Raw genomic sequence first — 72,089 nt, 5'->3', positions numbered from 1 at the left:
AACATATTCTGTCTAAAGAAATGGAGAACTAATGGCATACCTTATCATTTTATTAAAGAAATTTTTGATATAAGACTGGGAAATATCAGCCTAGAAACAAAGATGCCAAAGAAAAATATATTTTAATTGATTAGAACTGTTAGGAAGTTGAATGAAGCAAAGGTATTTAGAAGTGACTTGTTTCCACCTGTATTTGATTTCCAATTTTTTGTTATTTTAAGCTGCCATTCTAGTTAATGCTGTTTTAGAGAAAATTAAGGGATTTTAAATTTGGTATAGAACTTATTTCAAAGTCCCTATTTTATAGTTGAGTAAACAAGGCCTGGAAAGGATATGTTATTTTCTCAAGGATACCCTCCTTGAGGCAAAACTTGAAGCTAAGTTTTTCTAGACTCTTCCAGGGGGTCCTCAAATTACGCAGGCCAGATGCAGCAGCTGAGGACGTTTATCCCCCTCACCCAGGGCTATGAAGTTTTTTTATTTAAAGGCCCACAAAACAAAGTTTTTGTTTTTACTATAGTCCGGCCCTCCAACAACCTGAGGGACAGTGAACTGGCCCCCTATTTAAACAGTTTGAGGACCCCTACATTCAACTCTGGTACATGGCAATGGGCAGAACTTTTCTACATTAAATTCTTATAATAAGATCATCAAATACATTGTAAATTTAATGGTGCTATTTGCTAAGTAAAGCTACAAAGTTGCTAGATATGGTGAATTAAATAGACAAGGCTTCAGCCCTATAAAAACTGGAACTAGAAGGTGAATGAGGATGTCCCATACCATAATATTAAATACATACGAACAGAAGAATGACAGTTAAGAAATGGTTCACAAGTTAAATCAGCCATGCAATATACATACACATGCATCATTTTATTTATTTTGAACATTTAAAAAAATTACACCCTTTGCAAACTGCCTCGAGGCTTAAGTACAAAGAATTAGCACATTACTCATAGTAAGTAAAACATTAACAGCAAGAGCAATTAACAGCTTAAACTACTGTATTAAAAAAAAGATAGCCTTAGTGTTGCCCCAGATAGGAAAGTCAGTTAATATTATAAATAGCATGGAGAGAGAGAGAGAGAGCTTTTGGAATCTAAAAAGGGGTAAATCTAGGACAAATAAAAGAGTAGTACTATATTTATACCTACACATATACATAAACATCATCACCAGAACGAGTAGCAATAGCAATGCCACAGTCACAACTGTCAAGACGGGGAAGAGTCTAAAAATACAACCAAGTTTTAAAAGGGGTTAATCAGAATCACTGTTGGTTATACTGAATAGATCACTGGATATGAAGCTTCTCACACTATCTATGGGGCTTTGGACAAGTCATTTAGTATCACTAACTCTCAATTTCTTCATCTATAAAATAGGAATAATTTATATCTAAACTCCTTCAGGGAAGGGACAGTTTCAAGTCTGTCTTTGTATTTACAAAGTCTGTAATACAGTAGAAACTTAATAAATGCTTGTTTTATATACTGAGGATACAAGGACAAAAATTAAACAATCCTTGCCTTCCAAGAGCTTGCATTTTGTCAAGAGAATAAATACATTTATATATAAGAATTTAAGAGATATATGCAAATTAAGCAAAAGAAAATTATTTTTATTTGAGAAAAGCAGTTGTTTACATATAGTTTGTAATAATGTCAAAAATGGTCTGTGTTAAGGTCACTTCACAATTATCATCAAAAGCATTGTGACTTGAATAGTGTTTTTGCAACCATAATTCCAAAAGACCAATTATTTTAAGGTTTTAGAAGAATTCTTCCAAACATATGAAAAAGAGATAATAGACTAATATGAAAGATAAAAAAACACATTTTTGGTTATGAGAATTTGTTTTGCTTTTCTATGTTTTAATGCTATAAGAGTCCTTTCTTTTTCTCTCTCTCTCTCTTTTATGGACAGAAGAAAATAAATGTTTCATAATTAAATAATTCTAATTTTAAAAGGCATAATAGATTACATTCTCTTTTCTTTTTCTTTGTAAAAGTATGTGGAAATGTTTACATTTTGATATTTTTAAATTTTATAATAAAAAATAAAATAAGAGATTTAATGATTTTTGTCAGCAATCAAAAATCTTCGATCTACAGAAAAAAAGGACATATATTCTTGGATTTTGGGGGGGTTTTTAGTTGCTGAAAATGAGGATTTTGTCCATCTTCAGTTAAAGAGTCATTTATTTAAAACTGAAAGATATCTCAATGGTCACAACAGTGGTCATGTTACAGATTAAGAAATTGAAGAAAAGTGGCTTGTCCAAAATCATCCAAGAAATAAGTAGAAGAAGCTGGATTTGTACCCATTTCTCTAGCTTCAAGCTTCATGTTCTTTCCATTACATTGCACAATCCTCTAGAACCTACACACTTTTCCCGAGGTCACTGGTTATGGCTAAGTCTCAAAACTAGACCTGATTTAAGACAGCTTCACATTCTCTTTTCAATTCCTAAACTATCACAAGTAGCAATTCTCTGCTAATAATTATTCTTTGGGACTTTCTAGTTTTAATGCAAGCATAAGCATATTTCTAAAAGGTGTTGTTTCAGTGTACAATATGGAGATTAGATGTTTCATAAAAATAAGAAAAAAATTAAAATAAAGAATATATTATGGAAATTGTATTAAAAATATGTTAAAATATCAGATCAGCTGCAACTTCTTGCATGAAATCCTTTCCAGTCTTTCTAGTTACTAGTATTCTCTTTCCTGCTCCCCAAAATTATTTTTAAGAGCAGTTAAGGCAATAACCCTGGACTCAGGAATACTTGCAGCCAAATCTTGTGTCAGACTTGTGTGACTCAGTGAAAGTCCTTAAAACCTCATTGTCTTAAAAATTATTTTTCTTTTTTCTTTTTAATATTTTGTATATGTATCACACCTTGCTAATCAATTATACAAAGACCTTGAGAACAGGGACTAATTCTACTTTGAGACAGAGTCTATTTTACATTTATATCGCCAATGCCTGTTATACTGACTCACATATAGGAGGTGCTCCTGTGAGCTAAATATAATTTAGAGAATAACTATAAAATCACAAATAATCATCTCACACATATATACCCCCAAAAAAGTCAAGTTTATTCATTAAATTGATCTAGGCAGGAGTGGCAGCATATAATATATAATTGTGATTACATATTAATAAAAAATCATGGTCTATATAGAAAAGTGAGCAGAAGTGACATTAGAATAAGAAATTTGGGCTTACTTAGGGACAGGAAGGTTGGATTTTATGAATGTTCAGAGTTAGTAAATAGGTAGAGAAAAGGCAAGAAATGTCTGAACTCTACTAGAAATGAAAAATATCTTATTTAGTAGAAACATATTCAATACTTCTGTATAAGGCACAAGAGGCAGAAATAGTTTATTGAAATATATATGAATATAAATTGTATATTAGTTAGAAAGCAACCAAAAATTGTTTATGTGGTGAGCACTAGGTTACCCTTCGATTTTCTGTTCCATATTTAGTTATTTACCTCTTACAGTTCCCAGCCAAGGTGCATTCCCTGGCGCGCATAAGATGACATATGCCATTGTCTGACACTAAATCTTAAAATTGACTTAATTTTTTTCTTCTTTATTAAAAGAATCTAAAATGAAACTTATGAATTTTTTTCTTTCTTCTCTGCCAATAATTAATTACACATTTTCCCTGAAATTACAATGCAAGGAAGTAGGCAACCCTTAAAAACAGAAATGTAGATCTCCAGTATCAAATAACGACTGATTTATATTAAAATACAACTCTTGTATACCTTGGCATGGGCCAAAATTGAAAAAAGTAGCATTACTAGTGTATCTCTATAATAAAGAAATAGAGGTGTTATACCCATATCACATGAGATTCTGAAACATTTGAACACTTAGTTCAACTCCCCCATTTTATAAATGAGGAAACTGAGACCCACAGCTTAAATAATTTTCCTAAGGACATACAGGTGATAAATGGCAAGTTAGATCTGAACTGCAGTTCTGTGACTCTAAAGCTTTTGCTCAGTGTAAGGGAACTGTTGATATTTGCTAGAGACCTATAAGGACCAGGACTTTGCCAAGGAATATTGTCAAAGAAGTAAATTTCAAAGAAGATAGGTAAATTTCCAGGCTAAATTGAATTGGAGCCCAAACTTTTGAAATAAAAGTCACATTTACTGTAAACCATCCATTTATCCATTTTCTTTTGGGGGGGTGGAATACTAGGAACACTTTTTTTTTTTGCTTTTTATTTCTGTCTATTCAGAAAGGGTACAGGGAACTAAATCAGTTTTCAATCCCCAAAAGAGAGTGTGATATTCACCAAAAGGAGTCATTTTTATCAGTTATCAATCTCTTCTCCAACCACTGAGTATTGACAATGAAATTAATTCCATAAACTGATGCAAGATTATCTGGCTCATGGTGGCCCAGACACAATTCTAGTTTGTCCTCTTTTTCTACATTATCTAAAACATAATAGAAAAGAAAATGCCTTTTACCTGTATCTGCTCTTGTCTCCTCTGCACTTTGTAGTCTTAGAGAACAATATAAACCATAGAGAAAATAAATGATTTTTCCAGTATCTCATGACTAGTATGTTTCAAAAGCAGGAATTGAATCCAAATCTTCATGGCTTCAAAGCCAACTCTCTAGCCACTATGCCCAAGTAGTTTCAAACAGTATAAGAGAGACAACATTGAATTTAGAGTTAGAGAACCTGAGTTTGAATTTTTTTCTATTATATATGTGAAATCGGTCAGACCATTTAAGAAATCTGTGCTCCAATTTTCTCATTCACAAAATGAAAGGAAGTGGATAAGAAAATCTCTAAGCTTCATTTCAGCACTAGATCTCTAGATACAGGACAGACTAGATACAGAACAAAAACCTTATTACCTACTGGGAATTAGTGATTACCAAAAAATACCTTTTAAAAATTTTATTAGTTGATCAGTAACAGCAAAATTATTTTATGTTCCATCCCTAAACTCAGAAACTTTTAATAAAACAGTTCATTAATTCCTAAGTGGTTTCAAACTAACAATTGTGAACTCCCCAAAAGGCTCCATTGATGATGTGAATAAATAGTGAATAAGGGCCTTAAGAATCCTAACTCTTTCCACCTTTATCACCATTTTCTAGTTTTACTTTTTCTCTTCTTTTGTGTACCTTTTCCTTCCCTCTTCAGTATCATTTGTGTAATTTTTCTCTTTTTTTACATCTCCCTCTCTCTTTCTCTATCTCTCTATCTGTCTGTCTCTCTCTCTGTCTGTATGTCTCTCTGTATGTGTTTGTGTGTGTCTTCTTCTTCCCTTCTCCCCCTCCTAATCTGGCACTGCCATTCCCCAAACCCCAGGATAGCCTTTCTATTAAAATTATGCTTCTTCCCTTTCTTCCCCTTTCTCTGCTTCAAACTTACCTTCATTTTCCTATCTCACAAGGCTCATATTCCCTGTCCAAGGTAACAATCAAATAATTTAATAAATTAAGTTTCAGCCTTCTTCATCATCCAATACATGAAGGTACATCATGGCAGGCTTGTTTTGGATAATAGCCCTGGAGACAACCATCTACTATGCCCATGTCTAGGGTGGCCAGAACTTCTGTGCTGAAAGAGTAATCACCCAAAGTGACAAATATGAGATTTAACTGGCTCAGTTGCTGATCTTTTATGATAGTAAGATTGGTACTCACCTAAAATGGATATTGGACACAGGGGAGGATCTCTAATCCTATTTGCAAACCCACATAAAGCATTTGTTTCCTTTTTTCTGTAATTCAGTAGGTTCAGATGACAACTGGTAGTCAGCAAGCTCTTCTTTTATAAACAGCTGTCCAGTTCTTAAGAAACTCCCACAAACTAAAACAATAAGGAAAAATACCATGAACAATTTCTTTGGGAAAATCTGGTTTTCATTTTCAGGCGATGTTAATGCTTATTCTCTGGTGAGTTGAGGTTTTTAGTCTGTATGTAGGAAATGGCAAAAACAGAGGCAAGCACCACTTTACAGTTCAGTGACCACTTGCACTTAGCACATCTAATTGCTTCTGATGACAGAAGTCACTTTGGAAAAGTGGCACTTATTTTGTTGATGGGATTTTTGTTTTTGTTTTATGTTGAACCTCATGAAAATTCACAAGTTTATAACAAACAAATTATCACGGAGAGATTCTGAAGGAAGCCATGGTCATCTACACAATGCCAGACATCTGGAGGAACGTTTTTAAAATATATATATTTTAATGATTTTTCTTATGTTTTTTTCAATAGATTGCCAAACATCTGGATATTTGAAAATATTCAGTGCCCAGCTTCAGTTTTTCCATTCCTAGGACAACATGAAGTGTTACAGAGCCCTAGCCACAAAGTCTTGAAAGCAAAATTTTTATTTATGTTTAATTTTATCAAAGTTTGGCAAAGGTCCATTTTGATTCCTGTTGCTTTGTTCATGTATCTATTAACACAGATTGACTTTATTTTCTTTTAAAGAATGTTCAGACAATTTTTAGAACAGTGCCTGACATACTACATCTAATAAGTGCTTCCTGGCTTGACATTTGTTTAAAAACTATTTCAAACTAAAGGATCAAAGGTTTTTAAACCAATAAGTCTTTTTAAAATGGTCAATGTTTTAATGATATTCAACATTAAATATTTTCAAAGTGATTCAGATATATCAAATCCTGAAATACATTTGATAAGATTCCTTCAATGTTTAGTGTTGCCCTCTTGTTTTGTTGCTTCCATTCATACAGGGTGTGCCAAAAGTATAATTGCAGCTGTATATCATCCAAGTGTTATCAACCTTGGATTTAAATAATTAGATCAAATTGGTCAAAAATCTAGCAGAGGAAGTGGGGTGGTTAATAAATAATATTACTGAACAATATAATTACTATTATAATTATGAACCTGAAAACATTAATATTATATGGTAATATTATTATTATTATTATTTTATTATTAATTATAATAGATAATAATAGATAGTTATATCTATATATAGAGATAATAATAGATAATTATAATAGATAATAATAATAGATAATTATAAATATAATAATAATAGCATATTATTAATTATAATAGAAAACATTAATATTACCATATAAAACAAGCAAGAAAAGTGAATTATATATGAAAGTACATTTTTATTATATGTATATTGATTTTTTAAATCAAGTTAAATCAACAAGGATTTTGTAAACAATAGATGTTCATAGGCTTAGAAAAGAAATAAAGGGGACCTACTACATGATCATTCCTCTTAAATTTAACCTTTAAATATTAACATCGCCTTGCTTAGACTATATCCCTTTCTGCACTTCTTTCTTTCTTCTCTGTCTGATGATTTTTTAAGACTCTAAAATGAATTATTTTTAAAATGTCCATCTTATTAGAAAATAATCATTCCCTTGGGAGCTGAATTTGTAGGACCTACAATTAAATCCTAACTCCTTATTATATGTCCCTAGCCAAGTCACAGCATACCTCAGTTTACTCATTTTACAAAATAAGGGTGTTGGGCTGAATAAATTTGTGGAATGTTTCTCAAAATTGATATTCCTATAAATTTAGCAACAATTTATTAACTGAACACTATGAATGAGGTACTATGCTAGATAAAGAGCAATGAAAACAGGTTTAAGGTAGTAATTAATTTCTAAATCTTGTATTTTTACCTCGAGATTTTACATCTCACTTTTGCCCATTCAGCTGTCATTAGTGTAATGAATAAAGTGAGGTAAGAAAATAGAATGCTAGAAATTATCCATTTCTCCATGTAATCTAATATTAAAATTCTATAATTTCTCAAGAATAATTGTAGCAACTGTAGAAATTTAGGCAGCCACCTATTAGTGAAAAATGAGGAACAGAATACAATGTAATGTGCTTAATAATTTACACTTTTCAAATTAGGACCTGACAGAAAAATCTAATGGAATTATATAAATGATGGTTTCATTTATTTTAAATTAAACTATTTGTAGATATGTTCATATGTTTTGACATTTTATTGACAATGAATCTTTGTTCCATTTGCTGACATCAGAAATACTTTTGGGGGGGATGTGGTATGTAGGAGGGTTTAGAAAAGCTTCAGAGTTTAAGATAGGTAAAGATTTAATAAAAGAATGAGCCTTTTTAAAAGAAATCAATGTCTTAGCTATTGAATGATATTTTGTATGTGTCTTGGTAAAGGAAACTCAAACCCTATGCATTTGGGGACTTCAAGGAAAGCACCCATTCCACTCCATTCCCCATACTCCAAGCCAACTGTTCTAGGAAAAAAAAAAAATCAAATATTTAATCTAAAATCATCTAAGAATTTAATCCCCGGGCTACAATCAGAAAACTTTGCACTTGCTATTTGAAACAAAGGTTTTAATGGAAACAATTTCTTATCATACTTTATTTTCTTCTTAAAAAAAGGTAAGGTTGTGCCATAGAAACAACAGCAGAGAGAGTAAGGAGACCTGAGTTCAATTCTGTATTTTTGTGTTACTTATTCTTCCTAAACAGTATTCCAAATTCAAGTCAATTTAAGTTTTTTCAAATATTGGAAGTCTAATATCATGCTTTCCCCCAAAGTCTTCATTTTACCCAGATAAGCCTCAATTCCTTAATTCCTTAAACTCTTCCTTGTATGGTACATTCTTTAGTCCTCTCACCATCCTAATTGCAATCTTCTGCATTAACTCTACCTTATTTATGTTTATCCTAAATTGTGGAGCCCCAAACCAAACACACAACTCCATTTGTAGTATCTCTAACAAAGATATTATACTAGTTCCAGAATTATATTTCTAAATAAAACGAGATGGCATCAGTCTTTTTCATTCCTGGGCTACAGGTTACAGGTGGAAGCATACAGTTTGAAGTCAAATGATTATAATAACAACAACAATTTTTTTTCTGACAAATTGCTAGTTAGCCACTTTCAAATTACTATTTATAAAATGAGAAATATTGACTTTCACCAAAAAGTGCAAATCAATAGGAACATTCGAATAGAGTTACTATCCTAAAGTAAAATCAGTTTGTAAATGATGATTTGGGAGGTCCAGTTATTCAAAGAATTCTAAATTCACTTACTATATTATCATTTAGATAGTATATTTTTCTCATGTAACTGGAGATTTCATGAAAGAACTGTAGAAAATGCTTTACTTAAATTTATAATTTTCCTTGATAGAGAGTAATGAGGTAAATGAGAAAGAGTATTAGAATTTTTACTCAACAAAATGGGTTCAAATCCCATTTCTGACACATTATACTTTTGACTATATATCACAGAATGTTAAATCTACAGGAAGATGCAACTAGTCATTCAGAGTAATAACCTCATTTTACATATCAATAAATTGAAGTATTAAGTAAGTTTCAAGACTTCTTCAACATCAAGTAGATGAGAAAGTTAGGATTTTAACTCAAATTTAATAATGCCAAATTTAGCATTCTTTTTGCTCCAATAATTTGAACAAATGACTTATTCTTTATGGTGTTCAATATGTTACTTTCAAAATATGAGTAACTATATATATGGTGCAATGAATATAGTGACGGGTCTGGAGTCAGTAAGACTCATCTTCATGAGTTCAAATCCAGACTTTTATTAGCTGTGTGACTCTGAGCAAGTCACTTAACTCTGTCTCAATTTCCTCATCTGTAAAATGAGTTGGATAAAGGAAATGATAAACCACTCCAGTATCTTTGCCAAGAAAACCCCAAATGGACTGGTGAAGAGTCAGATACAATGGAAATAATTGAACAACAGTAAAATATATATTGTCCCTTTGTAGGAATATTGTTAAGATCAAATCACATGAGTCACTAGGGATTTATTAAAATATTTATTATGTGCCAAGCATTGAAAAAATTTCTTGGGTTACTAAGAAAGGCAAAAACATGACACCTGCCCTCAAGGAGCTAACATTTAAATTGGGGAGATAGCATGAAAATCACATCTTTATCTGTATAGTTTATATGTATTCCTATGTGCATGCACACATATGTATATGTATATAGAGAGACACAAATGCATACATATATGTGTTTCTGCATACATGCACATAGACATGTGTATATGTGTAGTATGTGAATCAGTGTACTATGTACATATGTGTATGTACACAGAACATATGTATGTACATAGATGCATGCAGGCATAAATACACATACATATTTTATATATTTATACACAAATGCACACACATATAAAGGTAAGTGATTTTAGAGGGAAAGAACTGAAAAGTTGAAGACCAGGAAAGATGTCTTATAGAAAGTGAGATTTGCTCTGAGTTTGAATGAAAATAGAGAATTCAGCAAAGAGGACACATTGATGGATAGGTAGATAGATTGACCAATGGAGACAATTTATAAAGTAGTAAATGTATATAATATGATATATGTTTAAAACTTTTTAAACTTATAGTTGTAAGCCCCCTATAGCATCTGATGAAGTCACTTTAACTTTCAACACTTGATTCATATTACTCTTGTCCAAATATTCTATGCAGATAAACTGGCAATGGAGACAACTGGGATACCATAGACATTGGTACTACCCATGTATGCATAGAATGACTAATCAAGAGGAGCACAGTTGGGATCCTCCAGGTTTTGGCACACATAGGCAGCTCCAGCCTCCAATACCAATCTCGACTTATACAGATTTGTCTTCCAGGGAGCCTATCACCAATCCCCTTAATGCTCTATAAAGCCTTGACTCCCAAAGACAGGTAGAGGGGAAGGTCAAAGGAATAAAATGTTCTTTAGTAATCGCTGGAGGCATTAGGAAGGGCTTCCCATAGGAGAAAACACTTAAGTATCACTTTCAAAAAAGCTAAGAATTCTAGAAGTGTAGAAAAGAGAAGAATTACTAAAGAAGACTGGAAAAAAGATAAGAACATGATTATGTAAGCTTTTAAATGTCAAGCTGAGAATGATGTTGATGCTAGGGTTGACTGGCCTTTGAAAGTTCTTAGTTTGTTTAGCAGAACCAAAATTTCACCTTGACTTTGAGGACAATGTAATGAAAGTACAGGTAAGATAGGGACAAGCATTCTGGATAGTTATAGGAACTACAAGAATATTTTCTTTTTGCATGATTGAAATTGTGCCTAAAACCATTTTCTTAATGTCTGTATTAGGGTACTTAATGGTTTCACTAGGAAATATCAAGTTTCTTTTCACATGAAGCCACTAGTGGGACAAAAATCACTTAGAAAGAGATATTGGGGGGCAGAGCCACGCTGGTGGAATGGACACACACTTTCTTCTGATCTCAACCCCATGACCCTCAGACCAATGACCAAACCCAGCCTCTGAATTAGCTTTGGACAGGCAGAACCTACGAATGTTGGGAGTGTAACAAATTATCAGCAGAAGATAATTTCAAAGATCGCCAAAAATAGATCTGTTTCACTTGGACATGGATGGAGGCAGAACAAGTACAAGCAGGCTGGGCACAGACACCTAGCGCAGCACAGAGTCCTGGGGTGGTGGGAGTTCCACAAAGTGGAGAATCTATGGAGAGAAATCTGTAGCAATGTTGGCTACTCTGCCCTGACTGCAATCCAGTAGATCAGGAGAGAAGTTATAAAACATCTAACACAAACACAAAGAGTAAAGAATGAACACCAAAATGTCAGAATCTCATAGTATTTGGTCACGTCCACCCAGAGCCTGAGTCAGTCAGCACAAACTCAGCACAACCACTGCTGCTTGTAGAGGAAGTCTGGACAATCTTCCCTGTTCTAAAAACAAATCTCAGCTTTTTTAAAAAATAATGAATAAAAAACAAAAAGAACTCTGACAATATGTTGTGATACTGGAGCCACCTGCCAGTGGCTAATGGAGATCTAACTCAGACCTGTAGAATGGATCTCTTCATGTGAAAACATGATGATGATACAAGGAGACTGAGAGGCAGTTTCTATGGTGAAAGAGAAGAAAGATTTCAAACCTTGAGGAGAGTAAAAGCAGATTGTCTCCTGATGAAGCCCCAAAAGGCAATAAAAATTGGTCCCCATCATACAAGTCTCTCTTAGAAGAAATTATGAAAGATCTTAAAAGAGAGCTAGAAGAAAATTGGGGAAAGAAAATAAGAACTTTGTAAGAGGGTTTGAAAAAGACAACACAAACAATCTGAAGAAAATTCACTACAAAATACTTAGTGAAATGGAAGCATATTACTCCTTAAAAATAGGTGACAAAATGGAAAAAGAAAACAACTCCCTGCAGAATTTGTTAAATGGAAAATTAAAATAACTCCTTAAAAAAAGAATATGTGAAATGGAAAAAAAATCCATTGAACAAAACAACTCATTTAAAATTCAATTGGGAAGGGCGGAGCCAAGATGGCGGAGAAGACACACGCTACTTTCTAAGCTCTTCTCTTACCCTCTCTATCAATATTATATCGAGCCTCAAAAATAGTCTTGATCCAATTGAAAGATAAGAAGGAACAACTCACCGTCAAGAAAATCTGGTCCGCCAAAAAGGTTGGTTCCAGGCCAGGGGGAGATCGCACAGACTGGAGAGAAATTAGGTTCCGAGGAGAGTCTCAAACCAAAAAGTGAAAGCACAGATCTCAGCACAAGCACAGCCCCAACCCACAGTCCCGGTTTTCCCTTGGGGAGTTGTGATCCGCAGGCAGGAGGACGCAGCCTGGTTTAGCCTCCAATCTGCCCAGTGGGGCCCGGTTTTGGGGCCATAAGAGCTTTCCAGGGCTGATTTGCATCGGCAGAGACACTGGGGCAGAGTCCGGCGCAGTCCGTTCCACGGTCAGCGCCAACCCAGTCCCACAAGAGGCCCGGCCTGGGGCAGGACATTTCACCCTTGTCCCAGCCAGGGGCACCGCTAACCCACTCAGCCCAACTGGGCACTTTGATACTGGCCAGTGCTGAATCCACTTCCTTGTTGAGGGAAGGGAGATTAACTCGACACTCCCAACCCGGAGCCGGAAATCTGTTTAATCTTTCCCGTCTAGAGGAAGCTGGTAACCCCTTTGCCTAGAGACTCCCCAAAGGCTTTAAACATGAATAAAAAGATTAAAAGAACAATCCACAGCTTCTATGCAGAAAAGAGCAGGTCAGCAAACCTGAAGAGACCCAAAAGCAAACATGCATCAGACTGTCCTTTTTTACATGATGCTTCAAGAAGAGACCAAAAAGTCCAAAAAGAGAAGTAAAATGGGGAAAGGAAAGAGAAGCCTTAAAGATAGCAACAACTTCCTGAAATAGAATTGAAAAGTAAAAAATCTCAGGAAAGTAAGAATTGTGAATTGAAAAAAAAGAATTCACTAGAAAGGAGGATTTTGGGAATTGAAAAAAAAGAACTCAAAAGAAAGAGGATTTGGAATTGAAAAGACAAAGAACAACAAGAAAGTAGGATTTGGAATTGAAAGAAAAATAATTCACTAAAAAATTAGTGAAATGGAAAAATTCCACAGACCAAAACAATAATTTAAAACCATTTGGACATATACAGAAAGAAGTAAAAAAGCTAATGAAGAAAAATAATTTTAAAAATTAGAACTGAACAAATAGAAAATAATGATTCATTGAGACAGCAAGAATCAGTCAACAAAAAAAAAATGAAAACTGGAAAACCATGAATTATCTACTTGCAAAACGACAGACTTGGAAAATAGATCTAGAGAGATCTGAGGATTATTGGACTTCCAAAACATGATGAAAAAAAAGAGCCTAGATACTATTTTTTACAAGAAATCATCAAAGAGAATCAGATGTAATAGAATCAAAGGAAAATAGGCAATGAAAGAATTATCAACACCTTCTGAAAGAAACCCAAAAAAAAACCCCAAGGAAATTGTGGCAAAATTTGGACTATCATATTAAGGAAAAATTTTAAGCAGCAAAAAAAAAACATTTAAATGAGGGCCAAAAAGGATCACCCAAATCGGCTGCCTCTACATTAAAGGAAAGAAGGGCCTAGAATATGATATTAAAGGCACAAGAACTTGGGATGCAGCCAAGAATAAACTACCCAGCTAAGTTAAGCATTTTCTTCCAGGGAAGAAGATGGAATTTAATGAAACAAATGAATTCCATTTGTTTCTGAAAAACCAGAACTAAAAAAAATTTGATTCCAACCACAGAACCAAGAATGCAGAAAAGGAAAAATAACCGAAATTGTATTTGTTTGGGATATACAAAAAGAATACATTAAATTTGATTGATGATATAACATAAAAAGGGAAGTAGATAGGAAAAGGGATGATGGGAAAGAAAAGGTAAGGAGGGATAAAAGAGGGAAACCACATCCCACAAAGAGGCAAAGGAAACATCAATCTGAGGGAATTTAGAGGGGGGAGGAAATTTGGTGAATCTATCATCAGAGTTTCAAAGAAAAATAATTGACATTAGTTTTGAGAAAATTCTCTCCCCCCCATTAAAATGGGGGAGAGGAAAAGGAAAGAAAAAGAGTAATAAGGAAGGAAGTGGAAAGACCCAAAGGGGAGGGAGGGGATTAAAAGAGGATAATCGTGGATACAAGAGGGGTACAAAGTTTAAAAGGGGAAAGAGGGTTAAGGCAAGAAAAGTGCATAATCTGGGGTTATTAGGATGGCAGGAAATACAGATTTAGTAATTTAACCGAAATGGGAATGGATGAACTCCCAAAAGAGGAGGCAGATGGATGGATCAAAACGAACCCAAATATGTTGTTTAAAGAAACAAATTAAAAGAGGAGATAAATAGAGTAAAGGAAAAAGGCTCAAAAATCTATTATGCTTCAGGTGAAGTCAAAAAAGGAGCCATCCATCTCAGATTGCAAAAGAAAAATTGATCTTAATTAAAAGAGATAAGGAAGGAACATCCACAAAGGGTAGATAAAAACGAAGCAAATCAATATTAAAATATATGCACCAAGTGGTATGGCATTCAACTTCCTAAAGGAGAATTTTGAGAATTTGGAAGAAATAGAAAAAAAACTGTAATAGTAGGAGATCCAATCTTGCATTTCAGAATTAGACAAATCAAACCACAAAAACAAATAAGAAAGAAATTAAAGAAGTAAATGAATATTAGAAAAATTAGTGTGTTGGATCTGAGAAAATTAATGGAGATAAAGGAATATATTTCTTCCAGAGTTCATGGAACCTATTAAAAATTGACCATATATTAGTACATAAAACCTTTAAAATTAAATGCAAGAAAGCAGAAATAGTAAAGCTTTTTTCAGATCATGATGCAAAAAAATACATTCAACAAAAAAGTTAGGGGAAATAGACCAAAAGTAATTGAAACTAAAAATCTCATCTTAAAGAATGATTGGATGAAGAAATTATAGATACAATTAATAATTTCACCAAGATAATGACAATGATGAGACATCATACCAAAATTTGGGATGGGGCAAAGGGAATAAGAGGGAATTTTAACCTTAGAGGCTTACTTAAATAAAAAAAAAGAAAAAGATTAATGAATTGGTTTAATAAAAAAACTAAAAGACCAAATTAAAAACCCAATCAAATACAAAATTGAAATTTAAATTAAAAAAGGAGAAATTAAAAAATATTGAAAGTAAAAAACCATTGAACAATTAATAAAACTAAGAGTTGGTTCATGAAAAGCCAATAAATAGATGTTTTGGAAACTGATTAGAAAAAAGGAGGGAGGAAATGAAATTAGTGTCTTAAAATGAAAAGGAGAACCCCACCAATGAAGAGGAAATTAGACAAATAATAAGGAGTTATTTTTAACTTATCCAATAAATTTGATAACCTAGAAATGAATGACTACCCCAAAAATAAGACTTCCCAGATAAAGAGGAGAAAGAATTGTTTGAATAGTCCCATTTCAGAAAAAGAAAAGAAAGGCAATTAAACAACCCTAAGAAAAAATCCCAGGACCAGATGGATTTACATCTGAATTTTACCAAACATTTAAAGAAAAATTCCCCAATGCTATATAAATTATTTGATAAAATAGGGAATGAAGGGTCCTACCAAATTCTTTCTATGACACAGACATGGTAATTGATACCTAAACCAGTAGGTGGAAAACAAGAAAGAAACATAGACCAATCTCCCTAATGAATATTGGATTAAAACTTAAATAAGAAAGCAAAAAGACAAGAAAACATCCCCAAGATAATACACTAGATCAAGTAGGATTTATACCAGGAAGGGTGGTTAATATTAGAAAATATCAATATAATTGGCCATGTTAATAAACAAATTAAAAAACCAATGATCATCTCAAAGATGCAGAAAAAGTTTGATAAAATCCCATCCATTCCTATTAAAAAACACTTGAAAGTATAGGAATAAATGGACTTTTCCTTAAAATAATCAGAGCATCTATTTAAAACCATCAGTAAGCATCAATGTAAGAGACAAACCAAACCATCTAATAAGATCTGGAGGAAACAAGGTTGCCCATATCACCGTTACTATTTAATATTGTATTAGAAACCAATTTAGAATAAGAGCTGAGAAAGAGATTAAAGGAATAAGAATAGGCAATGAGGAAACCAAATTTACCTTGCCGATGAAGATGGAATTTAGAGAACCCAGAGATTTTGTAAAAAGTTTTAGAAATAATCCACAACTTTAAAGTAGCTGGTTATAAAAAAACCCAAATAATAACGATCTTATATATCATAACAAAACCAACAGTCAGAGTTACAAAAGAAATTCCATTTAAAGTAATACTGATAATATAAAATTTAGGAATCTATCGCCAAGGGAAAAATGGAAACTTTATGAGCAAAATTACAGACCACTTTTCAAAAAATTAATTCTGATCTAACCAATTGAAAATATTAAATGTTTGGATAGGGAGCAAATAATAAAGATGACAAATTACCTAAAGTAATCTATTTATTTACGCTATACCAATCAGAGTCCCAAAAACTATTTTAATGACCTAGAAAATAAACCAAAGTTCATATGGAAAAACAAAAGGTCAAGAATTTCAAGGAATTAATGAAAATAAAATCAAATGAAGGTGGTTAGCTGTACTAGACTAAAATTATATTATAACAGCATTACCAAAACATTTGATTGGCTAAGGAATGATTAGTTGATCAGTGGAATGATTAGGTTCAAGGAAAAACATCAACAAAAAGCAACCTAGTCTTTGAAAACCCAAAGATCCCGTTTTGGGATAAAACTTACTGTTTGATAAAAATTGGAAAATTAAACAATATAGAAACTAGGCATTGATCCATACTTAACGCCCACCAAGATAACAAAATGGGTTCAGACCTAGGCATAAAGAATGAAATTATTAATAAATTAGGGAACATAGGATAGTTTTCCTCGACCTTGTGGAAGGGGAAGGTCTTATGACAAAAGAACTAGAGATCAACTGATCACAAAATAGAAAATTTGATTATACCAAACTGAAAGTTTTTCACAAACAAACTAAGCAGACAAGATTAGAAGGAAGAAACTGGGAAAATTTTTACAGTCAAAGGTTCTGATAGCCTATTTAAAAAATATAGAGAATTAACTTAATTTATAAAAATGTTTTTCCAATTGAAAAAATGGTCGGATATGAACAGACAATTTCAGATGAAGAAATTGAACTATTTCTAGTCAAAAAAAGTCCCAAATCATTATTAATCAAGAAATGCAAAAAGACAACTCAAGATACACCACACCTGTCAGATTGGCTAAATGACAGGAAAAAAATGATGATTTTGAGGGGATGAGGAAAACTGGGACATTGATGCATTGTTTGGAGTTGTGAAGAATCCAACCATTTTGGAGAGAGTTTGAACAGCCGTTATAATGTGAATTTGATCCAGCAGGTTACTAGATTATATCCCAAAGAGATTATAAAGAAGGAAAGGACCTGTATTGCAAAATGTTTGTGGCAGCCCCTTTTGTTTTTTAAAACTGAAACTGAATGGATGTCCATCATTGAGAATGGGAAAAATTGTGGTATATGAAAAATTAGGATTAATTTTTAAGAAATTACCAACAGGATAATTTCAAAAGGCCGGGAGACAAGAACTGATTGAGTGAAATGAGCAACCAGGAGATCATTATATACTTCAAAACAATATATATGATGACCAATTCTGATGGACCAGGCCATCCCAGAACGAGATCAACCAACATTTTAATGGAGCAGTAATGAACTGAACAGCTATGCCGAAAAGAACTGGGAGATGACTAAAAACCATTACATTGAATTCCTAATCCCTATATTTATGACACCGATTTTGATTTCCTTCCAAGTTTAATTGTAAAATATTTGAGTCTGATTCTTTTTACATCAAAATAACATTTTTTGGGTGGGTATACTTATTGTATCTAATTTATATTTTAATATATTTAACATCTACTGTATCCTGCCATCTAGGGGGGGGTGAGCGGGGGGAAGAGGTAAAAATTAAAAAGGAAAATTGTTAATGCTGTAAAGTTACCCATCTATATATCCTGTAAATAAAAGGCTATTAAATAAAAATAAATAAATAAATAAAATTCAATTGGACAAATACGAAAAGAAGTTTAAAAAGCCAATAAAAAATAATTCACTAAAAATCAGAACTGAACAAATGAAAATGAATGACTCAATGAGATGTCAAGAATTAGTCAAGTAAAACCAAAAAAAAAAAAAAAAAAAAAAAAAGAAAAGAAAAATAAATAGAAAAAAAGGAAAATATCTTTTTGGGAAAACAACTGACCTGGAAAATAGATCTAGGAGAGACAATCTAAGGATTATTGGACTTCCTAAAAATCATGATAAGCAAAAGAGCCTAGACACTATTTTTCAAGAAATCATCAAATAGAACTGCCCAGATGTCATAGAATCAGAAGGTAAAATAGCCATTAAAAGGATTTACCAAACACTTCTTAAAAGAGGTCCCAAAATTAAAACTCCAAGGAATATCATGGCTAAATTCAGAACTATTGAACCAAGGGAAAAATGTTACAAGCAGCCAGAAAAAAAATTAAATATGGAGAAGCCACAATAAGGATTACTCAGGACCTAGCAGTTTGCACCTTAAAGGATAGAAGGCCCTGGAATCTGATAATCCAAAAGGCAAAGGAACTTGTAATACATTCAAGAATAAACTGTCAAACTAAACTGAGCATTTTCTTTCAGGGAAGAAGATAGACATTCAATGAAACAGGTGAATTCTATTTATTTCTAATGAAAAGACCAGAGCTAAACAAAAAAAAATTGACCTCCACATATAGAACTCAAGAGAAGCCTAAAAAAGGTAAAAAGAAAAGAACTCTTGAGAACTATATTTCTGTCATGCGTATACATAAAGCGTGCATGTATAATTTGATTTTACTGTTATAATATAAAAAGAAACTAGAGGTGGAAATGGTATTGTAGTGGAAAAAGGGGAAAGTGGAGGTAAAATGAGGGAAATTACATCTCAGGAAGAGACAAAGGAAACCTATTAAAACTGAGGGGAAGAAGGGAGTAGATGAACATTATGTGAATCTTACTCTCATCAGATTTGGCTCAAAGAGAAAATATTAAACATATTTGTTTTCACAGAGAAACTTCTCTTAGCTTATAGAAAACTGGGAGGGTAAAAGGGAAAAGGGAAATGGTAAGCTAAATAGTAGTGAAAACAGAAATAGTAGGGGAAAGGTATAAAAAAGGGGGAGGCACTCTAAAGGGGGGATGGCTGCTTGAGGCAAGTGGTACTCATAAGAACAATACTGTTCAGAAGGAAAAGGGGAAAAGAACAGAGAAAAGTATAATTTGGGGTTAATAAGAAGACAGAAAATACATAATTAGTACTTATAACCATAAATGTGAATGGGGTGAAATCTCTCATAAAGCATAAGTGGTTTGTAGAGAGCTAGAACTCTGAAAATGTGTACTTGAATCAAGGACAGCCAAGTGCTTACAGTTAAGGACCTACTGAGTATGAGAAAATGGTTCTCTAAGCATATACTTGATGTGATATGGTGATATAATGGTTGCACATGCTCAGTTGCTGTAGTGATGTAATCATACTGAAGTATTAAAGGACTGGGAGGTCTGGGGAAAGAGTCTCTAAGCCACAAACATTGAAGGCATGATGGCAGCTGATTTTATACCGAGAGAGTTTTTAGAAGTTCAGTACTCAGATATGATCAATCAGCTGAGAAGAAATGTGATGGGAGAAAGGGATTACAATTGGGAAGAATAGGCACTGAGGACTCTCTCAACCACAGACACAGAGGAGTCTCAGCTACAGACACAAAGAAGACTCTGGACTCCATTTTTGACCGCCCATCCTTGTGAGTCTCCTGCCTCCTTCATTTCTCCACTAAGACCAAGGACTTGGGCTGATCCTGAGGTCTTCCACAGAGCTAGTCCGAACATACATTTTGGCAGCCAAACTTTGGACCCTAGAAATGCAGGGCTTTGCAAAGCAGGGCAAAATCAGCTTGGCTGATGCAATTGTAAGTTCAGTGGAGAAATCCTTGTGACCTGGAAATAGGATGAATATAAAAATAGACAAGCAGGAACCTTTGGTAAGGTCTAAACTAGTCATTTTCATTTTTCAGCTGAAATGGGCAAATACTAAGAAAAGGGTCGCCCCTACTCCAAGGGAAGTGTGTAGAATAAATAGTTAGGTTAATAAAGTAGCAAAGTTTGTTGGTAACTTGGAAGCAGATCACTGGATTCTTAAATATATTATAGTGCATGTCTCCTTGGCTATCCAAGAAAAATTAGAGCCAGATAGGTAGGAAATGGTGGAAGAGCAATTAACTGAATATTATAAACCTATGGGTCCTGATTCAATTCCTGAGGAAACATCCTGTATGTACAATATAATACAATTGACCTTAAAGAATCCCACAAGTTCTAAAAAAAAGGAAAAGTTTTAAGGTAGACAGCCAGACAAGGAAGTATGAAGAGAAAGAGCAGGAGGAGCGGGATGGTACTGACAAAGCAGCTGAAAAGCATGGAGAATTGGACAAGAAAAGAGTTAAGTATAGCACTGATGAACTTAAGGAGTGCGGTGCTTCTCACTTTCACGGCCCAGTTACACCGGAGTAGGCAACATTAGGGCATTCCCCATATCTTGACCATTCTCCCTCAATTTTACCTTCATGGATTGAGAGAGAGGAGGAGGGGGAAAGACAGTTGACACCATCAGCACCATTCATGCACCATCTATGTCCACCCCTATGATTCCATTACAAAAGGCACTAATTAAAGCTAAAGAGGAAGGGCAGGATACTTCTGATTTCAGAATAAAAGCATACACTGTGATTGAAGCATTTGATTCTTCAGGTCAAGAAAAAAGAAGATACATTCCTTTTAATCTAGAAATTATCAAAAGTATGAAAAAGGCTTGCACTCTTTTTGAGTCTACATCTTATTATGTTAAGATGGTATTAGAGAAATTTTAACCCCTAATGATTGAAAATCCATAGCTGGACATGTTTAGAACCTGGACAAAACTTGTTCTGGCTTTCTGAGTATAGTAAACTCTGTAGAATACAAGCCCAACAAAACAGGCAACCTGGAAATAATATACCAGTTACCTTTTACCAATTAACAAGTATAGGTCCTTATGAATATACTTTAGCACAGATTAATTACTCTTTGACAGCAAATTACTTCTGCTTCATCAAAGCATGGGGCACTCTCCCAGGAAGACAAGATAGAGGGGAAGCCTTCACGAAAATGTCACAAGGTCAAAATAAACCCTTTGCTGATTTTGTGGGATGTCTGCAGATAGCTGTCATACAAACTATTGGTGAAAATGCAGTAACAGAAATTATGATAAGAAAACTTGCTAAGGAAAATGCTTATGAGGTTTGTTGAAGAATTATACTAGGACTACACAAGGATGTTCCTTTACAGAAGATCATAAGATGCTGTGCCACAGTGGGCACAAATACCTTTTTATAACCAGGTTATGATGTAGACTTCCCAAGATCCGAGCCAGAGTCCTTTTTGGCAAGGGACTTCCAGAGAGACTAGTCAATTCTTTCAATGTGGTAAATTGGGGCATTTGAAAGCTCAATGGTGGTATAAAGATAGAATGAGAAAACAGGGTGGGAGAACAAGACCCAAAACCCCATGTCCAAAATGCAACAGAGGCTTCCATTGGTCAACAGAATGTACGTTGATTCAGGTAAATGGAAAGTGGTGCTTGACTCCAGGGGCCCATTCAAAAAATATTTGGGGCATGATGGCAGCTGATTTTACATCCAGAGAGTCTTTAGAAGTTCAATACTCAGAAATGATCAATCATTTGAGAAGCAATGTGATGGGAGAAAGGGATTGCAATTGGGGAAACTCAAGTTGTATGCAGCTGGGACATTCCCTGGAGAGGTGAAATCTGTCCTAGTCTGGTCTATAGATCCCTTGCCTCCAGGCACAATGGGCTTGACCATTTCACCTCCTAAGAGTGCTTACAAAATAGTGTCCATCCATACACTGATGTGGAAAACTGGGGAATGTGTAGCTAACATTCCAGTCACTAATACAGGTAGACAATGTGTGACTTATCAACCAGGAGAAGTAGAAATATCAGGTTTACTGATACAGATTGCTAATAGGCAATCTGGTGATAGTAGCCCAGATTATGACTCCCAACAACAGAATTCAGGAATATTCTGGATTGCAGTAGTTATACATGACCAACCTATGCTCACTATCTATATAAATGGCATACCATTGGAAGGATTGGTAGACACAGGTTCAGATTGTACAGTCATTAGAGGTGTCAACTAGCTTAGTCACTGGCCAAAGATTACAGCAGACACCTACATGTCTGGTATAGGAGGATCAATAGCAGCTGAAGTTAGTGCTACCTCTTTGAGATGGATATTTGAAAGTGAAACAGGAGTTTTTACTTCTCTTGTAATAGAAAAAAATCCCCATCAATCTGTGGGGAAGAGACATTTTATAATAGTTAGGATTGCAAATGAGTACTTCAGCTTTTTAGGTCAGGCTGCTGTTGAAGGCCTGCCTGCCTGCACTCACCTCTGTTCCCATTCAATGGAAAACTGATACACCAGTGTGCATAGAACAGAGGCCCTAACACAGTGAAAAAATTAGGCCTTATTAGCTATAGGAGCAACTTGACCAAGGACATTTACAACCTCTCTAAGTCCTTGGAATTCCCCTGTATTTGTTGTAAAAAAGAAATCTGGAAAATGGAGGATGTTGACTGATTTAAGAAAAGTAAATGAGCAGATGGAAACTATGGGAACTCTTCAGCCTGGACTTCCATCTCCTACTCAATTGCCTAGAGAATGGCCTCTTTGGGTTATAGACATTAAGGATTGTTTCTATTCTATCCCTCTAGATAAGGAGGATATGAAAAGATTTGCCTTTTCAGTGCCAAGAGTTAACTTAGCTGAGCCTTATAAAACATATGAATAGACAGTTTTGCCAAAGGGAATGAAAAATAGCCCTACTATGTGTCAAATGGATGTGGCTGCTGCTCTTACTCCAGTAAAAAAAAAAAAAAAAAAAAAAAAAAACATTTCCAAAAGTTATGTTATTACATTACATGGATGATATCTTGGGGAGTCCATCTGAGGAGCAAATGTTAAAAGTATGTCTACAAAAGATCATAGAAACACTAAGGAACTACAAATGGCATATAGCTCCAAAAAAATTTCAAAGAGATGCTCCTTTTCAATATTTAGGATATGAAGTATATCCTAAGGCGCTTACAATACAAAAACTTTCTTTAAGAACAGAGAAGTTGAACAACTTAAATGACTTTCAGAAATTCATAGGAGATATCCAATGAATATGTCCAGTGTTAGGCTTGACTACCTATCAATTGCAACCATTTTATGACATTTTAAAGGGAGACAGTGCTTTAACTCACCATGTCATCTTACAAAAGAAGGGAAAGAGGCTTTGAGAGAAGTTGAACTGGCTTTATCCAATGTGATTGAAAAAGTTACTCAAAAACCTTTGGAAATATCAATTTTTGCTACAAAAGAGGCATGCACAACAGTCCTTCATCAAGGAGACAGTGTGATAGAGTGGGTGAACCTCCCAGCACAACCAGAACAAAATCTTACTCCTTACCCAGTGCTTGTGGCTAGAATTTTATTAAAGGTCATTACACGAGCAGTACAATTATCTGGGATAAGACCTGACAAGATATACAACTTTTATACCAATGCAAAATTAATGAATGCTGTGAAACCATTCCAAAGTGACAAATTTTATTGGCCACAGCTCCAAATTTCACACACAGGTTTCAATTAAAGATAGCCCAACTATTACATAATTGGCCAAGGATTCTTGATGAAAAGGTTTCTAAGGTTCCTCTTAAAGGACTAACTATTTTTACTGATACATCCAAATATAACATTTGTGCTGTATACTCTCATGACTTAACTATAAAATAGTCAGAACTCCTTATCAATCCAGTCAGGAAAATGAATTGTATGCAATAATGCCAGCTCTTACTTATTATCCAGGAGATGTAAATATAATATCTGATTTGGCCTATTCAGTAGATGTGGTACAAAGAATTGCCATAGCCCAAATAAAATGCGTAGCTTCTAATATTTATCAGCTTTTCAAAGAACTTCAAGAGCATGTTAGAAAACAGCCACTCTCATAGTGGACTTCCTGGTCCTATTTTTGATGGAAATTCAAAGGCAGATAACCTTCTAACCATGTTAGCCAATACTCCTTTATTTCAGGTAGCCCAAGAATCTCATTGTAAATATCATCAGGCTGCTCTAATTTTATGTTTGTAATTTGGAATAACAAAGAGGAAGCTAGGAGCATAGTAAAAGCTTGTATAGCTTGCCTTCCTTTTCATTCTTCTACACTCCCGCTAGGGAAGAACCTTCATGGTTTGAGACCCAGTGAAATTTGGCAAATAGATGTGACCCATTATAAATCTTTTGGTCATCTGTCTTTTATCTATGTTGTTATAGGCACCTTTTCAGGATTTATTTTTTTTTAATACTGAAGACATCAAGACATTAATACTGAGACATCAAGATGCTCCTCCAAAAACAAAAGAAAGGGGAAGCCACTGATAACCCTAGAGAATTTCTAAATTTACCTCTTTATATTATTATGGTATTATATTTTGGTAGATAAAAATACATCTATATATTATGGTATTATATTATTAATTTTTTGATTTTTGATAAAGATGCACTGGCTCTGGCAAGCAGATTTTATAGCCCACTAGAAGGGCAGTGTCCAGTGCAAGCAGCTCCACTATCTTTAGATAATCACCAGGTGGTGTGGAGAGACTCAGAAAGTGGTGAATGGAAAGGACCAGATAAGTTAATTGCTTGGGGAAGAGGGTTTGCTTGTATCTCTACAGATGGAGAAGGAATCAGATGGGTGCCAATGAGTCATAATCACCTTGTCCATCAGAGTGAGACCAAGAAGACCCCTGAAATGAAGGAGAAGATCCAAGAAACATCAGGTGATTCCATTGCTAATTGTGCTCACCAAAAGAGTATGGAAGTTATGGCAATTGACTCAGGGACATCAAAAATTGTTAATGAAACTGTTGCAGGTCTTCAAAACCCTCAGGAATCATTTGATTGCCTGATACATGAAAAGATTGTTGTAGGACTTCAAAATCCTCAGAAATCATTAAATTGCCTGAGACATGATGAGACTGTTGCAGGACTTTAAAACCTGTAGAAATCATTGGATTCCCTGACATATGGTAAGACTATTGCAGAACGTGAAAACTTGCAGGAATCATTGGATTCCCTGACACATAAAGTAATGGACAATAGATTGCTTTTGAACTATCTTTTGGTTGCTAAAGGAGTTGTATATATAATTGTTATTTATATACATTCTTTCTAGGACTTATGGATATGTATAATTCCTCATATTGATTCATGTTCTTTGTTACAGCACTACTAGCTTTTGTTATATTATGATATGCTTGTGTAATACCTCCCATGTGGATGGTATTTACGTATATCTGTTTCAAGTAAGATCCTTCAGCCCAGAGGAAACCTGCTAACAGCATCTGGTTTGACTCCCCATTTTCCTTTGGTGTTCTCACCTCCCTTCCTGAGAAGTCAGAGAGGGTGTGATCACCTCATTTTTGATGTTTTCACCTCCTTCCCTGAGAAGTCAGGGAGGGTGTGACCACCTGTGTTCTAAAACAAAAGAAAGTAGGAGATGTAGAGGGCCAGAACTCTGAAAAGGTGTACTTGAATCAAGGACAGCAGGGTGCTTATAGTTAAGCATCTACTGAGTGTGATATAATGGTTCTCTGAACATATACTTAATGTGATATGGTACTGTCATGATTGCACATGCTCAGTTGCTGTAGTCATGTAATTGTCCTGAAGTAGTTAAGGGATGGGAGGTCTGGGAAAGACTCTCTCAGCCACAGACACAGAAGAACTCTTTCAGACACAGATACAGATGAAGTCTCTCAACTATAGCCATAGAGAAGTCTCAGTCACATTCACAAAGAAGACTCTAGACTTCATTTTTGACCATCCATCCTCATGAGTCTCCTGGCTTCTTCACTCGTCCACTAAGACCAAGGACTCAGATTGATCCTGAGGTTCTCTAAAGAGCTAGTCTGGACATTACAGTGGATAGCCAACTGGATTATAAGCCAGAATCCTAAAATATGTTGTTTACAAGAAACACATTGAAATCCTAGTGATACATACAGACTAAAGGTAAAAGGCTGGAATAAAATCTATCATGCTTCAGGTGAAGTTAAAAAAAAAAAAAAGCAGGGTTTGCCATCCTGCTCTCAGATCATGCAAAAGCAAAAATTGATTTACTTAAAAGAGATAAGGAAGAAAACTTTATCTTGCTGAAGGGTACTATAGATAATGAAGCAACATCAATACTAAATATATATGCACCAAGTGGTATAGCATGGAAATTCCTAAAGGAGAACTTAAAAGAACTGCAAGAAGAAATAGACAGCAAAACTATAATAGTGGGAAATCTCAACCTTGCTCACTCAGAACTAGATAAATTATACCAAAAAATAAATAAGAAAAAAGTTAAAGAGGGAAATAGAATATTAGAAAAGTTAGATATGATAGATCTTTGTAGATAATTGAATGGAGAAAGAAAGGAATACACTTTCTTCTCAGTAGTTCATGGGACCTATACAAAAATTGAACATTTATTTGAACATAAAGACCTCAAAATCAAATGCATAAAGGCAGAAATAGCAAATGCATTTTTTCAGATCACAACGAAATAAAAATGACATTAATAAAAGGCCAGGGGAAAATAGACCAAAAAGTAATTGGAAATTAAATAATCTGATCCTAAAAAAGAATGTGTGAAATGGCAAATCATAGACACAATTAATAATTTCATCCAAGAGGATGACAGTAATGAGGCAACATACCAAAATTTGGGAATGCAGCTAAAGTGGTAATAATGGGAAATTGTATAGCATCTAGAACTATAAAATGGAGAAAGAGAAGAACAATGAGTCAGGCTTGCAACTAAAAAAGCTAGATAAAAGAACAAATTTAAAAGCCCCAATCAAATAATAAACTTGAAATTCTAAAAATAAAAAGAGAGCTCAATAAAATTGAAAATAAAAAACCTATCGAATAAATAAATAAAGCTAAGAGTTGCTTTTGTGAAAAAAACTAACAAACTAGATAAGCCTCTAGTTAATTTGATTAGAAAAAGGAAAAAGGAAAATCAAACTGTTAATCTTAAAAAATGAAAAGGGAGAACTTTTCACCAATGAAGAGGAAATGAGAGCAATAATTAGGAGTTTCTTTGCACAACTTTATGCCAATAAATTTGATAATCTAATTGAAATGGAGGAATAACTACAAAAAAATAAGTTGCCCAGATTAACAGAGGAAGTAAATTGCTTAAATAGTCCCATTTTAGAAAAAGAAATAGAACAAGCTATTAATCTACTCCCTAAGAAAAAATTCCCAGGACCAGGTGGATTTGCATGCCAATTCTACCAAATATTTAAAGAAAAATTAACTCCAATATTATATAAATTATTTGAAAAAATAGGGAATGAAGGACTCCTACCAAATTCCTTTTATGACATAGAGAAAAAAAAATTATAGACCAATCTCCCTAATGAATATTGCTGCAAAAATCTTAAATAAAGTATTAGCAAAGAGATTACAGAAAATCATCTCCTGGATGCACCATGAGCAAATAGAATTTATACCAGGAATACAGGGCTGGTTCAATATTAGGAAAACTATTAGCATAATTGACTATATTATATCAATAATCAAATTAACAAAAGCCATATGAGTATCTCAATATACAGAAAAAGCATTTGAAAAAATGCAACATCCATTCCTATTAAAAACACTAGGGAGTACAAGAATAAATGGACTTTTACTTAAAATAGTCTAGAGTATATATTTAAAACCATAAGCAAGCATCATATGTAATGGGTATAAATTAGAACCATTCCCAATAAGATCAGGAGTGAAATAAGGTTGTCCACTATCACCTACTATTCAAAATTGTATTAGAAATGCTAGCTTTGACAATAAGAGAAGAAAAAGAGATTAAGGGAATTAGATTATGTAATGAGGAAACCAAATTATAACTCTTTGCAGATGATATGTTGGTATATATGGAAATACCTAAAGAGTCAACTAAAAAACTATTAGAAAAAATCCACACAGCCCTCTTTGTAGTGGCCAGAAACTGGACACTGAGTGGATGCCCATCAAGTGGAGAATGGCTGAATAAATTGTGGTATATGAATATTATGGAACATTATTGTTCAGTAACAAATGACTAACAGGATGATTTCAGAAAGGCCTGGAGAGACTTACACGAACTAATGCTGAGTGAAATGAGCAGGGCCAGGAGATCATTATATACTTCAACAACAACATTAGATGATGACCAATTCTGATGGACCTGGCCATCCTCAGCAATGAGATGAACCAAATCAGTCCCAATGGAGCAGTAATGAACTGAACCAACTATGCCCAGCAAAAGAACTCTGGGAGATGACTAAGAACCATTTCGTTGAATTTCCAGTCCTTACATTTTTGCCCACCTGCATTTTTGACTTCCTTTACAGGCTAATTGTACACTATTTCAGAGTCTGATTCTTTTTGTACAGCAAAATAACGGTTTGGTCATATAGACTTATTGTGTATCTAATTTATATTTTAATATATTTAACATCTACTGGTTATCCTGCCATCTGGGGGAGGGGGTGGAGGCAAAGAGGGGAAAAACTGGAACAAGAGGTTTGACAATTGTCAATGCTGTAAAGTTACCCATACATATAACCTGTAAATAAAAGGTTATTAAAAGAAAAAGAAAAAATCCACAACTTTAGGAAAATTGCAGAATACAAAATAAATCCACATAAATCATCAGCATTTTATACATCACTAACAAAATCTAACAGCAAGAGATACAACGAGACATTCCATTTAAAATAACTGTCAATAGTATAAAATATTTGGGAATCTATCTGCCAAGGGAAAGTCAGGAACTATATGAGCAAAATTACAAAACACTTTCCACACAAATGAAGTCAGATCTAACCAACTGGGAAAATATCAAGTGCTCTTGAATAGGTCTAACAAATATAATAAAAATTACAATAGTCCCTAAACTAACCTACTTATTTACTGCTATACCAATCAAATTTCCAAGAAATTATATTATAGACCTAGAAAAAATAATAAAAAAATCCATCTGGAAGAACAAAATTTCAAGAATTTCAAAGGAATTAATGAATAAATTTATATTATAAAGCAGCAGTCATCAAAACCAGTTGGTACTAGTTAAGAAAGAAGGTAGTAGATCAGTGAAGTAGGTTAAGTTCACAGGATAAAATAGTCAATGACTATTGTAATCTATTGTTTGACAAACCCAAACACCCCGGCTTTTGAGATAAGATTTCACCATTTGACAAAAACTGCTTGGAAAATTGGAAACTAGTATGGCAGAAACTAAGCATTGACCCACATCTAACACCACATACCAAGATAAGGTCTAAATGAGTTCATGATTAAGACATAAAGAATGTTAGAGGAACATAGGATAGTTTACCTTTAAGATCTGTGGAGGAAGAAAGAATTTTAACCAAAGAACTAGAGATCATTATTGATCACAAAATAGATAATTCTGATTATATTAAGTTAAAATTTTTTGTACAAACAAAACTCATGCAGACAAGATTAGAAGGGAAGCAATAAACTGGGAAAACGTTTTAAATTCAAAGGTTCTGATAAAGGTCTCATTTCCAAAATATAGAGAGAATTGACTCTAAATTATAAGAAATCAAGCCATTCTCCATTTGATGAATGGTCAAAGGACATGAACAGACAATTTTCAGATGAAGAAATTGAAACTATTTGTATCCACATGAAAAGGTGCTCCAAATCACCATTGATCAGAGAAATGCAAATTAAGACAATTATGAGGTACTACTACACACCTCTCAGATTGTCTAAGATGACAGGAAAAGATAATGATGAATGTTGGAGGGGTTATAGGAAAACTGGGACACTGATTACATTGTTGGTGAAACTTTGAACAGATCCAGTCATTCTGGAAGCAATCTGTAACTATGCTCAGAAATCTATCAAATTATGCATACCCTTTGACCTAGCAGTGTTTCTATTGGGCCTATATCCCAAAAAGATCTTAAAATTAGGAAAGGGACCCACATGTGTAAAAATGTTTGTGGCAACCCTGTTTGTAGTGGCAAGAAATTGGAAACTGAATGGATGCTCATCAATTGGAGAATGGCTGAAGAAATTATGGTATATGAATGTTATAGAATATTATTGTTCTGTAAGAAACGACCAGCAGCGTGTTTTCAGAACTGATGCTAATTGAAATGAATAGAACCAGGAGACCATTATACACGACAACAAGACTATACGATGATTAATTCTGGCAGACTTGGCTCTCTTCAACAATGAGATGAATCAAACTAGTTACAATTGTTCAGTGATGAAGAGAGCTATCTATACTCAGAGAGAGGACTGTGGGAACTGAGTATGGACCACAACATAGCATTTTCACTTTTTCTGTTTGCTTGCATTTTGTTTTCTTTCTCAGTTTTTTTTCCTTCTTGATCCTATTTTTCTTGTGCAGTAAGATAACTGTATAAATATGTGTGTGTGTGTGTGTGTGTGTGTGTGTGTGTGTGTGATTTAACATATATTTTAACATTTAACTTCTATTTGACTACCTGCCTTCTAGGGGAGGGAACGTGGGAAAGGAGAGAAAAATTTGGAATAGAAAGTTTTGCAAGGGTCAGTGTTGAAAAATTATTCATTCATATGTTTTGTAAATACAAAGCTTTAATTTTTTTAAAATGAGAAAAAGGATATATTGGGAGAGAAGGAAAAGCATGCAGAAGCTAAAGAATCAAAAATAAAAGGATGGATCACAGAGAGATAAATATATTACATACCAGAGAAGAAGGCAAGAAATTGTGAAAACATATGAAAATAAATTTAAATTGATGAGGCAGGGAAAATATACTTTCAATGGAATTTTTAATATTCATAAAGTTGATAAAGGAAAACATGGATTTTATTTTAATAGAAAACAAACAAACAAACAAAAAACAAAACAAAACAAAACAAAAAACCCTGGAATTTAAGTACAGTGGTATTGCCCACAAAAGTGCCTATGCTTTTCATTTTGATGAAGTACTTTGTAAACTGCATTACATATAATCTATTATTCCTACTTTGGAGGTTCTTTTATTAACACTCAAATGTAGTAACTCTGTTTTTACACAATCATTGAGTAACTGTTAGAAACAGCTCCAGTTTTTAAAATGTGTTTTGCTTTATAAACAACAAGTGAATTATTCCAATTCTTACTCATTTAGGGTGGGAATGTCTTTCAGTGCAATAAATGAGTTACTTCTTTAAGCCAATATACATGGGAAAATAGTTGAAATGTCTGTTGAAAAAGTTGATATGTATCTTTTTTTTTCTTTACCAACTGTTATTTTTTTCTGGTTACACATGCACAACAACTTTTTAGTACATATTTCTTTATAAATTGTGTTGAGAGAGAAAAAAACAGAATGAAAAGAAGAACCATGGGAGAAGAAAAAAAATAAACAGAAAAAAAAATAAGTGAACACAGCATGTATTGATTTACATTCAATATCCATAGCTTTTTTCTGAATAAAGATGCATTTTCTATCCAAAGTTTCTTGGGTTTGGTTTGGATTACTGAATCAATTTAGCATTATATTTGGCACAAAGTAAATACTTGTTGACTTTACCTGTTGACATTATTAGAGTATTGTAAATAGGATTCTACTCTTTGTCTTCCTCCTATACCATCATCAGTATTACCATCACATATAGTATTTATTTAGTGTTTAAAAGCTTATGAAATGTTTTACTTACATTTTCCCTTTTTACTTTTTTTATTATAGCTTCTTATCAAAATATATTTATAGATAATTTTCAACAATCACCCGTGCAAAACCTTGTGTTCTAATTTTTCCCTCCCTTCTCTTCAACCTGTTCCCTAGATGGCAAGTAATCCAATATATTTTAAATATGTGAAGTTCTTCTCTACATATTTCCACAATTATCATACTGCATAAGAAAAATCAGATCAAAAAGGAAAAATGAGGAAAAAATCAAGTAAACACAAAAAAAGATGAAAATAGGTGTGATCTACACTCAGTCCCCATAGTCTTCTCTCTTGGTAAAGATGGCTCTCTTCATTACAAGATCATTAGAACTGGCCTGAATCATTGTTGAAAAGAGTCACATCCATCAGAATTGATCATCATACTTGCTGTTGTCCTGTTTAATGATCTCCTGGTTCTCCTCATTTCACTTAGCATCATTTCATGTAAGTCTCTCCAGGCCTCTCTGAAATCATCCTGCTGATGATTTCTTATAGAATAATAATATTCCATATTCAGCCATTCTCCAACTGATGGGTGTCCACTCAAAAAAAAAAGTTTCCAGTTCCTTGCCACTACACAAAGGGCTGCCACAAACACATTTGCACATGCGAATCCCTTTTCCTTTGATCCTGTATTGATTTAGAACAATGTTTCCCAAACTTTTGACATATGTGTACCTTTTCTATAATTTTCATAACGCTGAGTACCCCTCTTCATAAACAATGGATGTGTTTTAATACCAACATATATTTATTTTTTTCTTTTTTTGGTACATACACAAAATAATAATAAATGAAAAATAAAATTATTCATAATAAAATATGAATCCATGTCAGAAGGTTTGTCTCATGTGAAAGAAGAGCAATTATTGGAATTGGTTTCAGATGGATTCTTGAAAAATAAACATAAGGAGTGTACTTTAACATCATTCTGGTTAATTCTTGTTTGGCCCCAAATTCCTTGTTTCCTCCTTTATGATTTCTTTGGGATACAAGCCCAGTAGAGTCATTGCTGGATCAAAGGGTATATACAGCTTGATAGCCCTTTGGGCTTAGTTCCAGATTGCTTTCCAGAATGGTTGAATCAGTTCACAACTCCATGAACAATATATTAGTGTCTCAGTTTTCCCACATCCCTTCCAGCATTCATCATTATCGTTTCCTGTCATCTTAGCCAATCTGAGAGGTGTGTAGTGGCATCTTAGAGTTATCTTAATTTGCAATATCATTACCCTATTCTATTGATAAAGAAACTGAGATTGGGAAAAATTAATTGAGTTGTCTAACGTAGCATAATTAATAAGAGGCACAAACACAATTTAATCTCAAGTTTTTTGACTCCAAACTCAATGTGTCTTCTAGTAAACCATGTTGCCTCTTTAAAACTAACAATCTAAACCTATCCAATTAATCCCACAAATTGAAAATGAATCATTTTTTCTAGGATTAGTAAAGCTTGTACGAGAAAAAATATACCCTTATCATACTTTAATTCCCTCCATGCATTCTACAATCTACAAGAATTTGCAGTTTTTGAGAGAACTCTCCATCTCCTTCTCTGTACCTTTGCACTGCCTCTACCTCATGAATGGAGTTCTCTATCTCCTCCCGCATTGTTCTATTCTTTCTTCCAAGATTCTCAGGCAAAAATCAGGATAACCTTTCAGATAAGTGATACAAATGTGGCACTTTACAGTACTTACATCATACTCTACTGAAGATGAACTGCTTCTAAAGTTTCCTTGCTCTCTGCCATCCAAACACATGGCAACTAAAAAGACAGGCTCCAGGTCTGGAAGATTCACTGCACTCAGTCTCATTCCAATACCCTTCTCCATCATCCTGGGAGCAGTTTTGCTGTGCTAAGTGCTTCATAAACCTGACCTTAGTACATATATATTTTTGTTGGATTCTACTTTTATTTTTAGTGGAATGGTGATAACATTTACCACATAACCACCCATTTAGAGAATATTTGCTGCTAAATATTGGGTAATGTATAAAAATACTGATCACTTCTTCAAGCCTCTGAAATTAGACCCTTGAGTCGAGGATACAGTTGAAGCATTTTTTTCCTGAAAACAAAACAAAACAAAACAAAAAACAAAAACTAAGGAACAATGTTTAAAAGTTGGACAACTAACCTTTTAAATACTCTAAATCCAAGCCATTTGATAACCACTCAGAAATATAATGCGACTCGATCAATCAATTGATCAATCAGCATTTAAAAGTAACTATCATGTATCAGACACTTGTTATAGCTATTATAGATATTAAAAAAAAAAGATGGAACAATCCCTGTTCCAATGGTATCCTTTGTTCAGATGACTTTTGTACATGTTCTTTCCTAAGTGAATCTGGCCTGAGCTTATAAACAAGGAAGAATTTAGCATACCTAAATGAGTCATTGCTACTATTAGAGGTTTCTATCTCTGCTTTTGATCAAGGTATAACTTAATTTAGCAAAAACATGGCAACTCTTATGATTCCTTCCTGTGATTTTACTTATAAAATCAAAGAAAATTGAGAACACTTTTATTGTTTTAATGTGATTAGCAATTTGAGGCAGGAACCTGACCTATGTCAGATATTTGTTATCCACAATCTCTTTAGCAGTTTTTCTCTGTGCACATACTACTTTTTCACAGGAGAGACATTAGCTGAAAACCTCTATTTTTACAGTAGCTTGCTGACATAAAACCAGAATTAAAAACAAAACAAAATCTAACAGGTCTTTTAATTTATACCTGTACCTAAAAGACATAGAAAATATATGTTGAATATTTAGACATAAGATTTCTCCATGAATGGGTAGAAAAAAGTTTTGAATGCCATTTGAATCACTGCCTCTTTTAGTCTTTCAAATGTTCTTCTTATCACATGTTGTGTGCTATCTGCATTCCTATTACCTTTTTTAAGTGACTGCATGTTTTTATTTCAGAAATCTTTCACTATGAGTTACATAGTTAAGCTGTTAGAATCTTTCCCCAACATTAAGAAGTAGAAAACAAAGATCCACAATATTTTTTAAAAACTCCTGATATAGATTAATCATTATTTAAAATACATGGTAATAGAGTTATATATTGGTGCTTAATAAATGTTTTATAATGCTTTTGTTATAAATGATAAATAGTTGACAATAAAGTGTGCCTTGTAAAATATTTATATTATACTGTGTATACTATTATATAACTGTTGAAAACATCATTAATAGAGCAGTGGGGGAAAACCTATAGTGTTAAATTGAAGGAAGATTATACTCTGTAAGGCCATGATTAAGTCAGGACTGAGTCATGTTTTTAGCATAAGAGCAAGACAATAAGATGCCCAAGTCATTGTTTGCAATCAGCTCTACTTACTCTTCACCTATCAACTATTTCTTCTCCTAAAATGCTATCATATTTAATCTTACCTTCTGTAATTGTGACCATTTAAAACAATGGAAGGGAAGATAAACAATAAAAAAATATGAAACTCTGTTTTGAGGGGAATTTTTTGGAGTGACCTGATATAATGAAAAGAACCTTGAACCAGTATAGAAAAATGGGATGTAGTTACAGCTTTCACCCTTCACTCCTCTTCAAACTTGCCTCCCAACCTCGAAAAGTTTTTTCATAAGACTTGTTGCCTAGACTTTTAGTAAGGTAAAAATTAATAATTTTTAGATCATTGACTTAGATATGGAAAGACTCAAGGAGTATAGGACTAAGGGTAGCGTTATAGCCCCAGTCTTAAATAGCTCTTGTACTATTTGCCGAATCAAGTACCCAACAAGGTTACAATTTGTTATCAGAATGTCAGTTATGTAACAGGAATTTAAACAAATTTTTCAAACCCTTGTCAGATATTGATTTTGTCAAAGGACTATGAGTGAAAGCCAGAGAAATAAAGTCAAAAGAACAGAATTATTCCAAGCCTAAGGATTTACAATGGTTTTTATTATTTGGATGGATGACCCTAGCCCTGGATCTCTGAGGTCCAAAAGAACTTACCCCTAACCTTAAAGATAGAATCATGTCAGTAGCTAAGTTGTGAAGATTATAGTTAAGGGTATCAAAATAAGTATTAGAGTTTGTGAACAGTAGAGATGCCTAGCTGAGATAGAGAAGAAAATGAAGATACCACACTCAAAATGATATTGTAAAACTCAGTACAGAATGAAGACATATTGTAATCAGAGACCTATATCATAGAGAAGTGATGCATAGTAGAGAGGTACAAAAGATAATATCATAACATCATTCAGGAATATCAGTAACTTAGTGGCAGCAAAGAATTGTTCTACACACACACACACACACACACACATATACACACATCCATATACAAACACATGCATACATATATGTGTGTATGTATACATATATAATATAAATGTATATATTCTGACCCCATTTTCTTTTTCCCCCCATTTTTCTTTATTTATTTTAACATTTGTTTTTAAGCTTTTGAGTTCTGCATTCTTTTGCTTATCCCTATGAGCAATTAATTAAGAAACCACATGTGAAGTTATGCAAAACATTTCCCTAAAAGTCAGGTTGTAAAAGAAAACTGATCTCCTAACCTAATGAAAATAAAAACCCTCAAGAAAAATTGAGTTTAGAAGAAAGAGAGAGATAGAGGAATAGAGAATGCTTCAATCTGTATTCATTCACAATCAGTTCCTTCTCTGGGTATAGGATAGGATTTTTCATCATAAATTCTTCAAAGAAGTTGTGGATCACTTTACTACTGAGAATAACAAAGTCATTTACATCTAGTCATCCTATAATATTACTATTGTTTTGTATATATTATATTTCACTTTGTTCATGGAAGACTTTACAGATTTTTTCTTGATAACAACCTGCTCATCATTTCCTAAAGAACAATAATATTCCATCATAACAGATTATTGAGCAATTCTTCAGTTAATGGATATCTCCTCAATTTCTGTCTTTTTATCCTGAAAAGAAAGCTGCTGTTAATAATTTTTTTTTTGTAAATTTATGTCATTTTCCTTGTTTTCTGTTTTTGTCTGAATCTCTTTTGGTATTCATGTGTACTAGGGGTGTTGTTAAGTCAAAGGATATGCATGAATTTACAGCCCTTTGGGCATAGATTATCTCTTTTGAGCATTTATCAATTGGGAAAATACTCTTATTTTTTATTTTATTTTTTTTTAATAATTATAACATTTTATTGACAGAATCCATGCCTGGGTAATTTTTTACAACATTATCCCTTGCACTCATGTCTGTTCCAACTTTTCCCCTCCCTCCATCCCCTCCTCTAGATAGCAAGCAGCCCTATACATGTTAAATAGGTCGCAGTATATCCTAGATACAATATATGTGTGCAGAACTGAACAGTTCTCTTGTTGCACAGGAAGAATTGGATTCAGAAGGTAAAAATAATCCGGGAAGAAAAACAAAAATGCAAACAGTTTACATTCATCTTCCAGTGTTCTTTCTTTGGGTATAGCTGTTTCTGTCTATCATTGATCAATTGAAACTGAGTTAGGTCTCTTTGTCAAAGAAATTCACCTCCATCAGAATACATACTCATACAGTATTGTTGTTGAAGTATAAATGATCTCCTGGCTCTGCTCATTTCACTTAGCATCAGTTCATGTAAGTCTCTCCAAGCCTCTCTGTATTCATCCTGCTGGTCATTTCTTACAGAAAAATAATGTTCCATAACATTCATATACCACAATTTACCCAACCATTCTCCAATTGATGGGCATCCATTCATTTTCCATTTTCTAGCCACTACAAACAGGGCTGCCACAAACATTTTGGCACATACAGGTCCCTTTCCCTTCTTTAGTATCTTTTTGGGATATAAGCCCAGTAGTAACACTGCTGGATTACTTTGGGGGCATAATTCCAGATTGCTTTCCAGAATTGTTGGATCCATTTACAACTCCACCAACAATGTACCAGTGTCCCAGTTTTCCTGTATCCCCTCCAACATTCATCATTATTTTTTCCTGTCATCTTAGTCAATCTGACAGGTGTGTAGTGATATTTTAGAGTTGTCTTAATTTGCATTTCTCTGATCAATAGTGATTTGGAACACTTATATGATTGGAAATAGTTTCAATTTCATCATCTGAAAATTGTCTGTTCACATCTTTGACCATTTATCATTTGGAGAATGATTTGATTTCTTATAAATTAGAGTCAATTCTCTATATATTTTGGAAATGAGGCCTTTCTCAGAACCTTTGACTGTAAAAATGTTTTCCCAGTTTGTTGCTTCCCTTCTAATCTCTTTTGCATTAGTTTTGTTTGTACAAAGTCTTTTTAATTTGATACATCAAAATTATCTATTTTATGATCAATAATGATCTCTAGTTCATCTTTGGTCACAAATTCCTTCCTCCTCCACAAGTCTGAGAAGTAAACAATCCTATGTTCCTCTAATTTATAACCTCATTCTTTATGCCTAAATCATGGACCCATTTTGATCTTATCTTGGTGTGCTGTGTTAAGTGTGGGTCCATGTACTCTTATTTTTAATACATTTGATTCAGTTCCCTCCATGTTTGTGAAATGAGGTCTGCTCACATTTTTGAATGTTTGTATCCTCCATCCATATAAATAAGCTACATATACCTATGTCAGTCTACCACCCCAACTGTTGGTATGGATATAAAAAGAGCATTTCAGGTGAGTTACTTTGTTATTTGGTTTGATTAAATGATTTTTGCTTTGATTTCCATCTTTTTCATAGCTTTCTTAAGTGCCAATATACTGAGAGATGAGAAACAGATTAAAAGATAAGATTTTGAATGGATGCTAACCCTTCAAGTATCTTGGATTTAGAATAGTTTCTAGAGCATGTCTACTTTCCTGTCTGAATTCTGAATGTATTGGAATTAAGAAAAACAAAATAAAAAGACATATGTATACTTCTTCATAATAGTGGTCTATTTATCTACTGGTAGAAGTAAGAATTGCTTTTCCCATCTCTTTTTCTTCCTTAGAGAATATTCTGGTGTACACTCAAGTACTTTAGTAATACATGTATCAAAATTGATACTTAAGAGCCCAAAAAGAAAATGTTCTTCCAAATACTAGATTTAAAAATGTAATATCTGGGCTAGCTTTTTGGAGGTCCTTTGGATGAGCCTTGGGGTCAGTAGGATAGACACCATAAGAATGGTCAGGCATAGAGTCTAGAGTCTTTATTCTGGTCCAGTATTGATCTTAGTAGAGGAATATAGAAGGCAGGAGAGCCACCAGGAAGACTGTCAAAAATAGAATATGTGTTTTCTAGTCCTTCTCAGACCTTAAATACTCTGTTAAAATTACAACATTACAGCATACTGAATATGTGTGAACTAGAGAACATTACAGTATATGTATACTAAAGAACCATCATCTCATCAATTCCTCTGAGTTAATACCTTGGTGTAAGAACCCTCCTTTCAAGTATATTTCTCCAAACTTCTGGCCCTCCAAAAGTTAGCTTTCCAAACTACAAAAAGTTCTTATTTCTATTCATTTAGAACATTGCAATAATTTAACAGTATTCTTTCTTCCACTCTTAAATCTCCACTACATATTTAATAACCTTGTCAGATTAATCTTCATTATGCATAGATCTCACCATGTCAGTCCTGTGTTCAAAAGCCTCGATGTTTCTCCATTGGTTACTAATGCAATTCAAAAGAATTAGCCTGCATTCAAGATCCTAACTAATATTGTGATACCTAACATCGAAAGTTTATCTAATAATATTTAGAGAATTTAGAGCTTTAAAATTGGACCCAGTGACTACATCATATAACCAATACCTAAAATAGTATGTAGCCTACAACATACTTGACTTGGCCAAACAGCTTTTGTTTGAAGTTCTCCAAATTGGGAGAAGGAATAAGTTTCATTGTTCTATGATCCATCTGAAACAGATGCTACCTTCTGCCTCTATTCCTTTGTTCATACCTCCTTCTGGTTAGATTACTCTTACACACACACACACACACACACACACACACACACATGCTTGCACACACTCACACAATCCTTTTCATTCTGTGAAATTCCACTCTTTCACAAATTCTCCAGAAAAAAATAACTAATATGCTTGGAGGCCATTTACTAAGTCTATGTGGGTAATACTTGAGCATTTGACAGTCTATCTGATCTACTTCTTATTCCCATCATATATCTTGCAGGTGAAACTCACATGACTTATTGAATGCAAATCATCATCAGTAATATGTTGCAGTTTGACTACACCATCACACATCTCTCTATTGCCCTTTGAGTCAGCCATTGACCATTTGAAGACTGTGGTATTTACAATTTGCAGACATGATATCCTTGGAAATATATCATATTGAATAATCCATTGCCCAATTCATAAATGGTCAAATTATATGAACATACAATCTTCAGATGAAGAAATTAAAGCAATTTCTAGTCATATAAAATATTTTAAATCATTATTTATTGGAGAATTGCACATTAAGATAAATTGTAAATTAAGAGGTACTACTTCACACCTCTCAGATTGGGTAGGATGACAGGAAAAGATAAAGATAAAAGTTGGAGAGGATGTGAGAAAACTGGGACACTAATGAATTATTGGTGGAGTTGTGAAATAATCCAGCCATTCTGGAGAACACAAAGGTTTATTAAATTGTGGATACCTTTTGATCCAGCGGTGTCTTTATTGGGTCTGTATCCCAAAGAAATCATAAAAGAGGGGAAAGGACCCATGTGTGCAAAAAATGTTTGAAGCAGCTCTTTTTATTGTGGTAAAGAACTGAAAATTAAGTGGATGCCCCTCAGTTTTGGAATGGCCAAATAAGTTATTATATATGAATGTAATGGAGTATTACTGTTACATAAGAAATGATGAGCAGGCTGATTTCAGAGAAATCTGGAAAGATTATAACTGATATTGAGTGAATTGAGCAGAACCAAGAGAACATTGTACATAGCAATAAGAAGAGAGTGTGATGATCAACTCTGATTGACTTGGTTCTGTTCAACAATGAAGTGATTCAAGACAATTTCTTTTTTTTTTATTTAATAGCCTTTTATTTACAGGATATATGCATGGGTAACTTTACAGCATTAACAATTGCCAAACCTCTTGTTCCAATTTTTCACCTTTTACCCCCCACCCCCTCCCCCAGATGGCAGGATGACCAGTAGATGTTAAGTACATTAAAATATAAATTAGATACACAATAAGTATACATGACCAAAACGTTATTTTGCTGTACAAAAAGAATCAGACTCTGAAATATTGTACAATTAACTTGTGAAGGAAATCAAAAATGCAGGTGGGCATAAATATAGGGATTGGGAATTCAATGGAATGGTTCTTAGTCATCTCCCAGAGTTCTTTCTCTGGGCATAGCTGGTTCAGTTCATTACTGCTCCATTGGAAATGATTTGATTGATCTCGTTGCTGAGGATGGCCAGGTCCATCAGAACTGGTCATCATATAGTATTGTTGTTGAAGTATATAATGATCTCCTGGTCCTGCTTGTTTCACTCAGCATCTGTTCGTGTAAGTCTCTCCAGGCCTTTCTGAAATCATCCTGTTGGTCATTTCTTACAGAACAGTAATATTCCATAATATTCATATACCACAATTTATTCAGCCATTCTCCAACTGATGGACATCCATTCAGTTTCCAGTTTCTAGCCACTACAAAAAGGGCTGCCACAAACATTCGTGCACATACAGGTCCCTTTCCCTTCTTTATAGATTCAAGACAATTTCAATAGACTTTTGCTGGAAAGTGCCATCCTCATCCAGAGAAATAATTATGGAGACTGAATGTGGATCAGAAAATAGTATTTTCACCATTTTTATTGTTGTTTGTTTGCTTGTTTTTTCTCTTTCTCATGTTTGTTTGTCCCTCCTATTGACAAATGTGACAAATATGGAAATATGTTCATAAGAATTGCACATGTTTTACCTATATTAGATTACTTGCTATCTTAGGGAGGGGAAAGGGGGAAGGGAGAAAAAAATTGGAGCACAAGGTTTTCAGAAGTGAATGTTGAAAACTTTATTTGCATGTATTTGGAAAAAAAATAAAATATTATTAAGAAACAATATATATGTATGTGTATATATATATATATATATATATATATATACATATATAAATATCTTATTGAAAGAATAGTTTCATTCCTGGAAAATTTAGGGTTGTTGGAACCTCTATATTATTTTCCAAATTTAACCTTATGCTTTTATGTACTTAACTTGCATTGTTTTCTATTATAGTTATTTTTATTATTCATCATATCTTCCTATTTAGCTTAAACACTGTATTTTCTTTTTTATTTTGTTTAAAAAAAACAAAATGAAAAAATATATAAAAGGAAAACAAAAAAATAAAATAAAACACAATATTGTCATGTGCCAAGCAGAATATCTGGGAGAATTAAAATATATAATCATAAATGCTTACTAAGTATCTATAGAAACAAAAAAGCAGTAGAAAACTGATTCTCTAACTACAGTAACTATAACTATATATTTATATGCTTGTTTGGGGCTAAAATGAGACTAATATATTTGGTATGTATCCTAGCCACATGCATAGGGACATTAATTAGACTCACTTTACCTTTCTGTGGACTCACTAGAGATGGATTGTCAAGTTGTTGGGGTAGGGAGAGTCTGTTGAGATTCAGATTGATTGACATATGCTATGTTGAATTGGCTTCAGACTGATAATTTTGTTGTGCTGACTCTAAAGGGAAGATTTGGAATGTATTCCCATTTAGAAAAGCTGAGCAGTCTCTGCAACATTAGTCAATTTATTTAACCTTGATGCCCTCAGTTTCCTCATCTGTAAAATGAGGGACTTAGATGAGATGATCTCCAATATCACTTTCAACTTTAAAATGCTATATTTGCCATGGTATCTATTGAACTTTGGGAAGCAGATCACATTCTTATTAGCCATTCTGCAAAAAACATTTTAAAATGATTGTTTTCTCCTAGCTTGCTATTTTAATTAAACGAAAAGAATTTTCCTTGGCAATCTGAAGCAGTGGTTTAATGACTGGAATACTGGGTGATATGCTAAAGTATTATAAATGATCCTTGAAGTCTTTAAAACTTGCCCAGAAACCAAGTAACTTGGCTTCTCAGTACTACTGTTTTCCTTATTTGCATGATAATGCTGGCCTGCTCCACAAAGGTGAGATGCAGAAAAATGATGATTGTAAAATACAAAACATGCAGGAACAAGACAACAGGTGTTATGTAAATGCATAACAGACTCAAAATGGAATCTATGTCTGAGAAAAAATAATTGGCATCTTTCCCTGATTTTTCACTGCTTGTGAGATTACAATCATTCCAACTTTAAATAACCATGATTTCAGACACAAAAGATAATGTCAGGTGACAAGTTAGTGGGAGGGTGGATGATGTCGAAAGAGCTAAAGAGGCTGTGATCATGAAAATCATTCTTCCAAAGAGTGGTAAATATTTCTGAAGTTAACAAATGGAACCAAAATACACTGTCAATAACAGGCAGAGGGGGAAAAATAAACATAGAAATCATATGCAGTCCTAGGAGAATTGTCTGAAAATAAAATGCTTTTCAAAGTCTTCCCAGAGTTGTCAGCAGCTTTTTCAAGAATAAAATCAATGCATTTGGAGCAATTGTTAGGGAGATATAACTAGTTGGTAAATGATTCATAAGACTCCATCCAGCTGTTAATTTTACATAGTGATTTAAACACTGTGCAACTGTAACAACAAAGCCTATCTCCAAAGTCATACAAACCCTGTGTGCTGCTCTAGGTGTATCTGTAAACTTAGTTCTAGGAACCTCAGGACACTGCTTTGTCCACCAGTCAGAGATTTTTTTTTCTGAATGTTAAGTAGCCAAAGATTTTCATGACATAGAACTTGGGATGAATTTTTCCTAACTTCATTATGACTGTCATTAACACTTTTCTTTTTGTCCATTGCTAGTAAACTACCATATTTACTCATAATAGCTACAATCCCTTTGAGAAGACGCTGAAGATGAAAGAGTGCTTATAAAGCACTCACCTTCAAATTAAAATTGATACAAATATGGAGATGTCATAATTACCAAAATGTGGATGCTAAAGAAAATAACTCAGAGAGCAGACTTTCTCTTCTTGAACAGTGTCTGAAACCAATGTTGAATGAAACTTTAGAGTATTTTCATGCTAATGATTCAGAATTACTAACTCTTTAGCTCTACATATTTAAGATATTGGGCAATGGCTAAACATAAATGTAACAAGTGGAAACAATTTCATTTAAAAATATTTTATTAATGCATCTTTTTCTTTGTGATTCAATCAAACTGGACTAGAACATTGGATGATATGCTATAGTATTAGTGCCACTGTGTGTGTGTCTTTCGTCAAGTTACCTGAAGCTTTTTCTAATCCCTCTTCAAATGCTAGTGAACTATTTCCCTAATTAATATATACATATGTCCAAGTATGTGTGCATATATATACATATATATTACTATTTAATCTGTATATATTTATATGCATCCTTTATTAAGCTATAAACTCATTGTAAGTTAGAATTGTTTTCATTCTTTGTATACCCACACCTGATATAATTTCCTGATATATAGTAGATACCTAATAAATGCTTATAAACTAGTAATTTATTTATATCAATTATTTTAGGCAGTTGGGGTCTGTTTTCCCAATATCAAAGACTGATTTTCTTTAATATTAAGTAAATGTATGCAATATTTTGCCCTAGTAGGCCTCTTCCTATTGCCATTAGGAAGAAAGAATTGTTTCTTTAGCTCTTTTCCAAGATCATCACCATTGTCCTTCCTCCCAATTACTCAGAGCTATATTTCCCTTAATAAATCTTGTCATTTACATTACAGTCCTTTTATAATTGTTCTGTTTTGGAATCTGTTATTTCACCTATTATCAGTTTATATACATCTTTCTCTGTTTCTTTACGATTCCTATATATGTCTTTTGTTAATACATAAAATTATTTTATTATATACATATTGAACAGATTTTTTCAACCATCCCCTAAATGCTGGGTATCTACTTTGTTTTGAGTTCTTTACCCTATAAAATGCTGCTATAAATATTTAGATTTATAGTAAAAATGTATCTTTCTTTTTTTATTTCATTGGTGTATATGGGCTGAAATTGCCAGTTCAATCACTCATATTGCACTAATTCCAAGTTGATATATAGAAAAATGGAAGCAATTGTTATTTGTTTTCATAGAGGACAAATGACATCATAGGATGATGTCTTGACTGCCTCATGAACTGGAATTAAATGAGACAGCTTTGTACAAAGTCTCTAGCAGAACTCTCTCTTCCAGTCATCACAGTTCAGTGATAAAATAAAAGTCAGGATAACTGGGAACAGTGTGGGATGCAGTGGATGGCCTTGGCTCTACCAAGCACTAAACTCCCACAATACCTGATTCACCTTTCTTGGTGACTATTGCAAGAATTGTTCTCACCCTCCCATTCTGCTAGAGAAAATCTTCTCATGCTTGAAATAGACATCTCCCTAACTCACTGAGGAGTTTGAGGTCTATCAGTTATCCACAATCTAGTTTAGATCACATGATACAATATACAGATCAATGTATTTGTCAAAGGGAATACAAAGCTTAGGAAAAATATTGGGGGATAGCAACCATACACAATTATCCATAGTGCAAAATAACATATGGCAGAAATACATAGAGTAATCTGAAAACTCACATAATCAAAAGAGTGATATACTATATACTCAAAGGCTAAAGAAAGGGAAGAAACTCAGGAGCTTCCCCTTGCATGAAGAGACAATTTGGTCTATAACACTAAGGGTAAAGAGGCAAAAGTAGTCTTCAGAGAGGAGATTGTACAGAGAACATCATAAACTCTGTAAGTTCGTAGTTATTGAACTGGAAAGGATCTTAGATGTCCATCTAGCATCAGAGATCACAGAATCTCCAGAGACCATCTAGTTCAAATCACCTCATTCTATGGTTTTGGAAATATGAAGCAACAGGAATTGTAACTTATCTAAGATCATGTAGAAAGTAATGGCAAAATCAAAATATGAACTGACATCTTCACTTTCCCCATTATAGAATGAGCTCCACTCATAATTATCCACCAGAGTTATCTCCTCTAGGAAAAAGTGAGAAAAAAGTGAGTAAGATCTCAAATAGAAAGTTTATTACTCAACAAGCATTTATTCAGTATCTCTCAAGTGCCAGGCATTGTGCTAAGTGCTAGGGATGCTAGGGATAAAAATAAAAGCAAAAAATAGATCCTGTTCACCAAAATCTAACAGTCCAATGAATGAAACAACTATCATTATAAATACACATATATATTATATATGTGTGTATGTTATACACATATATTGTTTGTATATATTTATCATGTAAACTTATTCTGTTATATTGCACATATATATGCATTTATACAAAAAAACTATATATAGATATATTGGAAATAATCAATAAATGGAAAGTATTAGCACTAAGGGATAATAATCAGGAAAGGCTTTTTTGCAGAAGTTGCAGAGGGGTTCTTAGTCTTTTTGATGTTACTGACATCACCATTCTGGTGAAACCTATGGATCCTTTCTCAGAATAATGTTTTCAAATAAAATAAAACACATAATAACTAAATAAATCAATTATTTTGAAATATAATTATCATAATTTACAATATAAATGTCAATCTTTCTCTCTCTTTCTCTCTCTCTCTCTCTTTATATACATACATATATATACTCACAAACTTCAGGTTAAGAATCCTTGTTTTTGAGACTTATGAAATCAGTTGAAATTATTTTTACTTATACTCCATGTTCTATATCTATTGTACTTGTAGACAGACTGGTAAAATGATTCACATGTAGGATTAGAATAAATGATAGATAGATAATGATGCAAAACTTAACAAAAATAAATTTCCTTAACAATAACATGGATAGGAAACCCCAGAAGGTCATGATACTAGTTTAGCTAGACATAGCTGGCTTCTTCTCCATACAGAAATGTGTTTATTCAACAATGTATTTTGGGCTACATGGATGCAGTGACTCACATAGAAATCAGATTAGAAAGTTCAAGGGGTATTGAATCTATATGGGTTTGTCTTTTTATATGTTAACTAGGAAACTTAGAGGAAAATCTAGAGACAATCCCTGAATCAATTACATCTCAGAAACTGTTTCTCTGCTTTTCAGAAAACTAACTTAACCTATATAACAGGACCATAATGGTTACAACTCTTCTTCAAAGACCTGTAGATATGCTTAAAGTGTGGCTTAGGAAACACCAATGGAAAACAAATACCCTGAGAGTGCACTGAACATATACAGCCTTATGTCTAGGTCTTGGTTTTTGCCTTCTACTTTGATGTTGCATTTAATCTTCCAGAAAGATACACTAGTCCATCAGACCCATCAATCCTTATTGTGGAAAGGAGGCAGACAGGAAAGGTACCCACTTTATAGTCTCTAAAATAACTCTTTCCTCTTTGATGTAGTCATTAATAAGTTGATATGGAAAATTTGGGTATTACAATTAATTTATTAAAATGCAAATAGTTGTAAAGAAAGATCAGCTGAATTTAATCTATATTTAGTATTGCTTATAATAAATTATGTTTAAAGCTTGCCTTCTCCCAGCTTAAAAGGCTTTTAAAGTACTGTTGTTTTTTCAACCTCAAGGCAACCCACAACAAATCAGTTTAATCAGTTTTACAGCCTGCTTTGGGTTTGCTGTTTAGACAAATCATTCTTAGCTAGCATCAGGGGTTTGGAGTTTTCACAACTGCCAGCTATATGAATTTTGAGCAGAGAAGCTCAGGGGGTTCTATTAGATAGGCTTACGGTCTACAACTAACTAAGGTCTCACAAAAATTACTTGTGGTTGTGCCCATAGAATCACCATGTTCTCACCAAGAAAAACAGAACTATCTGTATTATAACACTGAAAATTCTTTACTGATGATTCTACCTGGTTTCTTCCTAGTAGAATTTTCTATCTATATGTTGATAGAGCAAAGAAGTTAATGAAAGACCTAATGTGCTAAACAAAACCTGCATGATCTGGTGGATGGAGCAACCCTTTTTAAGTTCTGAGTGTATATTTTTCTCTCCTGGTAAAAGTCTTAGGTATTGATCCAGGGGAAACGTAATAATGTCAAGCCCCCAATAGAGTGTGCCTTTCCATTGTGCTATTGCTAATATATATTAGTAGATGGGTGGCAGGTGGATATAACAGAAATTGAATACATTATTGTATTGCTTGTCATTGACAAAAGATATTTCCAGTTTAGAATAATGAGAATCATGTTGAAAACTGGTCCTAAAACTTTATCTGTCTTCAAAAGCTTGCAGCACCTAGACAATTGTGACAATTTAAAAATGCTCTATGTCTTTCATATTTTATCAATCTTTCATAAATACTCTATAATATTTATTGATATGGATTTGTTTTTGCTTATTAAGTTTTGAATAATACTATTACTATAATGGTGTCATTATACTTTAAACATGTTTAGCTTAAAGAAGTAACAATAGAAATGTGACTGCATTATACATTTCTACTTGTATATTGCAGTCACATTTCTAGGTAAAAAATTTGATCCATTACTCATATGTTAACTACATACAAGAGACTACTAAGCAAATTTACTTTAAGTACTTCCCTAATTAGTTTTCTGTCATGTAATTTTCTTCAATCTTGAGTCAAGGAATCCCCAAGCCTACCTTGATGTTGTTAGTGTTGTATATGCTGATCATATGAAATTGAATTTGAATGTATTACTAATATTTAAATAAGGCTGACTACCACTATATTTTCCCTATGGATGTAGATGTCACATCAGTGGGTAATATTTTCTCAAGTACTTAAGCCAAGAATAAGCAAGTAAGTGATACATGATATTCATCTAAAGGGAAAAAAAGAAAGCTTTTACACTTGAGAACCTCAGATTGGCAGAGTTTAGCTTTTAAGTTTATGCAAATACAGGTGGATTTGCTATCTCTGAAGCTTAAACTCTCTATTATGTCTATTCTAAATTCTCAGAAAAATAAAGAAAAAGAGAAGAAAATTTCACTTATCCAGAGTATTACTCTAAAATGAACAAAATGATTGCACTTCTGGTATACCTGAACACCACAAAAATTCAAAGTAGTCAGTCATTATAATCCCTCATGTTGTTTTATATTACTGAACTATCTCTCTCTCTCTTTCTCTCTTTCTCTCTCTCTCTCTTGCTCTCTCTCTCTCTCTCTCTCTCTCTCTCGCTCTCACACACACACACACACAAATATTCAGAGTGTAATAATTTTCCAGCTTAAGACATATTGTAAGGACTTCAGAAAGATCAGTCTCATTGGGCAAGGGAGATTGTGGCTAGCCACACAGAAGCCTGGTACTCAGAGGTATGGGGAAACCTGATATGGGAAATCTAAGAGGAGGCTCTTAGCCAAAATCCAGCAATGTTGGTTACTCTGTCCTAGTTGAGAAGGTCAGTGGATCAGCAGATCTACTGTGATATTTCCAATGCAAAAACAGAAGGCAAATTGTGAACCCCCAAACACCAGTATAACTGATGAGACAAGGCCAAGGCCACCCAGTGCACTGGGAAAGCACCGGAGCCCATCATCCCCAGAGCAGCACAGTCAATGAGGGGCCCCTGTCTCCCCACAAAAGAACTTGGGACAATTTGTTTTGTGACCTAGGATCAAAGCTCAAATTTTAAAAATAAGCAAAAAAGCAAAAAAGAGCGCTTACTGTAGAAAACTATTATGGATACAGGGAAGATCAGTACCCTAACCCAGAAGAGAATAATGAAGGCAAAATGAATTCAAGCAAAGACTCAAAGGGGGATCTGAGCTGGTTTCCAGGTCAAAATGTTCTCTTGGAAGAGTTAAAAAAGGATCTCTTCTAAGAGAGATAGAAGAAAAAAATATGCAGAAATATGAAAGTTTGGGGGAAAGAGTCAATAGCTAGGAAAAGAAAGCACAGAAATTGACTGAAGAAAATAGCTCCTTAAAAAATAAATTTGGCAAAATGGAAATATATATATATATATGAAAACAATTCCTTAAGCAACAACTGGTGAAATGGAAAAAGAAAAAAACTTCTTGAAAAATAGAATTAGGGAAATGAAAAGAAAAAAATCACTGAATAAAAATATTTTTAAGTACAGTTGATGGCACTACACAAAAACTTGACTATGTATTAAGGCATAAAACTCACACAATTAAATGCAGAAAGATAGAAATAGTAAATGCTTCCTTTTCCAGACCAATGATACAAAAGAAATATATATTCAATACAAAGCCAGTGAAATAATAGATGAAAAACAAATCAGAAATTAAATAATCTAATTCCAAAGAATGAGTGGGCCAAACAACATATCACAGAAACAATCAATAATTTCATCCAAGAGAATAACAATAATAAGAAAATACACCAAAACATAAGGCATTTAGCCAAAGCAGTTCTTAGGGGAAATTTAAACATTAGGGGAAATTCACTAATCTTATCCCTTAAGTTAGGGGAAATTTTATAGTTGTATGAAAAAAAAAATAGAGAAAGAGGCAATCAATGAATTAGGCAAGCAACTAATTTTTTTAAAGAAATTTAAAACCCCAATTAAATAGCAAATTATAAATTCTGAAACTCAAAGGAGAGATTAATAAAATTGGAACTAAGAAAACTATTGAACTAATTAATAAAACTAAGAGTTGGTTCTATGAAAAAACAAACATAATAGATAAATATTATCTAACTTGATTAGAATAAGAAAAGGAAAAAATGCCATCAAAAATGAAAAAAGTGAACTTAGCATCAATGAAAAAGAAATAAAAACAATAATTAGGAGCTATTTTGTACAACTTTATGCGAACAAATCTGACAATCTAATTGAAATAAATAAATATTTATAAAAATACAAAAATACCCAGATTAACAGAAGAGGAAATAAATTACATTTTTTGTTTTTAATGTTTTTTATTTTCAAAACATATGCATAGATAATTTTTAACATTTACCCTTGCAAAAATTAGTGTTCCATTTGGAACACTTCCTTCTCTTTCCTTCACCTCTTTCCCTAGACAGCAAATAATATAATACATGTTAAACACATGCAATTCTTCTATACATATTCCCCAAGAAAAATCAGATTAAAAAAGAAAAAAAATTAGAAAGACAGCAAAATACAAGCAAACAAGGAAAAAAAGTGAAAATACTATTTTGTGATCCATACTCAGTCCCCACAGTCTTCTCTCTGGGTGGAGATGGCTTTCTTTATCACAAGAACATTGGAATTGGCTTGAATTCTTTCACTGTTGAAAAGAACTACATCCATCAGAACTGATCATCATATAATCGTGCTGTTGATGTGTACAATGTTCTCTTGGTTTTACTCATTTCACAGCATCACTTCATGTAAGTCTCTCCAAGCCTCTCTGAAATCACCATGCTGATTGTTTCTTACAGAAAAATAACATTCCATAACATTCATATACCATAATTTATTCAGCCATTCTCCAACTGACAGGCATCCACTCAGTTTCCAATTCCTTACCACTACAAAATATGACTGCTACATTTTTGCATATATGCATTCTTTTTTCTCTCCAGAATGGGTGGATCAGCTCACAAAAGCACCAACAATGTGTTAGTATCTCAGTTTTCCCAACATTCATCATTATCTTTTCCTGTCATCTGAGGCATTCTGAAAGGTGTATAGAAGTACCTCAAAGTTGCCTTAGTTTCCATTTCTCTGATCCATAGTGATTTAAAGCATTTTTTCATATGACTAGAAAATCTTTTAATTTCTCCATCTAAAAATGGTCTGTTCATATCACTTGACCATTTATCAATTGGATAATAATGGTTTCTACTCTTATAAATTTGAGTCAATTCTCTAAATATTTTAGGAATGAAGTCTTTGTTGGAAACTTTGGATATAATTTTTTTTTTTTAATTTCCTACTTCGCTTCTAATATTGTGTGCATTTTTTTTTATACAAAAAGTTTTTAACCTAATGTAATCAAAATTACCTGTTCTACATTCCATAGCGTGCTATAATTCTTCTTTGATATTATCAAACGCAAAAATATTGTGTCTTGTGAACCTAACCTATTCCACTGATCAACTAGTCTATTTCTTAGTCAGTACCAAATGCTTTTGATGACTGCTGCTTTATAATATAGTTTTACATCTGGTATAGCTAGGCCACCTTCCTTTGCATTATTTTTTTATTAATTTTTTTGATATTCTTGACCATTTTTTCTTCCAGATGAACTTTATTACCTTTTCTAGCTTTCTAAAATAATTTATTGGGGATTTGATTGTATGGCACTGAATAAGTAGATTAATTTAGATAGAATTGTAATTTTAATTATAATATCATGGGCCTATCCATGAGCAGTTGATATTTTCCCAATTAAATTGATCTGCCTTTATTTGTGTGGAAACTGTTTTATAATTGTGTTCTTACAGTTTGCCACTTCACCTAACCAGATAGTATCCCAAATATTTTATATTACCTACAGTTATTTAAAATATAATTTCTCTTTGTATCTCTTGCTGCTGGACTTTGTTGGTAACATATAGAAATGTTGATGATTTATATGGATTTATTTTGTATCATGCAACTTTGCTAAAGTTATGAATTGTTTCTAGTTGATTTTTCTAGGATTCTCTAAGCATAGCATCATATCATCTGCAAAGAACAATAATTTGGTTTATATCTAGATGCTACTGATAATTTTAAGGAAAACTTCATTTATTCCTATATTCTTTAGTGTCTTTAGGAGGAATGGTTGTTGGATTTTTTCAAATGCAGATTTTTTATTCATCTATTGAGAAAATCATATGATTTCTGTTGGTTTGGTTATTGATATAGTCAATTGAGGAAATAGTTATCCTAATATCAAACCAGCCCTGCATGCTTGATAGAAATCTTACTTGGTCGTGGTGTATTATCCTGATGATAACTTGCTGTAATCTTTACCAATATTTTATTTAAGACTTTTGAATCAATATTCATTAGAGAAATTGGTCTGTAATTTTCTTTCTCTGTTTTACCTGTTTTAGGTATCAGCACCAAATCTGTATCATAAAAGGAATTTGCTAGGACTCCTTCTTTCCCTATTTTTTCAAATAGTTTGCATAATGTTGGAATTAATTGTTCTTAAATATTTGGTGGAATTCACATGTAAATCCATCTGTCCATGGAAATTTTCCCTTTGAGAGCTCATTAATACCTTGTTCAATCTTTTTTTTTTTTTCTAAGACAGGACTATATAAACAATGTATTTACTTCTCTGTTAATCTGAGCAATCTATATCTTTGTATGTATTCATTCATTTCATTTAGATTATCAGATTTAGTGGCATACAGTTGGGCAAAATAACTCCGGATTATAGCTCTAATTGCCTCTTCCTTGGTAGAAGGTTCACCCTTTTTATTTTTGATATAAATAATATGATTTTCTTATTTCCTTTTTCAAATTAAATTAACTAAGAGTTATCTATTTTGCTGTTTTTTTTTCATAAAACCAACTCACACTTTTGTTTGTTCAATAATTTTATTAGTTTCAATTTTATTAAACTCCCATTTTATTTTCCAAATTTTGAGTTTGGTATTTAATTGTGGGTTGTTGATTTCTTTGTCTAGCTTTTTTAACTTGCATGACCAAGTCATTAATTTTCTCTTTCTCTATTTTATGCAAGTAAGCATCTAAAGATATATAACTTCCCCTAGGAACTGATTTGGCTACATCCAATAAATTTTGGTATGTAGTTTCATTATTGTCATTCTCTTGGATGAGATTAATTATGTCTCTTATTTGATTCTTTAGGATTAGATATTTAATTTTCAATTAATTATGGGTCTATTTTCCCTGGGCCCTTATTATATGTAATTTTTATTGCTTCATGATCTGAAAAAGATGCATCTACCATTTTTTGCTTTTCTGCATTTAATTTTGAGGTTTTTATACCCTAATGCATGGTTTCAATGTTCTCCACAGGACAGCCTGCCATCTCTTCTCTCTCTGCCTTCATTCTGCCCAACTGAATCCTGGCTTCTCAATCTCCCAGAGTGCTCTTTGTCCCTGAGAGCTTCTTGCTTATATGCTGCACACTGAGTATACTCCAATCATTACATCACTAGGAAATCATTATTTGTTGTAGGATTAAATCAATGTTAAATTAGATAAATTAGATTTAACCATTGTCTCCTCAATTCCACTGACTTAGCACGTTGTAAGAATTCTAACAGACTATCAAAACTTTTCAAATGTTTCCAAGACTTCAATGACATCTTTATTTTTGCCTTAAGAATTTACTTCATCCTTTTCAGATTCATTTCTGGATGTTGTGAAATTTGACTTCTTTCCTCATTCTCTAAATGAAACTTTCTCTCTCTCTCTCTCTCTCTCTCTCTCTCTCTCTCTCTCTCTCTCTCCCTCTCTCTCTCTCTCTCTTTCTCTCTCTTTCTCTTTCTCTCTCTCAAGTTACCAGTGGTTTGAAGAAGCTAAATGATGAAGTAACTGGAGAGCTGAGTATGGAGTGAGGAAGACCTGAGTTCAAAACCAATGTCAGACATTTACTAACTATATATGTCCTTAGTCAAGTCATTTAATTTGTTTGTCTCATCAAGATGTAAATTGAAAATAAAATAACACCTACTGCCAGAGTTATGAGGATGTAATGATACAATATTTGTAAAGTACATAGCATAGTTTGCCAAATAATGAGAAATATATAAATTACAGCTATTATTACTTATAATTACTATTTCATAATTGTCAAATCTAATGTCCTTTTCTCAGTCTTAATGCTTCTTAATTTTGCATCAACCTTTGAAATTTGTGAATCTCTTTTCCTGGATACATTCTCTTTTCTATATTTACATAGTACTATCCTTTCATGGCCTCTCCCTTAGTCTCCTTTATTTAAAATTCATTCAGTTTATGCTAACTCTGAGAGGTCCCCAAGGCTCTTTTTCTTTATAATGTTTTCTTTCATAATCTCATCATGTACCATAACTTTAACTCTGATCTCTATGCAGATTTCACAGATTCATATAATCAGCCCTAATCTTTTATTTGAGCTCCAGTTTCCCACATTAATAACAGTATTTTAACCTCTTGAATTGTATGTGCATTTCAACTCAACACATTCAAAAGAGAACATATTATTTTCTCCTTCTCCCATTCAAGTCCTCTTGATTTCCTAGCTTTCTTATTTTTTTTTCTCTTTTTTTAAAAAAAAATTATTTAATAGCCTTTTATTTACAGGTTATATGCATGGGTAACTTTACAGCATTAACAATTGCCAAACTTCTTGTTCCAATTTTTCACCTCTTACCCCCCCACCCTCTCCCCTAGATGGCAGGATGACCAGTAGATGTTAAATACATTAAAATATAAATTAGATACACAATAAGTATACATGACCAAAACGTTATTTTCTAGCTTTTTTATTTATCTTGAAGGCACTATCATCCTTCAAGTCTCCTAAATTTGCAGTCTCAGTATCACATTTAAATCATTATTTGTGCTCATCATATTTTTCTAGTGTGTTACCAAGTCTTACTGCTTCTATCTTTACACTATCTCATATTTCTTCTTTCTAGTCATACAATCATGCTTGACTATTGCAATAGACTCTTGGTTAGTTTTTTTTTTCTCTAATTCTCTTAGTACTCCAATCCATTGGTACACTCACCTGATGGAGTGCTTCCTAAAAGTTAAGTTTTGTCCCAGCAATATTTTATTCAATAAATTTCATTGGCTCCTACAATATGTTTAATATAAAGTCTATTTGACAAAAGCTCCTTCTACCTTGGCCCCTTTAACTTTTTAGTTTTATCTATCTTGTGCACATATTCTACAATCCAGTTATATTTGCTTATTTGTCCAACTTCATACATAACAATTTATCTCTCAATTCCATAGCTTTTTCCCTTGTTAGAACTGCTTCCCTCCTCCACTCTCTCCTCACCTCTAATTTGTGGTTTTGTTCAAGACGCAGCTTAATTTTCCATGAGAGGTTTTTTCATAATCCCCAGCCCCACCAAATTCCTTGCTAATGTTTTTTTTTTCTTTTTTTTCCCCCTCCACCTTCAATGAATACCATATATATATCTTATATGGGCATACTTATCTGTATGCTTTCCCTTTCCCTTATTCCTCCTCAACTTCCTTTCAGTATTTATCTTGTACTATAAGCTTCTTGAAGACAGGGACTGTTTTTCTATTTCTTTAGTTCAAGGCCTGCCACATAGGCACTTAATAAAAGTGTAATGTATTGAATTGTGTTGTATTTATATACCACAGTAATATTCTGTTACATTGATATAACACAATTTGATTAACTTTTCAATCAATGGACACCCATTTTATTTCTGATTTTTAGTTATTTAAAATAGTACTGTTATACTTGCTCATGTCTCTTTCACTTATCTCCTTGAAATACAGATTGAATAGTGGGATTTCAGGATCAACCTGTATAAATAATTTAGTAACTTTTCAGGCATAATTCCAAATAGTTCTAAAAATTATAATATGAATTTATAATTTCACCAATAATTTTTCTAGTAAATTTATTTATTTTTAATACATATTGCTTTATGAATCATATTGGTAGAGGAAAATCAGAGCAAAAGGGAAAACCATAGGAGAGATAAAAAAATACAAAAAGAATTGAACATATTGATCAAAAATCTTAAATAAAATATTAGCAAAGAGATTACAGATAATCATCCCTGGCTAATACACCACAATCAAGTAGGATTTACACCAGGAATGCAGGGCTGATTCAATATTAGGAAAACTAATAGCATAATTAAACAAATTAACAAATTAACAAAAACCATATGATCATCTCAATAGATACCAAAAAAAGCATTTGATAAAATCCAACACCCATTCCTATTAAAAACATTAGAGAATATAGGAATAAATGGACTTTTTCTTAAAATAGTCAGTAGCATCTATTTAAAACCATCAGCAAGCATCATATGTAATGGGGATAAACTAGAACCATTCACAATAAGAACAGGGGTGAAACAAGGTTGCCCGCTGTCACCATTGCTATTCAGTATTGTATTAGAAATGCTAGCCTTGGCAATAAGAGAAGAAAAAGAGATTAAAGGAATTAGAGTAGGTAATGAGGAAACCAAATTATCTCTCTTTGCAGATGATATGATAGTATACTTAGAGAACCCCAAAAAATCAACAAAAAGCTATTAGAAATAATTCACAACTTTAGCAAAGTTGCAGGATTCAAAATAAATCCACATAAATCATCAGCATTCTTATATATCACTAACAAAATCCAACAGCAAGAGAAAAAAAAAAAGAAATTCCATTCAAGATAACTGTTGATAATATAAAATATTTCGGAATTTATCTACCAAGGGAAAGTCCGTGACTATATAAGCAAAATTACAAAACACTATCCACACAAATTAAATCAGATCTAAGCAACTGGAAAAATATCAAATGCTTGTGGACACATGGAGCAAATATAATAAAAATGACAATACTCCCTAAACCAATCTATTTATTTAGTGCTTTACCAATCAAACTCCCAAAAAACTATTTTACTGAAGTAGAAAAAATAACAACAAAATTCCTTTGGAAGAACAAAAGGTCAAGCATTTCAAAGGAATTAGTGAAGAGAACAAATGAAGGTGCTCTGGCTATACCAGATCCATAACTATATTATAAAGCATCAGTCATCAAATCCATTTGGTACTGACTAAGAAATAGAGAAGTTGATTAGTGAAATGGGTTAAGTTCACAGAACAAAATAGCCAATGACTATAACAATCTAGAAAAAAGGTCCCACCTTTTGGTATAAGAATTTACTATTCGACAAAAACTTCTGGGAAAATTGGAAACTAGTATGGCAGAAAGTAGGAATAGACGCACATCTAATACCGTATATCAAGATAAGGTTGAAATGGAATTATATTCTAGAAATAAATAATAATACTATAAACAAATCAGAAGAACATAGGATAGTTTACCTCTCAGATTTGTGGAGAAGGAAGGAATTTGTGACCAAAGAAGAACTAGAGATCATTATCAATCACAAAATAGATAATTTTGATTATATGAAGTTGAAAAGTTTTTGTACAAACAAAACTAATGTAGACACAAGATTAGAAGGGAAACAATAAACTGGTAAAACATTTTTCTATCCAAAGATCTGATAAAGACCTCATTTCTAATATATATATATATATAGAGAGAGAATTGATTCAAATTTAAAATATATAAGAATTGATTCAAATTTATAATAGTTCAAGCCATTCTCCAATTGATAAATGGTCAAAGAATATAAACAGACAATTTTCAGATGAAGAAACTGAAACTATTGATAGCCACATGAAAAGGTGTTCCAAATCACTATTGATCAAATTAAGACAACTCTGAGATACCACTACACGTCTGTCAGATTGGCTAAAATGACAGGAAAAAATCATGACGAATGTTAGAGGGGATGTTGGAAAACTGGGACACTGATACATTGTTGGTGGAACTGTGAACAGATCGAATCATTCTAGAGAACAGTTTGTAAAATGCTGAGGATTTGTGTGGGTTTATTTCATATCCTGCAGTTTTGCTAAAGCTGTTAAATTTCTCCAGTAGGTTTTAGGATCATTTTCTAGGATTCTCTATCATTATATCATCAGTGAAGATAATTTTATGTCCCATTGCCTATTCTAATTCCTTTAATTACTTTTTTTTCCCTAATTTTTTAAACCAACATTTCTGGTACAATGCTGAATAATAGTGGTGATAATGGGAATCCATATTTCACCCCTTTTCTTATTGAGAATGTGTCCAGCTGTTATTCATTACAAATAATGCTTACTTTTCATTTTAGATAGATGCTGCTTATTATTTTAAGAAGAGTGCTCTTTATCCTTATGCTTTCTAGTTTTTTTTAATAGAAATGGAAATTTAATGCCAAAAGCTTTTTCTGCATCTTATTTAGGTTATCATATGATTTCTGTTGGTTTTGTTATTGATAAGGTTGATTATGGTAATATTTATTTTTCTGATATCTAAACAGTCCTGCATTACTGATACAAATCCCACTTGGTCATAGTATATTATCCTTTTGATAAGCTGCTTTAATCATTTTGCTAATATTTCATTTAAAATTTTGTATCAATATTCATTAAGGAAATTGTTCTGTAATTTTCTTTCTCTGTTTTGACTCTTCCTGGTTTAGGTATCAGTGCCATATTTGTGTCATAAAAGAAATCTGGCAGGACTCCTTTATTTTTCAAAAAATACAAAGAATTGGAATTAATTTTTTTAATATTTGGAATAATTCACTTGAGAATTCATGTGACACTGGAGATTGTTTTGGAGATGTTCATTAATAAATTGTTCAATTTCTTTTTTTCTAAAATGGAAGAACTTAAGTAATTTATTTCCTATTCTGCTAACCTGAACAATTTATATTTTTGTAAATACTCATCCAATTTAGTTATATTATCAGGCTTGTTGTCATGAAGTTGGGCAAAATAGCTCCTAATTATTGTTTAAACTTCTTTTCATTGTGGTAAGTTCATTATTTTTTTTTTTTTGGATGCTGGTGATTTTTGTCTTTCCTTTTTTTTTTTTTTGATCAAATTAATTAAAGACTTATTTTGTTGTTTTTTTCATTAAACAAACTCTTAGTTTTATTTATTAGTTCAATAGTTTTTTTTTAGTTTCTATTTTATTAATCTCTCATTTGAGTTTCAGAATTTCTAATTTGCTATTTAATTGAGGTTTTGAACATTTTTCTTTTCCTACCTTTATTAGTTGCGTGCTCAATTCATTGATCTCCTTTGTCTATTTTATCATTTAGCTATTTAAAGACATAAAATTTTTCTAAGATTGTCTTTATATTGTATGAAATTATGATTGTTTCTGTGATTGTTATTTTATCCACTCCTTCTTTTGAATTAGGATATTTAATTCCCAATTGGTTTTTATTCTATCTTTCCCTGGCCCTTTATTGAATATAATTTTGATTACATTGTGGTCTGAAAAGGATTCATTTACTATTTCCATCTTTCTGGATTGATTGTGAGGATTTTATGCTCTTATACATGGTCAATTTTTGTGCAGGTACCATGAGAAAAAGATGTATTCCTTTCTGTTCCTATTCAATTTTCTCCAGAGGGCTATCTTATTTAGGTTTTCTAGGATCCTATTAAACTTTCCAGTTTATTTCTTGTTTATTTTGTAGTTAGATTTGTCTGATTCCAAAAGGGGATGTTTGAGGCCACCTGCATAGTTTTGCTATTGAATTCTTCCTGTAACATTTTTAAAATCTTCTCCAGAAATTTGTCAGCTCTACCACTTGGTGCATACAGATTTAGCATAATTACTACTTCATTATTTACAGTACCCTTTATCAAGATGTTCTTTCATACCTTATTCTCTTTTAATAAAATCTAATTTATTTGGCTTTATCTTTTTTACTTTGGCTGAAGCACAATAAATTCTGTTACAGCCTTTTCCCTTTCTCTATATGTGTCTCTTTGCATTAGATATCTTTCTTGTTAACAATATATTTTAGTACTCTGTTTTTAGTCCATTCTGCTATTCATTTCTGTTTTGTAGAAGAGTTTATTCAATTCATATTCAAAGTTATTTTTGATAGCTCTGTATTTCCCTTCATCCTATTTTCCCCTGTATATACTTTTATTCACTCTTTCCACTCTGTCCTTTGTTGTATTTTTTTTTTTACCCAACCCACTAACTATCTTATCTTGTCACCTTTCCCCTTTCTCTTAGTAGGGTTTTTTAAAACTTGCTCCATCTACTACCTTATCTTCATTCATCCCTTCCCCTCTTTTCTTACCTTTCCCCCTAGTGTGTCTGTTCTTCCTTCTCTCCTATCCTCCCCTTTTCTTTTCCTCTTTCTCCTCATACTTCTTTACTGAGTTAGATAAATGTCTATACCCAACTAAATGACTAAGTTATTCCCTCTTAGAACTAAAACTGATGAGATAAAGCTTCAAACAATGCCTTCTTTCCCCATTCCTTCTTTCCATCTATTATGTGAGAGATGTAGAAGACCCTTACCCAAAATGACTACTCAGAGATCATTCAGTAGAAAGCACAAAAGTTGTTTATTAAAACCTCTGGAGGATGAGCCATCCCATCAAGAGATAAGAAAGAAAAAGCTGGCGGTAGGAGGGCTAAAGAAGTAGTAAAAGTACATAGCTTTTATACAAGAGATTACATCACAAGGAAGAGAGCATTGAGAAAGGGAGCGGGAGACAACTAATTGTTTGTTGCTATTTGGAGAGATTGGAATGGAAGCTTTCTGTTTCCCTGAAATCAACTGATTTCTAGGAAACAGAAAAATCAGGCCTTCCGGCTTAATCAAGCAGATAGTAGTCAAGCTAATAGACTAAATATCGATAAATGTCATCAGCTCAGATTAAGTAAATATGTTTATAGCTGGCCAAGGCTCAAGTAAATATGGGCCTGCACATATTATACAAGTCCTAGGGAAAACACAGAAATAATGAAAATAAAATACAGAAAAAGAATTCATGCATTCCTGTAACTTCTTTATCTTTTCTCTCTATTCCACACAATTATAATAGATCTTTTGCACCTCTTCATGTGAACTAATTGTCCCATTATATTCCATTTCCTCTTTTTTTTAATTACAGACCTCTTCCCATCACTTAATGTCTTTTTCCTGGATATCATCACATCACAAATCACACCCTCAGTCCAAGTGATTCCCCACTCTGTCTGCCCCTGTGACATAAACAGCTGTCAAGAGTTACAGATATCATTTTCCCATTAAAGGCTGTAAACAATTTAATGTTTAAATTTATATATATATATATATATACACATATATATATGTATATATATATATATAATTTATATAAATATAATTTATATAAATATATATATATATATTTTATATATATATATATATATATATATTTATATATATATATATATATATATATATATATATATATTATATATATATATATATATATATATATTTATATATTATACTATATATATATATTGTATAATATATGTTATAATTATATATTATAATATATTATATATTATATATTATTATATTATATTATAATATATTATATATTATATGTGTATAATTATATGTGTATAATATATGTGTATAATTATATGTATAATATATACACATATATATATATGTATATATATATATATATATATATATATATATATATTTCCCCTGTTTACCTTCCTATGTTTCTCTTGAGTCTTGTGCTTTGTAAATTAAAATTTCTGTTTAGTTCTGTTTTTTTTTCAATAGAAATGACTGAAAGTCTATTACTTATTACTTCATTCCTTTCCCTAAAAGATGATGTTGCGTCTCATTGGGTAGTTAAATTCTTGTTTGTAACCCTGAGTCCTCTGCCTTCCAGAATATGGTATTCCAGGTTGTTATGGGTCAGAACTCTGAAACACGGATTCTTACAAAGTCTTAAGTCAATGGAATTGATGATACAATGGTTATCTAGTTTAGCATGGTGAGTAATAGTGTAGTACTTAGTACTTAATATAGTTCCACAAGATTCACATCTGTGATAATGAAGTATATAACAGCCAGCAAGGACCGGATGAAATTCATTCAATCTTTGGTGAAGCTCTTGGTGGCTCTCTTTGGGTACTGAGAGACTCAGAGATAGAGCCAGACAAGACAAGTGGACTGGAGGCGGGAGCTCAAACTCTTGGACCCAGAGAGATTCATTCCATCTTCATCAACTTCATAGTGGCTAGCCTGGCCTCCTGCACTTCTCCCATTGAGACCAAGGCCCTTCTGAAAGGCTATCCAGAAAATTGCCCAGCCCCAGGCAAGGAAACTAGATTGGGAAGGAGATAATAAAAGATTAGGATTTTAACACCTGGCTATTCTTGTAGTGATTACTCTGCTGAAAGGAAGGCTGCTCAGAGACCTCCAGCAAACCAAATAAGAACATTATACCAGGCCCTTTGAGTCTTTATTGTAGAAGCTGTCATATTCTGAGTATTCCTGACTGTTGGTCATTTGAATTGTTTTTGAATGGCAGCTTGCTGTATTTTTCCCTTGATTGTAGTTCTGGAGTTTTTCTTGTTTGATCTCATAACAAAGGTGATTCATGAATTTTTTCCATGAATATTCCCTCCTTGGTTTCCAGAATATTGGGACAGTTTTCCTTAATCATCTCTTGTAGAATACTATTCAGGGTCTTTTTTTTTTGGTCATAGCCTATGGGTATGATAATAATTTTTAACTTGTCTCTTCTGGATCTATTTTCCAAGTTGGCTGTTCCAATGAGGTATTTCACATTTTCTTCCATTTTTTCCTATTCTTTTTAATTTGTTTGACTGATTCTCACTGTCTCACAAAGTCATTAGTTTCCATTTGTCCTGTTTTAGTTTTTAAGGTGTGATTTTCTTCAATTATCTTTTGTATCTCTATTTCCATTTGGTTAATTCTACTTTTTAAGGTGTGGTTTTCTTCTGACAATTTTTTCTCTTCCTTTTCCAATCTGTTGACTCTCTCATGTATTCCTCTCATTTCCTCTCTCATTTTTCTTCTACCTCATCTATTTGCCTTTTAAAGTCTTTTATGAACAATTCTTAGAAGCCTCTTCAGGCTTGAGATCAATTTATATCACTCTTTGAGATTTCTTCTGTGGACATTCTTTTCTTCTATCAGTTTGTGTTTTGATCTGTCTTATCACTATAGTAGCTTTCTCTGATTAAGGCTCTTTTCTATTTCTTGATCTTTTTATTTCCTTTTTTATTTTTTTTTTTAGCATTTCTTTTTTTAAAAAACTTTTACCATTGAGCTCTGCTCCTCAGGTAAAAGGAGCACTACCCCAAGCTTCTTATGCAATTCTAACCCTTGGCTTTGAGCACAAGGGCTCCTTGTGTTTGTAGGGGGTAGCTTTGCTTACTATGTTCAGGAAACTGCCTAGATTCCAAGAGTTTTCCTTCTAAGGTGAGGCTAGATGCTGCCCTGCTGATTTGATCCTCTCCTGAGCCTGGTTGAGAATCTTAGTTGCTTTCCTGTGGCAAAAACTTCTCACCAGCTTTCCCAGAGTCTATCTGAGCTGGTCTGATCACTCTTTTTACCCCCATAAGACTGACCTTTCTTGAAATATTTCCAGTCTGTCTTGATCTGGAGAGAGGTTTCATACAAGATTGGTTTCATGTGGTTTTTTTGTGAGAAAGAGGGAGAGTTTGAGCAGCTTCCTGACTTTACTCCACCATCTTGGCTCCACTCCTGGAAATGTTCTCTCCATCAAAAATGTTTTAAATAATTCTGTTTTCTCATAGCTACCTAGATATTATTGTTACCTTCTCTAATCTTTAGTAATTTGATGTCTGTCAAGTGATATAATAATTATTTTAATTTGCCTTTCTCTTATAGATGATTTGAAACATACTTTCATGTGGTGATTGATAGTTTGAATTTCTACTTTTGAAAATTGCATACACCTTTGACTACTTATCTAGTAAATATTAGCTGTTAGATTTATGTACCTTCATATTTCTGATAGATTTTGGATGTTAGATTATTAATTGAATGTTTTCATGCATTAGGTCTTTAACTTCAAATAATTGATACTATCCACTTCCTTTATATAATTTCCTTTATCACTTGTCTGTGTTCATTTTTACCCTAATTATAGTTGTCATATATATATGGCAGTTTTTTTCCTTTGTTTTATGCCATAAATTTTATATTTATATAATTTATCCATATGGCATTTGTTTTGTAAGACTTTGTTGAAAGCAAGGTACATGGTAGAGTAAAGGCAGGATCTCACCCAAAAACTCCCCCAAGCCACTACCAATTCCTTTGAATAATGACTTTGAACAAGGGTTGGAGCATCAGAACAGTCAAGAAGATAAAGTGGAGCATTTTCTAGCCAAAGCCAGCTTGAAGGGTCAGGAGATCTGTAACATCAGGGTGGGAATCCATCATGCAGTCCTAGGTGCAGGCCACAATGCCAGCCCCAGGAAAATAAAACAAGAATGGGTCTGGGGACTTCTGAATCATCAGTAGTACTGGTGGCTTCCTCTCAGCCCAGAGACATCAGGGAGGACTTGGGAGGTCAAAAGAAAATGTCTGAGTCCACAGAGTAGGAGTCCGGTGTGCAATCAGAGCACAGGCGCTGCTTCAACCCAAACCTGACTGGAGGATCCCTTGCCTCAGCTACCAAAGCAGGACTCTGTTACTTTAGCACAGTAGGTATTACACTACAGGGAGACAGCAACCCTCCTAATAATTACAAGAAAGAAAGAAAAGAGGGCCTTGCTTAGGTCCCAAGAAGGACATCTGGGACAGCTACACCAAATCCCTGAAGTTTGGCAGCCAGCATTTCCATATCTAGACAAGTCCTCATATATATTCCTTCTCTGAGCCCATGTTCAAAGTCTTTCCAAAGTCTCTTTAGAGTTTGTGCTCTGAGTTCATTGCCTTTGGAAGACTGAGCCACCTTCACACCACAGATTTACCTTTATCAGTTTTAATTTGAAAATGTGTTATTTTTATTTAGACACTGAGCATGTTATTAAGAGAAAAAAACACACATTTGTTCCTTTAAAGGGAATCTATAAGAACTAAGCATACTTTCCTTAAATTCTCCCTCCTACTTTCCTAAGGGAAAATTGCACCTTTATATAATGTATGTGTGTGTATGTGTGTGTGTATGCGTGTGTGTTTAGAAGAGATATGTCAATGTTCCATTTTGCTTTCAAAATTATTGAATTTTACTTTTCTGCTTGATGGAGTCAACCCTTATGGTCAAATATTACACAATTGTATATTCATTTTCAGAGCTAGTATCATTTTAGACATAGACATTGTAACAAATCACTTCAAAACATGCATTAATAAATAGTGCGGGGGATTCCATGCATATGTCACAATCCGCTTGTTTTTCAGTTGCCTGGTTTTATCACTTTTTAATGATTTGTCACGTGTTCTAAAAGACCACGCAATTAATCTTATGTGGGTTCACTAAATTAGCCTGTAAATAATGTAACAAATCATTAAATAGAAAAGCAAACTGAAAGCATTTAAAAATAAATCTATCATATTGCATTAAAAAGCCTAAAGTGTGAATGGCAATGAAACAAGTACAACATGAGTGGAAAAGAGGGAATTGATGAGATTGTATATGGTAGTCTATTTATTATGAGTGAAAAGGGCAGTCAAGGTGGCTTTTTTCTGAGTCATGGCTTCTAGTCCAATGGCTTTTGTTTAGTACAGAAAAGTTCAAATAGATTTGTTGCTAAAATGGCAGGATAGTATCATGGATATCATGATGACCTTGGGGGGGGATAAACTTGTATTCATATTCTGGCCTTAATTTTTTAGCTATTTGCTCATAAGTAAACCATTTCATTTGAGTCTGTTTTCTAATCTGTAACTTTTTTGAAGGTAGAATCACTGATATAGTGCCTATTTCAGAAAGTTATTACAAGAGTTAAATCAAGTTCATATATTAAAAAGCAATAGCCTTAAAGACTATTAAAAAAATCAACAATTATTAATGTTAAGTGATTTCCAGTAGTACTCTCCCAGATTGATAGGATGTTTCTACTGTTCTATTCCCACACTAATTTTATCCAAGGCACTTTTCAGGCTGCAGGAAACTTAAGAGTGAAACCTTTTCTCTGGGAATTTGAGAAGTCTAGCACAAATATTATGCAGCTAAATTGGCATTTATTGAGTAAATACTGACTGCTATTCTTTACAATGACAAAGTTTTTATCTGGAGTTCTTTTCATGGGAGGTACCTATGACTTTGGTAGATAGATAACTAGGATTATGGATTTTTTAAAGCTTTTTAATAAGAACCCAAGATACATCTAATCCCATATTCTTTTCTCAATGAGTGGTATTCAGGGATGTGGTAGAAACATACGGTTATCCTTCAGCTTCAACTTCTCTCTCTAGATTTAGACACATTTATAACAGTATATTGAGCACTTAAAGTACATAACCTGGTTTCAAAAACATAAATATAAGTTCTGGAGACTGGATAAGATGAAACTTTATTTGTTTTATAGAAATGGATGTGTTAGTTGGTGTGGGATGTCAGGAAGGAGTAGAGCTTCTACACAGTGAGGTTTCTATAGTTCCACTCTGATTGCTCTTCCCTAGGCAAATCAAGGACCCCTTTAATAAGGGGAAAAAGTACACGACAATATGGTATTACTGGTGCCTTCCTTCTCTGGGCAAAACTCTGATGCCCACAATTTAGTGGTTGCTATGCTTCTTATTTCCTTAAATTTAATTAATCGAAAATAGAATCATTCACATTCTCTCTCCCAGCTTTCACTCTTCTCTCTACTTTCTTGTTTGTAAATAGCACCACTACTTATCCAGAGAATGCTAAGTGCTTTTAATCTCCCTTCTTTCTGCTTTCAAATTAGCTAGAGAATTTCATAAATTCTTCTTTTGTAAAATTTCTTATAACTATCACCTCATTTATTCTTTCTATTTTGGTTTACAACTTTATGATGACCAACCTGGACTGAAATTTTCTAACTGCTCATTTCACTTTGATTCTCTTGTTTCTCCAATCCACTCTTCATAATATTGCTAGATTAATTTTTCTCACTAATGTGTCTGATCATGTTACTCCTCTGCTCAAGAAACTTCAGTAGTTCTCCATTATGTAACCAGAAGTAAATACTTAACTTTTTACACGGAATTCAGGAATATTTATAATCTTGTCCCTTTGAATATTTTCAGATGTATCTCTTATTATTATTATTTCCATTGAAGTGCACCATATAGTGGAAAATCTGATTCCTTGTGTTCTTTTGTCAGACCCCAATTTTTTTTTCAATTTTTGCTTTTTCTCACACTGTACCATTATCTATGCCTGAAATATCTTCCCCAAATATAAATCTTTTAAACTTAATATAAAGGCTTCCTCATTCTTGAAATTTTTCTTGAATTTCCTCCTATATCTCTTTTGTGTATAATTTTTTTATCTTCATACTTCACATGAAAGTCTCTCTTGTTTGTTTTTCTATAGCCTTTTTAACATTATAATTATTACATAGTTATTGCATATTTGTGAAATATATTTTACCACACTGTAGATTATGAATTCCATGAGGACTTAGATGTTCAAATTTCATATCCTTAGCAGCCTTAATAATGTCTAGACTTCTTAGTTTTTTAATTGAATTTAGTTATATTTTATATCATCCAGTACTTCAGATAAAATTTTCTAAGTCAAAAGTGGAAAGATGAACTTTTTTATGGTAAAGTGAATGAATAACAGTCTCAATAGATTATGAACCTTCTTCCAAGCATTTAATTACTTTTAATTATGCTTTCAACAATGAACACATTTAAATATTTAAAAAAATCTAAAACACATCTATGTTTGGGGGGGGGGGAGTTCCTGATTTTTAGATTTTAGATTAAATGATTCCAAGTTTATCAATCTACTTTTTTTCCTAGAGAAAACATTTTATAATTATGGGTATTTCAACTAAACTAAACTAAACTAAAAAATATATATTTAATTACTAAATTCTGTACCATGTCCATCCTAAGTTAATAACAAAAGTATTTTTAAATTGCTTCTTATTAGGCCCAAATACTGACTGACTATACTTGATATTCTAATTCACAAAATTGAGCATTAGCAACCTCACAGCTTGAAGATATGTTAGGGAAACTGATTGAAGGGGCAACTCTAAAGGACTGAAGAACTAATTTCAAATATTATATTAGATTTTTCAAAGGTCCCATCACAGGTTACAAACCATTTACAAAGAATACCAGAGATTGTGTCACCTTCTATAAGGTGCTGCTTCTCCTTTTTCCATTTGCTTTGGTTTTTTCGCAGGTAGCATATTTTAACAGGTAAGGGTTTGGAATAGAAAGACTTGGATCTGAATCCCTTTTCAGATACTTGCTAGGTATGTAACTCAGGGCAAATCACTTCACTGTGAAACTCATTTCCTTCTATGTCATATGTTTGTTGTGAGAATTAAATGAGGACTTTTAGAGGTGGAGCTAAGAGACTTCTGGAGGTGGATTCACAATGGTATCATAAAGCCAGGAAGCTGCTCGAGCTCTCCCAGTTTCCCTCAAACACCCCATGAAACCAAGCCTCTGGACAGAGTCTGATGGAAGGAAACCCCTCTCCAGCTCATGATAGATTGAAAACTTCAAGAAAGGTTAGTCTCATTGGGAAGAAAAGGTCAGCCCAGGTCATATAGACTCTGGGGAAGCTGATGAGAGGGTCTTACAGCACATCAGGAACTAAGACCCTCAGTCCTGGCTCAACAGGGGGGCACAGCAGGGGGGCAGCCTCCAGTCCCAGCTCAGGAGGAAACTTTGGGAAACCAAGCAAAGCTACCCCTGCAAATGCAAAGGGGTGCTGTGCTCACAGCCAAGGTCAGAGCTGCACAGGAGCCTGGGAGCAGAGGTCAACCATAAAAGTTTAAAAAAAAAAAGGAAATATTAAAAGAAAAGGAAAGAAAAAGAGCAAGAAATGGAAAAGAACCTTGACCATAGAAAGCTACTTTAGTGACAGGACAGACCAAAACACAAACTGATAAAGAAAGAATGTCTACAGAAGAAATCTCAAAGAGCGGGATGAATTGGTCTCAAGCTCAAAGTGGCTTCTAGGAAGTGCTCACAAAAGACATTAAAAGGTAAATAGATGAGGTCAAAGAAAAAAAGGAAATTCCTTATTAGAACAAAATAATTGACCTGGAAAATAGATCCAGAAGAGACAATTTAAAAATTATTGGCCTACCTGAAGGTCAGGACCAAAAAAAAAAAAAAAGAGCCTGGATAGCATTCTTAGAGAGGTCATTAAGAAAAACTGCCCTGATATTCCAGAAACAGATGGAGAACATATTCATTGAAAGAATCCATGAATCACCTCTGGAAAAAAAATCCCATCATTGTTGTGAAACTCCAAAATTTGCAAGCTTCCAGACAAAAGCAATTTGAATATCAAGGGGCAACAGTTAGGATTATCCAGAATCTGGCAGCTTCTACAATAAAGGATTGGAGGACCTGGAATATCATATTCCAGAAGGAAGAAGATGTTAGAATTACAACCAAGAATTAGCTACCCAGCCAGAGTTAGCATCATCTTTCAGGGGACGAGATGGAGCTTCAATGAAGTAAGTGATTTTCAATAATTTCTTTAAAAAAAAAACAAGTAAACAGAAAAATTAATGTACAAACAAAGAACACTAGAGAACTATAAAAAGGGCAACAGTAGGAAATCTATCTATCTATCTATCTATCTGCATATATATATATATATATTACTGTTTACATCCCTATATGGGAAAATGATATCTGTAACTCTTGAGAACTACATCTACACTGGGACAGACAGAGGGGGGCATCACATGGACTGTGAGTTTGGTTATGAATGGACTCTGATGTGATGACATCAAAGAAAAAAGACATTAAGGAGTGGCAAAAGGTTTATACTGGAAAAAGATGAAAGGGAAGTTATAGTGGGATAAGTAGTTCACATGAAGAGGTACAAAAGACCTATTACAATGGAGGGAAAGAAGAGAAGGTGATGAGCATTGTCTGAGGCTTGATCCCATCAATTTTATTTCTAAGTGGGAATAATTTAATCATTCATCTGGGTATAGAAATTTATCTTTCCCAACAAAGAAGTATGTGGAGAAAGAGGAAAAGAAAAGGGAGGGTCAGGATAGAAGGGGGGGGGCAAAAATGCTAGGGAAAAAGGCAAGAGAAGGGGAAGGGGTGATAAGAGATAAGATAGTGGATGGGGTGGTAAAAAAAATCTTACAAAGGAAAGGGTGGAAGGAGAGGGAAAAAAGTATATACAATAGAAAAATAGGATAGAGGCAAATACAGAACTGGTTAAAAAAAACTGAATGTGAATAAAATTAACTCTCCCAAAAAACAGAAATGAATAGCAGAGTGGATTGAAAAACAGAATCCTAAAATATGTCATTTACAAGAAAAAAAATTGACATAGAGAGACACATACAGAGTAAAGGTAAAAGGCTGGAACAGAATTCATTGTATTTCAACTGAAGTAAAAAAGAAAAAATGTTCAGCTGAAGCAAAATAAAAATAAATCTTATTAAAAAAAGATAAGGTAGGAAAGTACATTTTGATAAAGGGTACTGTAAACAGTGAAGTAGTAATGATGCTAAATATATATGCACCAAGTGGTAGAATAGAAAAATTTCTGAAAATTTTAAACCTGTTACAGGAAGAAATAGCAAAACAATTCTAGTGGAGAACCTCAATCCTTCCCTCTCAGAATCAGACAATTCTAACCACCAAATAAACTAGAAAGAAACTAGGGAGGTTAATGGGATCATAGAAAACCTAGATATTATAGATCTCTGGAGAAAATTGAACAGGAACAGAAAAAAATTACACCTTTTTCTTGGCAGTCCATGACACCTACACAAAAATTGACTATGTCTAAGGGCATAAAAACCTCACAATCAATGTAGAAAGGCAGAAATAGCAAATGCTTCCTTCTCAGACCACAATGCAAGAAAAAATATATTCAGGAAAGGACCAGGGAAAGATAGAATAAAAATAATTGGAAATTAAATAATCTAATTCTAAAGAATGAGTGGGTTAAATAAAAAAAAAGTCACAGAAACAATCCATAATTTCATCCAAGAGAATGACAATAATGAGATAACATACCAAAAGTAGCCAAAGCACTGCTGAG

The sequence above is a fragment of the Sarcophilus harrisii genome, chromosome 3 (genome assembly GCF_902635505.1).
Source record: "Sarcophilus harrisii chromosome 3, mSarHar1.11, whole genome shotgun sequence".
Lineage (NCBI taxonomy): Eukaryota > Metazoa > Chordata > Mammalia > Dasyuromorphia > Dasyuridae > Sarcophilus > Sarcophilus harrisii.
This window is presented reverse-complemented; position numbering follows the sequence as displayed.